Source organism: Nelumbo nucifera, chromosome 5 (assembly GCF_055504915.1).
Source record: "Nelumbo nucifera cultivar China Antique chromosome 5, China Antique-T2T, whole genome shotgun sequence".
Classification (NCBI taxonomy): domain Eukaryota; kingdom Viridiplantae; phylum Streptophyta; class Magnoliopsida; order Proteales; family Nelumbonaceae; genus Nelumbo; species Nelumbo nucifera.
The window spans coordinates 24000068-24071807 of NC_142653.1; the positions used below are offsets into that span (position 1 = coordinate 24000068).

Here is a 71740-nt window from a genome sequence, read left to right on the forward strand (position 1 = left end):
TACAATGGAAAAAGTATCTAGAATCCACTTTGTTATTTGGTTCCAAAAAAAATGTGGTCAGATGGAATCCCAAGAAAAATAAATTTTTAGTGGTATTTGTCACCAATTACATGGATATACCGGGGGAAGGGGTAGTTACAATTTTAAAGGTGTAAGGTGCAAAATAGCACAAAGGGCAATTTGTGCCCAAGGCACAAGGCGCAGCGAGGCACACACCTTTTTGAAGCAAGGCACTAAAATACAAAAACAAATGCTAAAAATAAAAAAAAAAAGTCAGAAAATTTGGGTATTGAATTATCACTGATGAAGGATGATTTGACCCGACCTATGAAACGACGACACGTGGACGCTGACTTAGCGTAATCGACAGCTCAGTATTGTGGTCCAGTACGGCTAAGTGATAGGCCCATAAAGCATCTTGCTACATGGTAGCGGGGTAAAGGAGGGGCTCGCCACAATGCGAACTCCGGGTGCCCCAAGCTACCTCAAGGGATATTCTGAGGCAAACTTTAACTTGCGAGCTAAGAAAGCCAGCTCGCCCGAGCTCCTGAACAAGGCAAGTCATTCGAGGACCAATTCTACTAAGGGTACTTCTGAAGTATTCGAATCTCGTTGCAAAGTAGCTCGCGAATGGGCCGCATGAACACTCCTTAGGAAGCTTCTATTTAATAAGCCGTACCAGTCAGACTGGGCCACATCCCTAACTGACTGCGCAGTCCCTGTCCTTTCGACAGTCTGCGCCCACGTTTCTCAGTAGGCAGAGGCGTGCCTGTCACTTTGGGGACGTGTCACTCGCCCGAGTAAGGAGTACGTCCCAACGGCCACCTGCGCAGCCCTGGCAAATAACGGCTGTGGCAAGGACCCAGTGGCGGTTATGCCCGATCTCGCAAGAGCGCTCCTATAAAAGCCCTCAAGGCAGAGGATAAACTTCTTCTTGAGACCTCTAATCTCTCGAGTATAGTGATAAAGCGCGACCTACACTCTTAGCCTTCGTTTCTCTCTTTACTTCCCATACACAGTAGTAACTTAAGCATCGGAGTATTCCCACCGGGCAAATTCCCGAGAATCCTTCCTTTCATCTTCTCAGGTGCCGCTCGTTGCCAACAAGGAGCCAGTTAGCAGCCAGCTAGGAGTGCCCGGATCGCGCTGCATCATTTGGTGCCGTCTGTGGGAACGCTTCAAAAGGCCTTTCCCTCTAAACTCTTTCAGTTCCTTTTTCTTCCTTGAAACAATCCAATGCTCATGGCTTCCTCTAGCAACGTCGGACGAAGCACGGAAATGGGTAACTCCAGGGAACAACCCCAGCTTCCTACTGTATGTATCGGACAGTTCACCGTCCCCCTCTCAGCGGACGGAATCCCCATCTTGAACGTGCCTCTCACAATGGCACCTGTCATCGCCCCACTCCCCGCTATAGTCGGAACAACGTTCACTGAACCCTCGGTTGTGCCCCCAACGGCCAGCCCGAACCAGCTGGAGGACCTGATGCAATGCATGAAGGCCATGCAGGCCCAAATGCAACAGTTCCAACAACTTCATCTCTATCAACAGCACGTGCTACACCAGGTCTCCCAGTACCAGTATCAGCAATAGTTCCCCCAGCTGCCCCAACCCCAGCTTCAAGAGCCTCAGCACCTGGCCTCGCAGCAAGCCAAATCTCGCCGCCAGAGCGAGCACTCCGGCCGAGGAGAGGCCCCCCAAAATTTCCCAAAAAACCAGGCCTCCCCCCACGGCAGACGGGAGAGACCGGCTACCCCGATCTCGCCGCGGGTGGACAAGTCAGGAGGACCCCGGCTCGGCAGGTCAACGTCGCCTCGACAGTCGAAGTTCGGAACCCCGATCCTTGAAAACCGATTCGAGATCCTGGCAACAGACTCTAAGCAGGCCCCTTCTGTCCACAGCCATCACCAGCTGACCGGACTACTCTCGGCGCAAACCATTATGGACAGCGCGGAGGTGAGCAGCACGAACGCCGAGCCCACCAAGAAGCAAAGACGTCGCCGCCGAGCTCACCGATCTGTCACCCGCGATTTGCCCGAGCTCATGGGCAAAGAAGAGGTAGGCTCGGCTGAAGCCAAGGCTCCCCTCCTCTCGGTTCTGTCCCCCCTGTCCTCCGAACTCTTGCCAGTCCCAATGCCCAAGGATTTCAAGCTTCCCCCTCTTGACAAGTATGACGGGTCGTTCGACCCAAATGATCATGTAGACGCCTTTCAGTCACAGATGTACCTGGCGTGAGCCAGTGAATCATGTATGTGCGTGGCCTTCTCCACTACTTTCAGGGGAGCAGCCCGCACATGGTACCGGAACTTGGCACCCGGGTCGATAAGAAGTTGGGCGCAGTTCGCACAAGCCTTCACGTCCCACTTTGTCACCAGCAAACGGTGCCCACGGACTGAACAAAGCATCTTTAACGTAGCACAAAGAGAGGGAGAGTCCATCCGAAGTTATATCAAGCGGTTCAACGACGCTTGTATGCAGATACCGCGCCTGGACCCCACCGTACGCCTTGCAACGGCCAAGAAGGGCCTGAAGCACAAAGAGTTCAAGTGGCACATGGTCGTCAACCAACCCGCGACCATAACTGAGTTTCTAAAGCTTGCGGATAAGTTCATAGCCACTGAAGAGGAGATCAACCAGAAGGGTGAGGGCGCACTCGAAAAAAGAAAGAGAGAAGGAGAACCTTCCAGTCAAGAGGACACCCGAAGAAAAAAGGAAACAGTTCAGGGTGCAAAGCCAGGTCAGTTGTTCCAAGCTCCTGCACCAGACCGAGCTGACTACACCCCACTGAACGCAAAGCGGGCCGAAATCCTGATGGCAATCAAGGACGCCCCGTACGTGAAGTGGCCACCCCGCCTGAGGGGGAATCCCAATGAAAGAAATAAGAGTCTGTATTGCAGTTTTCACAAAGACCCCGGTCACAGTACCGAAAGTTGTAAAAACCTCCGCGACGAGATAGAGGAGCTCATCCGTCGTGGATATTTGAGAAACTTTGTACAAAATAATAATAACAATAATAATAGTAATAGATCAGGTCGGCAAGGGGAGCACGGTAAAGACGCTCTCGAGTCCAGTAGCAGGCCGGCCGAACAACCGCAGAGGCAGCCTCCAGAGGAGAGGCCAGTTCGGGGGACCATCCACATGATAGTGGGAGGTTCGATCGTTGCAGGTTGTACCTCAGCAGTAGCTCGAACGTCGGTTCGCGAGGTCACTCGGCGGGAGCAGAACCCCCCAAAGCGGCCGAGAACAGAAGAGCCAATTTTCTTCACAGAAGACGATGTGCGAGGGGTCCAATACCCCCATGACGACGCGCTCGTAATAAAGCTGAGAATCAACGACTTTGTGGTCAGGCGCATACTCGTCGATTCAGGCAGCTCGGCCGACATACTCTTCAAAGCTGCATTTGACCAACTCCAGTTGCAGAGAAGCGACCTGAAGCCCGTACACTCCTTTGGAAGGCTTCAGCGGAGAAGAAGTCCGGCCCCTTGGGAAAATAACAGTACCTGTAGAGATCGGCACATGGCCTTGTGTGGTCAGATTCGAACACAACTTCCTAGTGGTAGCGACCCCCTCTCCCTACAATGCCATAGTAGGTCGACCGATCACCCATGTCCTACAGGCGGTGGTCTCCACTTACCACTTGGCTATGAAGTTCCCCAACAGACTTCGGTGTGGGAGTAGCGCGGGGCGACCAGCTCGAGTCCCGCAAGTGCTACGTTGCCGCCCTAAAGGGGAAAACCAAGGTGGCCGATAACCTTGAACTGGAACGACGCACGGAGCAAGGCGAAGAACAAGCCGCGCCCATGGAAGAAACAGTCGCGGTCCCGACCTCAACAGTAGACCCAGCTCGGACTCTCTAGATCGGCGCTTCCGTCCAGGAGCCCCTACGATCCGAACTGGTAAGTTTTTTACTTCAAAATTTAGATATTTTTGCATGGTTTGCGGCAGAAATGCCCGATATAGACCCCGAACTCATAACTCACAAGCTGACACACTGATCCTGTAGTTAGGCCCGTTAGACAGAAGAAACGCAACCTAGCCCCAGAACGGTGGAAAGCAGTCGACGAGGAAGTCGAAAAGCTCCTCGCGGCGGACTTCATAAGAGAAGTCCACTACCCGAGCTGGGTAACCAACCCCATCCTGGTAAAGAAGGCCAACGGCAAGTGGCGCATGTGCGTCGACTACACCGACCTGAACCGGGCTTGCCCGAAAGACTGCTTCCCGCTCCCCAGAATCGACCGTTTGGTGGACGCGACCTCAGGGCATGAGTTGCTAAGTTTCTTGGACGCCTACTCGGGCTATAACCAGATCAAGATGGACCCGACGGACGAAGAAAAGACTGCCTTCATCACTGAATTCGGCCTGTACTGTTACAAGGTTATGCCCTTCGCGTTGAAAAACGCAGGGGCAACCTTTCAAAGGCTTGTAAATAAATTGTTTGCGCCATTAATCGACAGAAAAGTAGAATGCTATGTAGATGACATGGTCGTCAAAACCCAATTCTCACATGAATTAATACAAGACTTGCATTATGTTTTTGGAATTTTGTGTAAGTTTAATATGAAATTGAATCCAAACAAGTGTGTGTTCAGTGTAACCACGGGTAAGTTCCTAGGATACATTGTTAACCAGCGCAGCATTGAAGCCAACCCGGATAAGGTTAAGGCCATCTTAGACATGAAACCACCCCGGAAGCCGAAGGAGGTTCAGAGGTTGAATGGCCGCATAGCCGCCCTAAGCCGTTTCATGTCTAAATCGGCGGACCGCTGTCTGCCGTTCTTTAAGGCAATAAAGAGCAAAGGGTTCGAATGGACCCAAGATTGCCAGCTCGCGTTCGACGAGCTCAAGGAATACCTTACTAGCGTGCCGACCTTAACCCGGCCCGATGAGGGCGATGTTTTAGAACTCTACCTCTCGGCAAGCGACGAGGTGATCAGTTCAGTACTAACAAAGGAAGTAGATCGGGTGCAACGACCCATCTATTATGTTAGTAAAGTATTGCAGGGAGCAGAAACGAGATACCCGGAGATGGAAAAGCTAGCATACACATTGATAATTGCAGCTCAGAAGCTTCGCCCGTACTTCCAAGCTCATACTGTTATCATCCTTACCGACAAACCTCTGAGGCAAGTATTGCTTAAGCCCGAGCTCTCCGGTCGGTTGACGAAGTGGGCCATTGAGCTCAGCGAGTACGACCTCCAATACAAGCCGCGAACTGCCATTAAGGCCCAAGCCTTAGCAGATTTCGTAGCCGAATGCACATTCAGCTCCGAAGTTCCCAGGCCGGTTGAGCGCGACGCTCCCACCTCGGGTGAGCCCGAAGCTCCCAGGTCGGTCGAGTCCGAACCCCGTGAAGTAGTAGCCAGTGTGGCACCTCTCCTAGCTCGGCCAACCGTGAGCGGGGATGAGGAGCCCTGGATCCTTCACGTAGATGGCTCCTCAAACCAACAGGGCAGCGGTGTCGGAATAGTTCTGCATGACCCAAGCGGCATGAAACTGGAATACGCGCTATGCTTCGAGTTCGAGGCATCTAACAATGAAGCAAAATACGAGGCATTGATAGTCGAACTAGCCTTAGCCAGAGAAGTAAAAGCCAAGACATCGTTATCTCCAGCGACTCCCAGCTCGTAGTCAACCAGGTCACGGGCGAGTATGAAGCTCACGAGCCGACCATGGTCGCCTATTTAGCCAAAGTCAGAGAGGCCCTGCTCAACTTCCAGTCACACTTCATCAGACAGATCCCTAGGTCGAAGAACGCCGAGGCCGATGCCCTGTCCAAGTTAGCCAGCACTAGCGACATCACCATGAGCACCGTGTAGATAGAGGACCTGTCTCGACCTAGCATTCTCAGGGGGGCAGAGGAGGTCGCTTCCGTCGTTCAAACAAAGCCGAGCTGGATTGACCCACTCATGAACTTCTTGTTACACGGGACCCTCCCTGCAGAGCGCAATGCAGCCAGAAGGGTGCAACGCCAAGCGGCTAAATACGTCATGATAGACGAGCGGCTATACAAGAGATCCTACACGCTCCCCTACCTGCGTTGCTTGCGACCTACCGAATCCGAGCCCGTACTCCGCGACACTCATGAGGGTCTGTGCGGCGGACACTTGGGGGGCAGGGCCCTTGCCCAGAAAGTGCTTCGACAAGGGTATTATTGGCCAACAATGAAGGCAGATGTCATTGAACTCGTTAGAAAATGTGACAAATGCCAGAGACATGCCAATATTCACCACAAACCCGCTGCCGACCTCAAATACCTCACCAGTCCGCGGCCCTTTGCATAGTGGGGCATTGATATACTCGGGCCATTTCCTCCAGCAATGGGTGGAAGGAAGTTCTTAGTGGTAGCAGTGGACTATTTTACCAAGTGGGTAGAAGTCGAACCCCTCGTAACGATAACAACCCGAAATGTCCAAAACTTCTTTTGGAAGAACATCGTATGCCGCTTCGGATTACCTCGGGTATTGATCTCCGACAACGACAAACAGTTCGAGGCATCAAATTTCAAGACTGGTGTCGAGACATGGGGATCCAACAGAACTTTACTTCAGTCGTGCACCCTCAAGCAAACGGTTAGGCAGAAGTCACGAACAGAGCCATCCTCCGCAGACTAAAGGCACGGCTGGACCGAGCTAAAGGATTGTGGGCAGATGAACTACCTAGTGTCCTATGGGCCTACCGGACTACCGAGAAAACCGCCATGGGAGAAACACCCTTCAATCTCACCTACGGCACCGAAGCAGTGATCCTCGCAGAGATCAAAGTACCTACGTTGCGCCTAGAAGCATACAGTGATCAAATAAACGAAGATCTACGCACCAATCTCGACCTACTCGACGAAGTAAGGGACCTCGCATACATTAGGACCGCAGCCTACCACCAGAGAGTAGCTCAGTACTATAACGCCAAGGTCAAGAAGCGGAACCTCCACGTTGGCAACCTGGCCCTTCGTAAAGTTATGGTGCCTGAGCCCAGCACTGGCAAGCTCGGGTCCAACTAGGAAGGTCCTTACCGAGTGAAATGAGTGCTCGGGGAAGGAACATACGAGCTCGAGACCCTCAAAGGGAAACAAGTACCTAGAGCATGGAATATTGTCAACTTGAGGCAATATTATCTGTAAGAAGCGAGTAGGCCACGAGCTACTCCCAAAGCCTAAGGGCCAGAATACCGAGATAACATGACCTCGGCACAAGAAGACCCCAGTTGCCACTTTGGCCTGGGAGAATCCAGGAGCGGACTACGGGTCTCTCCCGAAGCCTGAGGGCCACAAGAGGACCCAGTTGCCTCTTTGGCGTGGGCAAACTCCGAGAGTGGGCCACGAGTCACTCCCAAAGCCTAAGGGCCAAAAAATCGAGCTAACAAAGACCTCGTCGTGAAGAAAGACAGCCACTTCAGTGGCGAAGGCAAAGTATGAAATATTAAGGGCATAAGCAGCTTGGGTTCAAACCCTACGAAGCATAGCTCGTCTCGATACGTCGATCGAACTAAGGAATAACCAACCAATGCTTAGTTCGGACATACGTAGTAATCACTTCGCGGTATACCACGGAGGCCTTAAACGTGACAAATAGGGATAACGCCTACTGAAGAGCCCTACTTTGGGTAGGTAACTTCAATAACCCAAATGATGAGATCGCTTTAGCAAAAATAATGGGAGTTCATCATACTCAGAAGAAGGAAGAGACTTTCATTATCAAAAAAAAAAAACAACAAACAAGTGCAGAAAAGGAAAATAACAAGAGCAGTAACCGAGCTAAACAGCTCGGGAAAGGTTTGATCATCACAGGGCACAACCACCCAACCAAAAAACTTGTGAAAGACCGGGTTTACGGCACCTGGAAGCCACAGAAGCCCATAGAAATGCCACCTCAAGGATCCGCCTCCTCATCCTCCGGAGAGTCAGGCTCCTCTTCATCCGCTTGGTCTGTTGTCTCAGAGGACAGACCCTTCATAGTAATGCCGTCGAGGTTAAGCCCGGAGAACTTCTTCCGAACCAGCCACCGACAGATCTTAAACCCTGAGCGGTACGAACCCGAGCCATACTCCGCCTGGAGGTCATGAAATTCCTGGGAGTCTTTAAAATCCCAGACTGCTTTCTCCCGCTCAGCCTCCCCCATCTGGTCAAAGTTTTGGGTCCGATTCAGAAGAGTGGACTCCAGGTCCCGCACCTGTTGCCTGAGGAGCTCCCTCTCCCCCGCCATCCTCGACGATTCCTCCCTATAGCGTGTGCTCTCTTCAGTAAGCCGAGCGATTTCAGCCTCCTGGTCATGAACGAGCAGCTCCTGAGACTCGCTCCCCTTGCGAGTGTGATGGAGCTCGCCCCGGATCTGGTCGAGCTCAACCTGGAGCTTCTGATTGGCAGCACGTTGGTTGAGTGCGTCGACGCGATGGATGCGCGTCTGGAGAGCCATGGCATGGATGGCAGAATTTACCTATCGACGAAAAAAAAGATCAGAAGACAGCGAAAAAGGGCAAAACGAGAGGGAAAAAGGGAAAAAGGCCACTTACCACCATGCAGTGGGCAGAGGTGAACGCAGAGAGATCCCCGGGCTCCATGTTTCCCCACTGAGCGATCTCGTCATTATTGATTGCCTTTCGACTCTTTCGGTGAGCTACCAGATAATCGTTTACCCCTTCCCAGTTTCCCACTGGGAACCGGGGGTAAGGACAGGGCTGAAGGGGGTTAAAGGGGGCCTCCCTCGGCAGAGAGGGCTCGCTTCCCCCAGGGTTGACCCCACTAGTCCCCTCAGGAGGGGGCATCAGAACCTCGGGCGGAGGAGAGGGCAGGACCGGCTCGGCAGACCCGAACTCAGTGTTTCCCGAAGGAGGGGTCCGGTCGGGGCGCGTCCTCTTCACCTGGCGTCTCTGGCTGCCTGAGAGAAGGCGGCGCGAATCGGCACTAGACATGATGACTGCCAAAAGACCACAAGATATTAGTCCAACAGGAAGCAAAATGCATGTTTACACAATAGTCACAAGACACTACGCGACCTAAAAGGCCGACCTTCCCGGGCTCAAGCCTACCTGCACGAGCTTCTCCTCGGGCAAGTAGTCCGAGCAAATGAAGCCTACCGACGCCCAGGATAACATCGTTTTCTGAATCTCAGGGTTCAGCTCGGCCCCGGGGTTCTGGATGGCACCCCTCCAAGCGGTGGGAAAGGGCCACCCCTCGAGGTTAAAGTAGTCCCACTTCCAGGCGGGGATCTTATTCGGCAGCTCGTACAAGAGCTTATAGCCGCGACAGGGAGAGAGGTAGTAAAAGCGCCTCTCCGGAGGAACCCCAGGAGCAACATTCTTTATACAAAGGATAGAGGCGAAAATGTCAAGGTCCAAAGGGAGGCAGTACTCGTGACATAGGGATATAGTCCCAACCATGTTTCGAACAGTGTTGGGGTGAAGCTGGTCAATAGTGACGTTGAAGTGGTTCAGCACCTCCACTATCAAGGGTGCAGGGGAAGACGCAGGCCAGCCTCGAGCTGTTCCTGAAAGATCACTACGTCATTGGGACCATGCTCCCAGGGGAAGTTGCCAGTAGGGAGGCTGTAAACTAGGTTCCCAGGAAGGCGAAAGTAGCGGATTAGAGACCTGAGTCTCTTCGCTGTCATTAAGGAAGGGCCAAAGGTATCAGGCTCCCTCCCCCTAGAAGTGGACGCCATGTCGCCAGAGGCCTCCCGAGCCTCCGGGATATGCTCTCAGGCTCCCCCCAAGCTCGAGGGAGCATCATCATCCTGGCTATCACCCCTGTGGTAGGTATGGCGTGGGTACCCAGACATGGCTGACGGCGATTGGGACCCACCAGAGTAGACGGAATGGAAAGGACTGAGGAACTCGAGTAGAGTAGGCGAAGTACGCGACCTCAGAGTCCAAAGCAAGATGGCGTGGACAGAGATAGGGCCGAGGGGGGCTCCCCATTTATAGCCCTCGCCCTTTCAAACCGACGGCCCGGATCAAAGCAGATCCAATGGTCCGCGGGCGCCCTGACCGCACGCCTTCTGAAAATCGAAGGCGATTGGCGGCACATCTTCCACGATTAAGGTAGTTGCAGCCACACGACATTCGGAATTAAAGGCCACCTCAGCACGTTTTCGGAATCCAAAAAGTCAGAGAAGTCAGAAGATCTCTTGATTCCCGCAAATGCATTTATTGGAGACAGTCAATCAAGTTTGAATTTCGGTCAAATCAGTCCATCGCGCTTCATAAACTCCCCGCGCTAAGGTGGCACTCTTAGCCCGAGGAGTGGGGGGCAATTGATGAAGGATGATTTGACCCGACCTATGAAACGGCGACACGTGGACGCTGACTCAGCGTAAGCGACAGCTCAGCATTGTGGTCCAGTACGGCTAAGTGATAGGCCCATAAAGCAGCTCGCAAATGGGCCGCACAAGCACTCCTCAGGAAACTTCTATTTAATAAGCCGTAACAGTCAGACTGGGCCACGTCCCTAACTGATGGCGCAGTCCCTGTCCTTTCGACAGTCTGCGCCCATGTCTCTTAGTAGGCGGAGGCGTGCCTGTCACTTTGGGGACGTGTCACTCGCCCGAGTAAGGAGTGCATCCCAACGGCCACCTGCGCAGCCCTAGCAGGTAACGGCTGTGGCAGGGACCTAGTGGTGGTTATGCCCGATCTCGCAAGAGCGCTCCTATAAAAGCCCTCAGGGCAGAGGATAAACTTCTTCTTGAGACCTCTAATCTCTCGAGTATAGTGATAGAGCGCAACCTACACTTTTAGCCTTCGTTTCTCTCTTTACTTCCCATACACAGTAGTAACTTAAGCATTGGAGTATTCCCACCGGGCAAATTCCCGGGAATCCTTCATTTCATCTTCTCAGGTGCCACTCGTTGCCAACAAGGAGCCAGTCAACAGCCAGCTAGGAGTGCCCGAATCGCGCCGCATCAATCACGTTCTAAAGTTTAGGAACCAAAGTGTCACTACGCACAAATTACATGATAGTATGATACTAGACTGTAAATCTCTTATTGCCTTATTTGCATTTGTTAAATTGTATCTCTCCAACTCAAGTTTAACAAAGTCCATAGCAGAATTTGAATTCCCATTGGGGTGACTGTTTTTTATCTCGTTTCTCAATTTGATACTTTTCCTTCATTTTTTTAATTTTTTGTATTTTTCCTTTTCGGCTGGTGCCTGATCTCGTTAGCTTCAAGGTCCTCAGTTTCTTGATGGATATAAAAATGGAAATAATAATCATAGTCGAGTGTTTTTAGCTGAATTTACATAAACGAACGGCTAAAGGGCAAACAGAAAGAGAAAAGCTTAAACTCAATTTGAAAGAGTAAAAATACAAACTTGTACGGTGCAAAACTTTATATTTTGTATGTATTTATAACAGTACATATTTGTATTTGTATTCCTTTAAGTAAAAATAATCAAAGGTTCAAAAAATATGCTTCAAACAAAAAATACTGAAAGTGACAAATATATTTCATTTAAAGTGTAAAAAACTCTAAGACAAATTAAATTAAATTAAAGTATCATTTCTCCTAAAAGAGAAAATTGTAAAAAAAATAGAAATTTGCAAAAAAAAGCAAACAAAATACGAAAAAGCAGAAATAAAAAAATGAAATTGTATAAAAATTAAGAAATTATAAAAATACAAATATATAACCAAAAAAAACAAGAAAATGTATACATTGCAAAAGAAACAAAAATTATGGAACAATGCAATTTATAGAAAAACACCAAAATGCAAAGGAAATACAAAATTACAAGAAAAACGAAAATTGGAAAAAATATATAAAAATGCAAGAAAAAACAACAAAAATTGTAGCAAAGCAACAAAATTGCAAATAAATAACAAAGGTACAAGAAAACCAAGTGTAAAAAATGCAGGAACATTACAGAAATTAATATATTTTTATTTTTTAATACAAGGAAACAAAATGTAAAAGTGTAGGAAATTTTTTTTGATATAAATTTTATCATTTTTAAATTGAGAAAATATGTCAAATTCCTAAGCTTCTAGAAAGAAATCAAACAACTTAATCTTGAAATTGAGTTCAGCCCCCCACAACGTCCCATAGCTAATCCCCGCTGTGTATTGATAATATCTCCCGATGATAATACCAGGAGATGTTCTCAATACATGGCAGGGATGTGCTCTGGGACAGGGAGAGGGGGCAGTCTTGTGGGGGGCTGATTCGGTCTCCTTGAAATCCTACAAACTCCGACTTCTCCACACTGCCCTTTTCCCTTAGAGTTTTGACCCTTTGCTTAACTCAACGAACCATAATCCTATGGGATCCAATGGGTACCCTCGACTTAGCCCAACCCCACCTTAACTCTTTTCCCCTGACCTTAATGGATCACTCGACCCATAATGACCCGCTTCTGGGATTGGTGGTTATGGGTGGATCAAATGCGTAGGGTCAACAGTGCCACCCCTAATTACAAGGAGAAAATAAGTCATGATCCCTTTTGGATATCGAGAAGAAACAAATGGCCATTAGCAACTTTCTATTATCATATGCTTAAAATGACGAACCCCCTCAAATTTGTTTTTTTTTTTTTTTTTTTTCTTATTTATGTAGGTTATGCCCTCAAAGAGGATATGTAGAATGAGTTATGTTCAAAGGAATTGGGATCTGCTCCTCACACAGAATGCCTCACACTGACCTCACATGCACATCTTATCATGCATTAGGAACATTTTTTGTGAATAATGACATATAAACACGAAAGATGTTTTCGATACATGGTAGGATGTGCTTGTGAGGTTGGTGTGAGACGCCCTGTATGAGGAGCAGATCCAGTCTCTGTTCAAAGTGATGAAAGATCTTGTATTTACAGGGTTAGCAAAGAGAAATGAGAATGAAAACTAATAGACCAGAAACACACACAAGTGAACAAAGCCTGCGAAACACGCAATATGGAATTCAATACAAGAGGAAAGAAGCTAAAAATATCAAGAATAAACATAATGAAAAGAAAATAGAGAAATCAATGTCTCAAAAGTAACTGAGCCATTTCAACCTAACCCACGTGATATAAAGGAGTCTTCTAAAGTACAATGATCCTGTTTTTCACTTGGATTGCAAATTGGTAAGGGGCTATCAATTTTTGTTTATTGATGTGGGTGCAACTTTGTAGTGTCATTTGTGGTGGTAATGTGATAGAATCAACAATAAATGTGAATTTAGATTTTGTCCTCACAACCTTTTGCAATTGTGTAGTGGGAATATCTCCGTACTTATATATTTTTATTTATGTGGAGATATTTTTAAGGCACAACTACAAAAGACTGTGTGGATGGTTTTGTGAGAACAAAAATCCAAATTACCATCAGTTTTTTTTTTTTTTTTTTTTACAATTGACTAAATCCTCCCATACTATAAGTATTCATTAGTGTTCCATCACAATATGTTCACATGTGATGTATATAATATTTCTAAATCTCAATATTACCCTTTTTTTATCGATTTTACCCTCTATTATTCATCAAAATTTTCAACAATACCTCTACCTATACATTGTCTCCAATAACATATCGAGTCTGTTGTTAGAAGGGTAGGAAAAACCAATATCCCGACCTCATTTCTTCAAAAACCTTCAGGGATTTGCCTAAAATTAAAACCCACTTCAAAAGATACAAAATAAATTATACCATACAAATTACAAAAGGAATAGAACCAATGTACCAGAGCTCTTCACACTACAACAAACGAATGAGGCATTTTGTGTAATGTGCTATGAGATTTTCCTGGATAAACATTTAACAATGATGGGGAGTTCTACAAATGCCCTTTCGAACAAATCAACAAGATCTTGGAGTCAAGACTCCCTTTGGAAGGAGTACAAATACAAATATGTAGAATACAAAACCTTGTTTTTATATTATTTTGTATGTATTTATACTGTACATATTTGTATTTGTACTCTTTCCATATCGAGCCCGAAAAAAATGCTATTAACAAGATATCTTCAAAAACCCAATCCTCTATAGATTGATCTTTGGAATAGGCAGTGGACATATGGAAGGATAGCTACTATTTTATTTTTGACAACCATAATATGAACCAAGGCAAGGACGTTTGAAAATAGAGTCATGTATATATCATTAATTCTGATTATCAAGATCAAGTTCAGCTTTGGTCTGTGAGTCTTCTCTTGAAGTAGTGGTGTCAATTGGACTGGATTTGGTCCAATCCAATCCAGTCTAATGTGAGCCCATTATAAATGGATCACGTCCAATCCAATCCAATGAATGTTTTGGACCAATTTGAAGTAGTCTAATTCAATGTCAGGACCGTCAAATCTGTTCAAATTCATTTTGATTTAGATCGGTTTCAATCGAAATCCGGTCCATTGACATATATTCTTATCTTATATCAATGGACCAGATATTGGTTTAATCCAACCCAATCCAATATAAATTTGTTACAAAAGGACCAGGTCCAATCCAATCTAATAAATATTTTGGACCGGATTGGTCCAATCTAATATTTCTTATTGGTCTGTCTAATCCATCCAAATTAATTTTGAACTGAACGGGATCTAATCCAAAACCAGTCTATTGACACCCTTATCTTGAAGCACGCGCACAATGTCAATCATGCCAAGTCTCACCTTGAATGCTCAGTTAGTGTTAGCACTTGGTTGGAGTTCTCTTATTTGCATATTTTTCATGTGGTCTCTTGAGTTCACTAATGTTGCTGTTCTTCAAAGAATTGTATATCTTGATGGAAACTTGTTTTCGTTTTTTGTTTTTGGATTGTTTAAGGTGACATTGGATTAGCGTGCAAATGGAATGGGGTTGGGTTTTATTCAACAAAACCAGCTAAAACAACAATAATCATTTCATTGACAATCTAACATAGATAGGAAAACAAGTTTCTTTGTCTGTTTCATTTCACTAACATGGATGTCTTTCTTGATCTTAATATATAAAAATTATCCACTCCTTCCTCCAATAAACCAAGAATAACCAAATGAAACCTTAAACTTATATATATCAAAAAGATCAAAAACCTCTATCATTTCATGTAAACATTGAATCCAACCAGAAATCGATTTATTAGAGAAATTGAGAGGATTTTAATATTATATTTAGAAAAAATCAAATCGGAATCATAAATTGTTCAAATAAATAAAAAGGATATATTTTGGGAATTTAAAATATTTTAAACAGTTGAATGATTAATCTTTTTCAAAGCTATCTGGCAGAATTCTAACAAATGGGGTATTTGTGCAAACTGAAAGTTAAAGGGGTACTTATTACAAATAAAAGTTTGGGATAATTGCCATTGACCCTTTACCACAAGGGGAGTCCTTGTAATTTACCCTTTTAAATGTTAAACGCATTAATATCACCCGATGATTAAAATATGACAATATATATTCACTCAAAACACCCTATGGACATATTCCTATGTAACAAATGTACGAATAATCTTTTTTGTCAAATGTACGAATATTTTGAACATCAGCCATGTGGTTGGTATTGTGGGGGCTTAGCATAGGTGGAGTAAAATAATGAGAAAAAATCTGTTATGCCCATTGGCATAGCCTTGGGCTAAAATATTGAAACATGGCCATTTGATGTATTATTGTTGAGGTAGGGATATACAATCTATCGGAAGTTCTGTTACGCTGTTTGCATAGCCTTAGGCTAAGGTCTTGTTAACTTTGGCTGTAGATAGTTTCTGGGCTGGGCACATTATGGGCATGTTTGGTTTTTAATAAAAATAAATTAAAATGTAATTATTAATTTACCCATTCTCATGATAATGTGGTATTCTCAGAAATTCATAAGTATTTTCTTGAATCACAACCTTTATATATTAACATGGTTCCACCTTGAATTGGATGAAATGACATTAAGGTGGTTTCCAAGAAGAAAAGCTGTAAATTACAAAGACCTCCATTATACTATGGGCTTAGTCACAAAGACCCCCTAAACTTTTTACCTTGCAACAAATACTTCATTCACTTGGAGTTCTATCAATTAACTTGAAAGAAAAAAAGATTCTCATTCAATTGTTTAATTTTTTTAAACCCTCAAACTACCCTTTTTTTATTTATTTAAATAATTTGTTATTCGATTAGTTTTCTAAATAGAACATGAAGTGCTCTCGATCAAATAGATCCTTGTAGATTTCTTTTCAATATTTAAATGAAATGAGGTTTCTTTCTAATAGATATAAGTTTATGGTTTCATTTGTTTTTTTTTCCTTTATTTGTTGGATGAAGTGGATACATTCATGTCATTGAAAAAAAACAATCAATTATTTGTATTTTTTTGCCAATGAAATGGTTCTTATTATTTTAGTCAGAACGTTTTGAGAAAATGGAGGTATTTTGGCCAATTGGGGTTTAAGAGAAAAGGGTGGGGAAAATAAAATAAGGAATGTTTAGGTGTGCATTTCGGTAACTTAGTGCGCTCTGTCATTTGGCTTAACAAACAGGGATATATTTGTCACAAAGTGAAAGTTCAATGAATCTTTGTCATAGATGAAACTTCAAGGAAGTATTTGTCATTGACCCTAATATACATCAAAAGCCATGATTTCAAGTTTCATTTTAAGAGTAACTATAACCACTATACTATCTAACTTCAAAATGTTATATATACCTTATCAACCTTAACAACAAGGGCGGTATTTGGTTAGTGGAGTTGCTCAACCTCATAACCTGTCAGGTGCCCCACCTTGTTCAGCCTTTGTGCGAGGTTATCGATCTAGTTGAGGACTGTTTGAAATTGGTCTATCATGACTAGGTTCTGAGTGTTCATGGTGTTTCTTGCCATGTTGGCTGAAGCTTAGTAGTTGATTGGTTTAGCAATGTTCTCACAAACTATGCAATTGTTGCCGGTCGAAATGGGCTGAGGGCAATACTATCAATTTGCTTTCGAGCTTAGCAGTGGCAATTGGACAAGTTAGGTTGGGTTTGGTTCGGGTTGAGCTTCAACCCAACCCATTTAACCCACCAACCCGTTAATGACACAGTTATATAAAATTAAATGGGTTGTGTTCAACCCAAACCTGCTTTAACCCAATCCAACTCGCCCAAACCCATTAATCTTATATTTATGTACTTAAAGCAAAAAACTATGTTCGGGTTTCGAATTTGACGAGCCACTTAGGTTCAAACCAGTCAGACCAACTTGAACTATCTAATTGGATTGTCTTTGAGCTAATCACATCAAGAGTGGTTGAACCGTTTAGAACCGGATCAGTTTGGCCGAACTAGATCCCAGCTGGACCGGTTTAGTTCGGTCAAACCAGGCAGAGCCAGTTCAGTCTATGGTGGATTGACTTGTGTCAACTCATGCTAGGTTTGTGCATGGGTTTGGGACCGAACTGACTGGCCCGAAGCGGGTCAAGATAAGGAAATCAAACCGGACCAGACCATATTCGGGTCGGGTTGTACGGATACGAGCCATGCCAGACAATCCAAATCGGGCAAATCAAGCGGGATGAGTTTAAGGTTCGAACCCCACTCGACCCAATCCATCTCGAATTTGAGTCGACCCGAAATGATTTGTGTCGGTCGGGTCAGACTGTGCGAATAATGGTTGGACGGGACGACAAGCGATACCAAACCATCTCGTCCGGGGCTATTTTGTGTTTGGGTCAGCCTGGATTGGTATATGTTGGATCGGGTTAGATCGCGTTGAACTTATCTGGACTCAGGTCAAATTGATTTGGATTTATGTTGGGTGAAGTGTGTTGATTCAAGACAAAACTAATTTTAGTCAATAATTAATAGAAAATTAATGCATTAATTATAAATTATTTACTTCAAATGAAAAAAAAATTAAAAAAGAGGCTAAATAATTAATACTTATGTTTGTGATGGTTAATCCAATGGTTATCTACAACCCATCCCAACCAAACCCATTTAAATGGGCGGGTTAGGTGGTGATGAAAGGAAATTTGGCCCGACCTCGCAATCACCCGACACGTGGCAAAAGCAAGCAACTCGGGGCAGTAGAACGCCCAAAACAAGTCCAAGCTCGCTACTGAGCCCGAACTCCACCAGACCGGATTCCCTATTAGGAGCCCGGGCTCCCTACCGAGAACCCGAGCTCCCTACTGGGAGTCCGAGCTCCCTATTAAGAACCCGAGCTCCCTACTAAGAACCCGAGCTCCCTGCAAGGAGCCCGAACTATCTCGGGTCCTAAACCTCACGAAGCCATGACCCGAGCTGGCCCATGGCAACTCGGAACACTCCCCAAACCGAACTCAAGACCTCGCTCGCCACTCCAGCACTTCGCTTCCAAAACACCAGACTGACCAAACGTACCTGACACCGAGGACGTCCGTATCCAAGGGCGGCGCACCTGACTGATTTGGGATCTGATGCCTGACAGCCGCACTTCAAACGGCCTCCTGCCACCGTCGTTACCAGCCGCAGAGACGGCTCCGACAAAAGGAGCAGTGGCGGTTCTGTCCGGCCAGAGGGGGTGACATCCGAATTGGCAGGAGCTCAGAGATAATCATGCCCAATCTAACAGAAGCCTGGAAGTGAGTGCGCGAGGTGGTTATAAAAGGCTCCCTACCCCCCAAGAACGAGGTATGCTAACTTTGCGCTATCTGGCATATCTTGCCTTTGAAAGATTCTAACTTGAGCTTCGGAGCCCTTACGTCGGGTTCTCCCCGGAGCTTCTTCACCCCCTTCGTTTTAGGTCCCCTGCCACTCAGTTCAGAGGCAAGATCGTTGACAGCTAAGACCGGCCGGATTGTGCCTCATCAATTGGCGCCGTCTGTGGGAACGCTTCAAAAGGCCTCCCTCCAAACTCTCATACCCCTTTCTTCTTTGAAAAACTCAACACTCATGGCCTCTTCCAGCAACGCCGGACGCGGCACAGAGACAAACACCACCGGGGAACAGCCTCAAGTTCCCGTGGTGTGCGTTGGGCAGTTCACCATCCCCCTCTCGGTGGACGGAATTCCCAATCTGAATACGCCACAAGCAGTGGCGCCTGTAAACCTTCCTGCCACAAACATCCCCTTTCCTCCCCCCATCGAGACTACCTTCGCTAAACCAACCGCCGTCCCCCTGGAAGCTAGCCAAAACCGGTTGGACGACCTGATGCAGTGCATGCGGGCAATGCAAGCCCAGATGCAACGGTTCCAACAACACCAGCTTCACCAGCACCAAGTGTTGCACAACCTCTCCCAGTATCACTATCAACAGCAGTTCCCCCAACTGCCACCGAACCAACCACTACTTCCACCTCGCCACCCTGCTCCGAAGTCAGTCAAGGCCTCTCCACAGGATGGGCGCCCCCACCAAGGAAAGGCCTCCAGGCCCCAGAACCCCCCGAACAGCCAGGCCTCGTCCCCAGGCCGAAGAGAGAGAAAAGTCATCCCCGCCTCGCAGCTCGCAGGCGGGTCGGGAACCTCGCTCGCGAGATCGGCACCTCGGGGCTCCAAACCGGAGTTCCCACTCACGGAAAACCGATTCGATGCACTGGCAGCAGCGGACTACCAGCATTCCGGGCCCATCGAGCTCGGCAACACGGAGGCCAGCAGCGCCAGTACAAGGCCCACTCAACAGCGAAGGCGCCGACGAAGTCGACGAACCGCCACCCGCGTCCTGTCAGAGCTCAAAGGCAAAGGCGAGACGAGCTCGGACGAGGTAGGAGTTGCCCCGATTCTCTCAGTTCCTTCCCCCCTCGCGTCAGAACTCCTGGTAGTCCCCTTGCCCAGAGATTTCAAGCTCCCACCTCTAGACAAGTATGACGGGTCCATCGACCCCAACGACCACATTGACGCTTTCCAGTCCCAAATGCACCTCGCTAGAGCCAGCGAATCATGCATGTGCGTGGCTTTCACCACCACCCTCAGGGGGGTAGCCCGCACTTGGTACAGGAACCTGGCCACCGGGTCGATAAAGTGCTGGGCTTAGTTCGTGCAGGTCTTCACTACACACTTTGTCACCAGCAAACGGTGCCCCAGAGCAGAGGAAAGCATCTTCGGGGTAGTCCAAAGGGAAGGAGAACCCATACGGGGTTACATCAAACGATTCAATGAAGCATGCTTACAGATACCGCGGTTAGACCCCGCGGTGCAGCTCGCGGTAGCAAAAAGAGGGGTGACGCACAAAGAGCTCAAATGGCACATGGTAGCTAACCAGCTCGCGGACAAGTTCATGAGGACGGAGGAAGAAATCAACCAACGAACCGAGGGCGGAAACGAGAAAAGAAAGAGGGATGGCGAGCCCTCTAACTCAGTCGACCGGAAAAACCCGGCCCGTGACCCAAAACCGAACCAGCCGTTCTGAGCTCCCCTACCAGTTCGGACGGATTACATGCCACTGAACACAAGGCAGACCGAGATCTTAATGACAATCAAGGATTTCCCGTACGTGAAATGGCCACCTCGCCTAAAGGGAAATCCGAACGAAATAAACAAGAATTTGTATTATAGTTTCCATAGGGACCATGGTCACAGTACCGAGCAGTGCAATAATCTCCGAGACGAAATAGAGGGGCTCATCCGTCGCGGATACTTGAGAAACTTTGTACAGCACAACAATAATAACAATAAAGCAGATCGACCGGGCGAGCACGAAAAGGACGCCCCCGAATCTAGCAGTAGGCCAGCCGAACCGTTGCAGCGACAGCCTCCGATAGAGAGGCCAATTCGGGGAACCATCCATGTAATTGTGGGAGGTTCAGTGGTAGCAGGGTGTACCTCGACAGCAGCCCGGACTTCAGTTCGCGAAGCGGTCCTCGAGGAACAGAACCCTTCGAAAAGGCCAAAGACCGAAGAACCAATCCTCTTCACGGAAGACGACGCGCGAGGAGTTCGCTACCCCCACGATGACGCGCTTGTCATTAAACTAAGGATCAGCGACTTCGAGGTCAGACGCGTACTCGTAGATTCGGGCAGCTCGGCGGACATCCTCTTCAAATCAGCGTTTGATCAGCTACAGCTGCCGATGAGCGAATTGAAGCCCGCAAACACTCCCCTGGTGGGCTTCAGCGGAGAGGAAGTCAGGCCCCTCGGAAAAATAATGGTACCTGTGGAAGTCGGCACGTGGCCTTGTGCGGTCAGACTCAACCACGACTTCCTAGTGGTCGCGACCCCCTCCCCATACAATGCCATAATAGGGCGGCCAATCACGCATATCCTACGAGCGGTGGTCTCCACCTACTATTTGGCCATGATGTTCCCTACGGACTTCGGTGTGGGGGTAGCGCGGGGCGACCAGCTCGAGTCCCGCAAGTGCTACATTGCCACCCTAAAGGGAAAGACCAAGGCTGCCGGCGACCTCGATCTGGAGTGTCCCGCGGAACAAGGCGAGGAATGAGCCTCGCCCACCGAGGAAACAAACGCGATTCCAACCTCGCCTAGGGACCCAGCTCGCACACTCCAGATCGGTGCTTCCGTCAAAGAACCCCTACGGACCGAACTGGTAAGTTTTGTACTTTGAAATTTAGATATTTTTGCATGGTCTGCGGCCGATATGCCCGGTATTGACCCTGGCCTTATAACTCACAAACTTTACACTGACCCTTTAGTCAGACCCGTTAGACATAAGAAACGGAACTTAGCCCCAGAACGCTGGAAGGCGGTCGACAAGGAAATCGAGAAGCTCCTCGCGGCAGACTTCATAAGGGAAGTCCATTACCCGAGCTGGGTGGCCAACCCTGTGCTGGTGAAAAAGGCGAACGACAAGTGGTGCATGTGCGTCGACTACACCGACCTGAACCAAGCTTGCCCGAAAGACTGCTTCCCCCTCCCAGGATCGACCGCCTAGTGGACGCGACCTCGGGACATGAATTGCAAAGCTTCCTGGATGCCTACTCAGGCTACAACCAAATCCGGATGGACCAGTCCGACGAGGAAAAAACCAGCTTCATGATCGAGTTCGGTCTGTACTGTTACAAGGTCATGCCCTTCGGATTAAAAAATGCCGGGGTGACCTTCCAAAGACTTGTAAATAGGCTGTTTCGGCCCCTGATTGGCACGAAGATAGAGTGTTATGTAGACGACATGGTCGTCAAGACACGGTTTTCACAAGAACTAATAAAAGACTTGGATTCTGTCTTCCAAATCCAGCGTCAGTTTAGCATGAAATTGAACCCCAACAAATGTGTCTTTGGCGTCACCTCGGGCAAATTCCTAGGCTACGTTGTCAATCGGTGCGGTATCGAGGCCAATCCGGACAAGATAAAAGCCATCCTAGATATGAGACCGCCTCAGAAAGTAAAAGAAGTTCAGAGGCTAAACGGCCGCATAGCCGCTCTAAGCCGCTTCATTTCCAAGTCAACAGATCGCTGCCTACCCTTCTTCAAAGCAATCAAAGGCAAAGGGTTCGAGTGGACCCAAGACTGCCAAGTCACGTTTGACGAGCTAAAAGGTTACCTCGCCAGTGTGCCAACCTTAGCTCGGCCCGAGGAAGGTGAAGTCTTAGAACTGTACCTCTTGGCTAGCCACGAGGTGGTCAGTTCGGTACTAGTAAAGGAAGCAGACCGGGTCCAACGGCCCATATATTATGTTAGTAAAATCTTGTAGGGAGCAGAGACAAGGTACCCGCAGATAGAAAAGCTAGCGTATGCACTGGTGATAGCAGCACGGAAACTCCGCCCGTACTTCCAGGCTCACACCGTCATCGTCCTGACCGACAAACCTCTGAGACAAGTTTTATTCAAACCCGAGGTTTCCGGCCGACTGACGAAGTGGGCCATCGAACGCAGCGAGTACAATCTCCAGTACAAGCCAAGAACTGCCGTTAAGGCCCAAGCCTTGGCAAATTTTATCGCAGAATGCACGTTTAGCTTCGAAGCCCCTGAGCCGATCGAGCCCGAGATCCCCAGTTCGGGCGAGCTCGGAGCTCCCAAGCCAAACGAGTCCGAACCCCGTGAAGTAGCAGCCAGTGTAGCATCCCTCCTGGTTAGACCAAGCGCGAACTGGGATGAGGAGCCCTGGATCCTTCATGTAGATGGCTCCTCGAACCAGCAAGGCAGCGGGGCTGGAATAGTGCTACGCGGCCCGAGCAGAACAAAGCTGGAATACGCACTACGCTTTGAGTTCGCGGCATTCAACAACGAGGCGGAGTACGAGGCACTGATAGCCGGGCTAAACCTAGCGCACAAGGTTGGAGCAAAGCACATAGTTATCTGTAGTGATTCCCAGCTCGTGGTCAACCAAATTACAGGCGAATACGAAGCGCGCGAGCTCACAATGATTGCATATTTGGCAAAGGTAAAGGAGGCTCTGCTCAACTTCCAATCACACTTCATCGAGCAAATCCCGAGGTCAGAAAACGCTGAGGCCGACGCCCTGTCCCGACTAGCTAGCACGAGCCACAACACCAGGAGAACCGTCTACGTAGAGGACTTACCTCGGCCCAGCATTCTCGGCGGGGCAGAAGGGGTCGCTCCCGTCACTAAAGCATAGCCGAGCTGGATCGACCCACTCGCGAGCTTCCTGCTAGACGGAACCCTCCCCGCGGACCGCAACGCAGCCAAGAGGGTGCAGCGCCAAGCAGCCAAATACGTCATGATAGATGAACGGTTGTACCGACGATCCTACACGCTCCCCTACCTGCGATGCTTGTGCCCAGCCGAAGCTGGGTTGGTACTCCACGACACTCACGAAGGCTTGTGCGGCGGACACCTGGGGGGCAGAGCCCTCGCCCAAAAAGCACTTCGACAAGGATACTACTGGCCAACGATGAAGACAGAGGCAATCGAGCTCGTCAGAAAATGCGACAAGTGTCAGAAGCATGCCAATATCCACCATCAGCCCGCTGCCGATTTCAAATACCTCACCAGTCCTTGGCCCTTCGCCCAATGGGGCATCAACCTCCTGGGGCCATTCCCACCAGCGACAGGCGGGAGAAAATTCCTAGTGGTGGCAGTAGATTACTTCACAAAATGGATAGAAGCTGAACCCCTGGCAATAGTTACAGCCCGAAACATACAGAACTTCTTTTGGAAGAACATTGTATGTTGCTTCGGGCTACCTCGGGTACTGATCTCTGACAACGGCAAACAGTTTGAGGATATCAAGTTCCAAGAATGGTGCCAAAGTATGGGAATTAGTCAGAACTTCACGTTAGTCGCACACTCGCAGGCAAATGGCCAAACAGAAGTAATGAACAGAGCCATCCTTCGTGGACTGAAAGCACGATTAGACCGAGCCAAAGGTTTGTGGGCAGACGAACTACCAAGTGTTCTATGGGCTCACCGAACCACGGAAAAAACCGCCACAGGAGAGACCCCCTTTAACCTCACCTATGGCACCGAGGCGGTGATCCCGGCGGAAATCGAAGTACCCACACTGCGACTGGAAGCATACGACGAATAGACAAACGAGGGCGAGTTACGCACCAACCTCGACCTACTGGACGAAGTGAGAGACCTCGTGCACATCCGAACTGCGGCCTACCAGCAAAAGGTAGCTCGGTATTATAACGCGCAAGTAAAGAAGAGGAACTTCCGCGTCAACGACCTGGTTCTCCGTAAGGTCATGGTGCTCGAACCCGGCATAGGGAAACTTGGACCAAATTGGGAAGGACCCTACAGAGTAAAGAACGCACTCGGTGGGGGGGCATACGAGCTCAAAACCCTAGGAGGAAAACAAGTACCCCGAGCATGGAACGTCGTCAACTTAAGAAGATACTACCTATAAACCACCAAGGCAAGTACCCCGAAGCCGAGGTAAATAACGAACTAACGGACCGAAATGGTCAGTTCGGCAAAAAACGTAGGTCGAAGACAGGACAACCGGCACTTAAACAAAAAGGCCATTTCATTTCAGATAAAGGTGTACATTCAAAAAAAAAAAACGAGAGCAAAAGCCACTTCATCTTTTACAAGTCAGGGGCTACTTCATCATTATCAGAAGCCACTTCGACAACACCCGAAGGACCTGCCTCCCCCTCGGAGTCCGGTTCGGCATCCGCAGCATTAGCCATCTCATGAGTAATGCACGAAGTGGATATGGCGCTGGTATTGAGCTCGGGGTACGTATTTCGGATCATCCATCGGCTTAGCTTGAAACCCCTCCTGTAGGAATCCACCATCAGATCATCGAAATCCGGTGAAGCAATATAATCACTGACAGCTTTTTTCTTCGCGTTTTCGATGCCTTGAGAGAAGATCTGAGTCCTCTCCCTGATATCCTCCTGAAGATACTCGACCTGATGCTGCAAATCCAGCTTCAGTTCCGCCATATGCTTCACCACCACTCCCATGGCCTCAGCATCTCTCTGAGACCTCGCCTGCCTAGTCCGCGCGAGGCGAGCAGCCTCCTCGGCAGCACGAGCAGCCTCCTCGGCAGTTTGCACCTGCCTCGAGCACCTCTCCACCTGGTTCGCCAAGGCGTGAATAGAAGAGTTCACCTACCAAAGGGAAACAAGGGATCAAAGGAACGAATAAAAGACTAAAGACCAAAGAACTCTAATGAAGGGAGCACTTACCACCATGGCATGGGTAATGGCACGGCAGGCCACTTGGTGTAGAGGGAGCTCGGTCCACGCCGCGACTTCCTCGGGAAACATGGCCTCCTTACTCTGTTGAAGAGCGTGAATAGGCGACAGCACACTCCTGAAGTCCCCTGGGGCCTCCGAGCCCCACGGCCCAGCTCGCGTATGGGCAGACTCGGAGTAAGCGGGAGCCCCTGTGTGAGTAGTTTCGGCATAAGGAGCCCCCGCTGGTTCCTGCATAGGAGGAACCATCTCGGGCTCCATAGGCTGGTCCTCCGCCGGATAATCCGGTACCTCGGGCTCCGCACCCTGGGATGGCTCGGTGCGAGCTCGCTTAGCCACCCGTTTTCTCCTCTTCATGCCCTGGAACAAGTGCCCACCTCGGGTCCCTCGAGAGTCCATCGTACCTGCGAAAAGGAGTTCGGCATCAGTAAAACAAGTAAAAGAAGAGCAAGACAGGATCGCTAGGGGAAGAACCTACCCGAACTCAGGCCAGCAACAATAAGCTTGGCCTCCGTCAGATACCGTTGACACTCCAGCCCAAGCCGCGCCCATTGCCGGAGGCCCTTCCCGTCTCTTTATCGAGTGTGATGCCGGAGTCGGGAGCGGCCAACCCCCAGCCGGTCTGAAACGGCCACCCCAGTGCACTTCGCACCCCGAAATAGTCCCGCTATTTATATCCACATCGGCCGAAAAGCGACGGCCCAGATCAAAGCCAATCCAACAGCCCACAGCCACGCTAACCGCACGTCTTCCAAAGCCGACCAGCGCACGTCTTTCCGAAACTGACGTGGCGTCACGCACGTCCCGTCAGAGATGACGGGGTGTCAGCACGCATCTTCTCGAAACTGACAAGGTGTCAGCGCACGTCTCCTCGCAATAAAAGCATATGCAGCACGACTCCCGAACGGCTACCATCACGTCTCCCAAACGTGCGCCTTTTTTGAAAATCAAATTAAAGCGAGCGCCCTCGGTACGGACCAAAGTCCTCCTGCAACCTTACGAACTCCCTGGGCCAAGAACATGACCCTTGTCGCAGGGAGTGGGGGGCAATTGATGAAGGGAAATTTGGCACGACCTCGCAATCACCCGACACGTGGAAAAAGCAAGCAACTCGGGGCAGCAGAACGCCCAAAACAAGTCCAAGCTCGCTACTGAGCCCGAACTCCACCAGACCGGATTCCCTATTAGGAGCCCGAGCTCCCTACCAAGAACTCGAGCTCCCTATTAAGAACCCGAGCTCCCTACTATGAACCCGAGCTCCCTGCAAGGACCCCGAACTATCTCGGGTCCTAAACCTCACGAAGCCATGACCCGAGCTGGCCCATGGCAGCTCGGAACACTCCCCAAACCGAACTCAAGACCTCGCTCGCCACTCCAGCACTTCGCTTCCGAAACACCAGACTGACCAAACGTACCTGACACTGAGGACGTCCGTATCCAAGGGCGGCGCACCTGACTGATTTGGGATTTGACGCTTGACAGCCGCACTTCAAACGGCCTCCTACCACCTCCACCTGCCACCGTCGTTACCAGCCGCAGAGACGGCTCCGACAAAAGGAGCAGTGGCGGTTCTGTCCGGCCAGAGGGGGTGACATCCGAACTGGCAGGAGCTCAGAGATAATCATTTCCGATCTGACAGAAGCCTGGAAGTGAGTGCGCGAGGTGGTTATAAAAGGCTCCCTACCCCCCAAGAACGAGGTATGCTAACTTTGCGCTATCTGGCTTATCTTGCCTTTGAAAGATTCTAACTCGAGCTTCGGAGCCCTTACGCCGGGTTCTCCCCGGAGCTTCTTCATCCCCTCCGTTTCAGGTTCCCTGCCACTCAGTTCAGAGGCAAGATCGTTGACAGCTAAGACCGGCCGGATTGTGCCTCATCAGGTGGGTTTCAATAGGTTGGGTGAAAAATCGCCACCGCTATCCGAGCTGAGGAGTTGAGCGGTTCGAGGCTTGAGGCGGTCCTATGAGGAGTAAAGAACAAAGACATCAGATGCCCCGGGTTGGTACTCGAGGCGGAGACTTCAACGATCAAGTTAGTTCGGGTGCGAGATAAGGTGGACAAAGCCTGAGGTATGAACACTCAGACGATGCCACAAAGGAGACTAAGGGCTCTAAGTCTAAGTTATCGAGTCTAAGTTCTAGTCCTTTACCTTGAGGGGGTTGCCCCCTATTTATACTTGAGGTTACCAGGTGGTAAGTGGGTGCGAACAACCAGGATGTGGCCCGGCCTTAAGGAGCGTGGTCATTTGGGGTTGCCGCGTGCGGCAGCGCCATTGGTTTTGGGCTACGCACCGACCTCTGCCCTGTGCGCGCCCTCATTGGGTCTATCCTGTGCGTTGCTATCTACCACGTGCGTGCGTGCCATAGGTTCGAGTCATGTGCGCTGCATCATTAGGTGCTGATGAAAAGTTACAAATTTAATTTCTTTTCAATGATCTTTGAACAAAGAAATCGGGATGGTGTGGAGGACCTCGATTCATTTAAGTGGTATAGACAAATTAGTAGTAATTATCAACTTCTCAAATATAGAGTAATTTAGAAAAATTTTAAAAAATATTTTAATAACGTGATGTCATATGTGATGAAAAATTAACAATAACGGAAGTTTTAGACGATTGTTAGAAAAACATAAAGATATATTAAGACAATAGGTAAACAATATGAATAAAATTAATCAATTTTCTAAATCATAAAAGTAATTTAAGAAATTTACCAAAAAAATAATCTACAACAACAATACTAGCAACAATGATGGGCAAAAGACCGGAAGCCTTCTTCATGGGTTAGTGAATGGAGGACGTGATGAGCTACCACGTCATCTCCTCCAAAGCAGCTCACCTTCAAGTTGGGAATGCTTGCAAAATGATATAAAAAGTCTGAATCTGCTCCTCACAAAGCGCCTCAAATCAAATTCATAGAGTGTCCTGGCCGCACATTGCGAACATCTCCCATTCTTAGGAGATGTTTCCAATACATCGTGAGATATTTCTGTGAAATCGGAGTGAGGCGCGCTCTCAATTCACTATTAATTCACCTTTGAGTCCACATTTTTATGAAATCCAGCTTAAAACCTCTTCATGGGCCAGTTCGAGCTTGGCTTGTGGCAAAATTTGAATGGCAGTCGGGCCCAAACCCGGCCTGTGAGGAGGCTTTGCGGCTGTAGTCCCGTCTGCTCTCCCCGCCGGTTTCTTCCCTAACAACTCTTCGCCTCTTCTATTCCCCTTTATGCTTTATCCTCTGCTCTCCCCGCCGGTCACCGTCAACCTCTACCACCATTAGCCTGTGTTGTCGTCTTCCAAAACGAGCTACGCCCAAGTCGTCCAACCAACTGGCGCCTCTCTCTCTCTCGGTATCTCCCGTTCTGCTGGTTTTCTTCTGCAACAACCCCACCATCAGAGAGAAGCCGTAGAGAAGATGTCTTTAGCCAAGTTCCCGATATCTCAGCTTTCTCTTTATGTTATTTGACAAGTTTCTCTTAGCTTGAGTCACATTAATTGCAACCCAATGTCTTTTCTCCCACTCTTCTAACCAAGTACAGCAGCTTTTGATGTACATTACGCCTGAAAGTAGATATTACAGGGTTTGAGATTTTGCTGAAGAAGGGAAGTCGACGAGACTTGGTCGGACCTAATTGAATTCATTTACACCTCCACACTCCAGTACTCCACCCGCAACCTCTTTACGAAGAGGAAAGATGCCAGGCTTCACCAAAATGTTGACTCAGCAGCGGCGTCTCCTTCACCTATCAAACGTCGTTTCGTATATCCGCTTTGCTCATTCGAAGCCCCCAAAACCTCCATCCCCTCCGACACCGCCCAAACCCCCTCAAAAACCCGTTTCGTTTACCTTTCACGATGAAACGTGGGAAGATCCCTACAGCTGGATGTCAAACCTGAGCGATAAAGTGGCCATGCGCCATATGGACGTTTACATGGAGCAGGAAGAGAAGTATACAGAAGCTGTCATGTCCGACTCCGATCGCCTCCAACGTAAACTTCAGTCCGAAATGGCCAGTCGCATGACATCCGACCTCTCCTCTCCGCCCGTCCGGTGGGGTCCCTGGTGAGTAACTCCTTCATCACCTTAATCACATTAACTTCAATCCATTTTCTGCTTGTATTTGTTTCAGAGCCTGAATGGTTATACTATGTCAAGGCGGACTTTCATCCTTGCAGGTTGTACTACCGGCGTGTCGAAGAAGGAAAACAGTATCCGGTTCTCTGTCGGAGGTCAGCAAGCTTAAACGAAGAGTTCATCTCGTATACTTCCCCTTCCGCTGGTTTTGATTTCACCTCTGGGAAGCGAATTGAACAAAAGTTACTCGACTACAATCAAGAGGCAGAGAGATTTGGCGGTAATTCGGTTTTTCTTTCGGAATTTCAAAATTGAAAGAATAAATAATCATGGGTTTCTAAAATTTTCAGGCTACGCTTATGAAGAACTCTCTGAAGTGTCTCCGGATCACCGTTTTCTTGCATACACAATGTACGATAAAGATACCGACTTCTTTCGGTTATCGGTGAGGGATTTATCTTCTGGCTCGCTATGTAGCAAGCCTCAAGCCAACCGAGTTTCGAATTTGGCATGGGCCATGGACGGGAAGGCGTTGCTCTATGCAGTGACCGACGACAATAAAAGACCTTATCGGTTGGTAAACTAACAAATGAAGAATTCCAGTGACATTTAATTGTTGACACAATGAACCCTAATCGATTATTTCCTTCTTTGTTCTCCCTAATAGGATCTACTGCAGTATGCTTGGATCCCATGAAGAGGATGTTTTGCTGCTAGAAGAATCAGATGAAGGTGTTTATGTTAATATCAGACACACTAAGGATTTCCGGTTTGTGACTGTAAATGCCTTCTCAAATACTTTTTCTAAGGTACTTTGATCAGTGAATCCTAACTTCCTCTTTTATTATCGTATCACATAGCTTATACGTCCCTTGTCCTGGTCCAAATTTTCTACTAGCGACAATTGTTTTTTTTTTTTTGATCAGTAAACCAATTGTTTCTTATCTTTTATTTATTTCTTTATTTTCACTTTTGTAGGTATACCTGATAAATGCAGCCGATCCTTTGTCTGGGATGACATTAGTATGGGAATGTGAAACACAGACGCACTGCATAATTGAACATCATAAAGGATATCTTTATCTATTCACTGATGCAGCAAGAGATGGTCAACTTGTTGACTTTCATTATCTTCTTCGTTGTCCTGTTGAATCTTGTGCTTCAAAAAGTTGGAAGGTTTGCTCATTAGACAATTAAATGACCAAAATATACTAAGCTATTCATGTCCATGTTCTGGATAATTATAGAATGGGTGCTTGACTCTTCTTCCATCCTTCTTTCTTCTTTCCTCCAAAACTTAAATGGGGAACTTGCAAAACTACTTTCTTTCTTTTAGTATGGTTCATATGTGCTCTCTCTCTTTATTTGGGTACATGTCAGCTTCCTTCACCTCTTTTGAATTGCTTTCCTTTATACAAATTTCTTGCTAATATTCCTCCTTGTTTATGCAGCATGTATTTATTGATGACTCAGATTTTGTGATTGAGGATGTTGATTTCAGTGATAAATACTTGGTACTTATTTTAAGGGAGGGGCGAAATTTCAGAATTTGTTCAGTTGATCTACCATTGCCCGTTAAGGAGGTAAGGCACCATTTTTCGCATCATGCCCTTGCAATTACTTTTATTTATATAGATAACTCCAGGTCCATCCTGTTTGTGAGTTCATTATTGTCCTTCACAATTTAATGATAAAAAGGTGTTCCAGACTTATGATAACTATATACATAAACATGTTCTGCATTGAAAAAGTGTTGTAGAGCAGTTGCGTAGTCTGGAGGAGTTTGAGGAGGTTTACAACAACTTAGAGAGAGATATGGAGCCATGGGTCTCAAAAGGCAGAAGGTGTAAGAAGATTGGAAGGAAGCTTGCCTGTGGGTGGTTAGTAATGGTGATGAAGGCAGGGGTTGGGGGTTGTATGAAGTCTTGGGGGGGGATGTTCTAAGTGAAAAAGAGGGAGAGACATAGGAGGGGCAGGGAACAAATGCCTTATTGGTTTCCATGCATGTGCTGTAGTTGTTACATATGCTAGTGTTATAGGGTGTCTTTTGGGAAGATTTGTTTTGTTTGGTTAATTAGCTTTTAAGTCCAGGTTTTGGCACACATTTTTCTGCGTGGCTATCTAGTCATTGGGGGCTCCATTTTGTAAGCAAGGTTGGCTACTTATTGATGTTACCTTTTGGGTTGTTTTTCAGCCATTTTTACTTGGATTTGTTGGGCCTGAGATCTGTATGTTTCTTGTATTATCCTTTTTTCCCTTTCTGTTTTAGTATTCTTTTTTAAAGTTATTATAAAAGTAAAGTTACACCTATCATCAGGATACTACAATTTTACCAAAACCAGATACTTCAGGAAATTTATACCACCATCACCATCACACGTTTTTTTTGGTAGCATAAATTGGATAGTCAACATGTTTACCATAAAAAGGCTTTATTTGTATTTTAAGTTTCAATAAATTTGATGATTTTAGCATTGAAGAATACATCTTAAAAAACCAAAAACAAAGGCATGGTATCAGCATGTAGGTTAGGACATTTGTATTGGTATTTGTGTCATGGATTTTGAGAAATGAAGCATCATACCCACATTTCACTATCAGTGTCAACACCAATAGTCACTTATATGCATCTTAATATTGAAATTGCATAAGTAATTTAAATGGAGAAATGTACAATCCCCTAAACATGTATCTGGCAGAAGGCCAAAAAGAGTCACAGTTGTGTCACACAACTCAAAAGGCAATACAGCAAGCTAACCCAAACCCAACAAATTGTGCACCAAAAGAAAGAAGGCCTCTTCACTTGTGGTTTCTTAAATTTCTATTTATGATAACTGATTGGTATATGTGAAAGTGAGGATGGACTCCACAAGTATTTTCTCTTTAGTCTGTAATTCTGTATCATCTTCCATGGTGCCCTCCAAAGTCTCCTAGTGTTATTTGACAATTGTCATTCAATAGCCAGGTGGAAGCACTAAAAGAGTGGAGGTCTCTAGGTTTTAAGTTGTTAAAGTGTATAACTGGTACTACCATAAACATTTTTTGTAATTTCTTGATCTGGTCATGCCTAAATCCATTGCGAAGCTCCTGTCAGCTTGGTGACTGCCTGGGTTTAATAAAAAAGGGAAGCATGTATGGATGGTAATTCCTGTGGCTATCATTGGGATAATCTGGGCTGAGAACAGGAGGCTCTTTAGTAACAAGTGCAGAGAGGTTGATGAGTTGATCAGAATTTTGGTGGACAAGATTGGCTCCTGGATTTCAGTCTTGAATCTGTTCAGTTATCAGAATGCTTTTCTTCTCCTAAATTCAAGAAGTTTGTGAGACTTGTAACTGTGTTGCTTGCTACTGTTTGGGATGGTGCCTATGTGTGTGTGTCTCACTCCTTGAGAAGCCTGTTGTACTGTTTTGTTTTCTTTTCTGCTGATTAATAAAAGTTAACTTTTGCCTTATTTTTCAAATTTTTTAATTGATTGATGATGCAGGTTTTTTTTTTTCCTCCTGTTTTTTGTTTTTTTTTTTTATCAAAGATGCAAACTTTTTCTAATGTGAAGAGAAAAAGCATGTCTTCAATCTTGATAAGACAAGGAAACTAAGAAATTAACATCTAATATAGCAATTATTTGGTTCAAGAGTGCCATAATAGAAATTTATCTAAGAGTACAAATCATCTAGGTAATTCAAATCCTACAAGAAACAATAACTCCTCAAAACTCCTCCCTTAACAAGCGCATTGGCAGCTAGTAGATTGCAGAGCTAAGAAAAATTCTGATGAATATTGTGATTCTAAGAATCATTTTGAAGTTTGGATATAGGAAAATTTTATCCTGGAATGTAAGAGGCTTGGGGTCGGCTAGAAGAAGATTGGTGGTTTGTGATTTTCTGAAGATGTCAAAGTCGAAGATTGTTTTGCTCCAAGAAACAAAATTGGAGAAAGATGCTGCTATTATCCAAAGTATTTGGGGGGGAAGGTCAGGTTAGATGGAAGGCAAAGGCAGCTATTGGGAGTGCAGGGGGCCTTTTGAGTCTTTGGGATCCCTCTTTTTGTAGCCTAATTTCTAGTAGAATTGGAAATTTCTCAATTTCTCTAGTTATGAAGCTTCAAGATGGCAATGTTATCCAAATCACAAATGTTTATGGGCCAACAGTTTCAAATCTCAGGGCGGGTTTTTGGGAGGAATTATCAGATATGAGAGGCTCCTTGACCCATCCTTGGGTCATTGGTGGTGATTTTAATGTAACTTTATCGGTGGAAGAGAAAAATACAAGAGGTGGAAGAACAAGGTCGATGAGGCTGTTTGCAGATTTTATCAATAATATGGAACTTATGGATATCCCTATTCAAGGCAACAGATACACCTGAACCAATAATAAAGAAAACCCCACCCTTGTGAAGCTAGATAGATTTTTGGTTTCTTTGAACTGGGGTGATATCTTTCCTGATTTTAGGCAGATTACCCTCCCTAGACCTGTTTCCGATCATAGTCCTATCCAACTAATATGTGGTCATCGAGAGAGAATCAGAGCTCCTTCTAAATTTGAAATTGCTTGGTATGAGGAAGACAATCTTATTCCTTTGATGAAATCTGTGTAGAAAGACATTGAAGTGGGGTTCAAGCTCTTTTATCATGGCAAAAACACTGGGTGCTATCAAAAGAAAATAAAAAATTTGGAACTTGGAGAAAAAAAATTAAATTTGGGTATTGAAAAGAAAGCTTTACTAAGTACTATTGAAGAGATTGATAGAGCTGAAGAGATGGGTCCCTTGTTTGAAGAGTTGAGGCTGAAAAGATCCCAAGCAAAAAACATTTTTGATAAGTTGGTTGTGAAGGAGGAAATTAAGTGGAGACTGTTGACAGGTGTATTATATGTACTGTACGCAGGTTTAGTGCCTGCAGGGGTATTTTTGTAATTTTGTAGTCCTCTTGTGTTGTACGGCCAGTATAGTATAAATACAAATGCTTCACTTGCATGAAGGGGTCCTTTTGAGGCCTTAAGTCTGCAGCCTCTTCTCTCTTCTTCTTCTTCTTCTTCCTTCCTTTCTTCTTATTCTTCTGCTCAACATGGTATCAGAGCAGGACCGACTAGGCCTGGAAAACAACCAACTAAGGTCTCTCTTCACTGCTGCGTAGAAGCTATAGTCCTGATGCTCGAGGGCAAGGAAGAGGAAGCATTCTCTAATGCTGCGATTAATCTTCACTGCCGAGTAGGGTTCTGCTACAAGAAAGCTGACTGTTCAACTTCCTAGCGCAGAAAAGGGTTCTGCTTCATGTTTTCTGGGGTTGCTCGGCTAAGAAGACTGTAGAAAACCATCCTAGATGTATGAAGAAGGTTCTGGCCTGCAGATAAGATTGGGTCCATGAGTGTACTGCCTATTCACAGTTCGGGTGACCTGGGTACTGAACTGAAGTTTCTCTGTTTATGGTTCTCTTCTTGCACTCTTTCGATGGACTGTTAATGTCCAAAAAATCTGAGTAGGGACTGTTTGGCTATTTTGTTTTCCCTCCTCCGACTGTGTGTTGCTCTATTCAGATCTCTAAGGGACTGTTGTTGAACCCTAAACCCTAAGTGACTGTTCGGCTGCCCTTGAAAGTGGATATCAGCCAATTAGGTGTGTTGAACCACCACTTGTATTGCTGTATTGCTGTTCCTAGTGTGAAGCTGCATGAAAGTTGTAAAATTGTAGGTCATTTAGACCTGGTTACACTGCAAGTGCAGTGTTCGTATATTGTTCTGTGGAAAGATTTAGACCTGGTTACACTGCAAGTGCAGTGTTTGTATATTGTTTTGTGGACTCCTACAAAGTGTAGGTCATACAAACTAGTACTGCAGCTGCAGTACTAGTTTGTGTTTGGTTCTCTGTGAAACCGAAAATCAGCAAGTGCCTAGTTGTGGACTGTAGCAACTCTGTAAGGCAGTGTACCTTTGTTTTGAGTTCTTCTAAACCTAGAATCATGAATAAGGAAAGATTGTGGTGCACTAATTGTTAGAAGCCCCGACACACCAAAGATACTTGTTGGGATCTCCATTTGAAACCAAAGTGGGCTCAGGATTTACCTAAGAAGCAAGGCTCAGATGTAATTAGAAGACCCGGGCAGCAAGGTACCAAGAAACACCACATGGCCAATATGGTTACTCGGGAAAATCAGCCCTCCACCTCTACTGTGACTCAAACACCACATGGCCAACATAGCTACTCTGGATCTGACCCAAGGGAGGATATTGTAAACTCCTTCCGTGACCATATGGAGCTTTATGGTAGAGCAATTCGCCAGGTGGATGCTCCTCCCACCACCTATTTTGCATCTACATGGATCATCGATTCTGGAGCGTCAAAACACATGACTGGTATGTCCTCTTACTTTCAAACTTATCGCCCTCTTTCCGGAAGAGATAAAGTGAGACTAGCTGATGGATCATACACTTCCATAGCTGGTCAAGGAACTTTCTCTCTTCCCCTTGGCCTTACTCTTTCTGATGTTCTTCATGTTCCAAAATTCCCTATGAATTTGTTCTCAGTCAGTAGTGTTACAAATTCCTTAAACTGTTCTGTGACTTTTTTCCCTACCTATTGTGTGATTCAGGATCTGGCCTCGGGGAGTACGATTGGTAGGGGACGTATGGTTGATGGACTCTACATGTTGGAGAATACGACTGGCCTTCATGTTATAGAGTCTATGAGTCAGTTCAAAAAAAGTAAAATGTATTTGTGGCATTGTCGTCTGGGTCATTTGTCTTTTGAGACCTTGAAATTTGTTTTCCCAGAAATAGTAAATCTGAGTTTCCTTTTCACATTGTGCATTCTGATGTGTGGGGCCCTGTTACTTTACCTTCTGAGAGTGGCTACAAGTACTTCATTACCTTCATTGACGATTATTCCAGATACACTTGGGTATATCCAATGCGAACCCGTGAGGAAGTACCAAAAATTATCCAAGATTTTCAACGGATGGTCTTCACCCAATTTCAGACCGAGATTCAAATATTTCAGTTAGACAATGCAAAAGAGTTTTTACATAGTGACCTCACGGAGTTCTTTGCTTCACATGGCTCTCTTCATCGGAGCTCTTGTGCCCGTACGCCACAACAAAATGGTGTGGCTGAACGGAAGAACCGACATCTACTTGAAGTGGCACGGGGTTTACTACTCCACATGAATGTTCCCAAACAATTTTGGCTTGAGGCTGTCCTTTGTTCTACATACCTCATTAACCGAATGCCCTCTCGTTGGTTAGAGTACAAAGCCCCACATCAGCTTCTCTTTACTAAGGCCCCTCTTCTTTCTATCCCTCCTCGTGTTTTTGGTTGTCGGTGCTTTGTCCAAAACCTATCTCCCACCCGGGGGAAATTGGACTCTCGTGCTATCCCGTGCATATTTCTTGGCTACTCATTCTCTCAGAAAGGGTATCGTTGCTTTGATCCTGTTTCTCGGAGATTCTATGTCTCCATGGATGTTACCTTCTTTGAAGATGAGCCCTTCTTTCTTGTTTCTCCTCAGGGGGAGTGTAGGCATGAGGAGAAACTGGTTCAGCTTCCTCCTCTTCCTAATCCTTCTCCTTCTCCCCCTTCTCTTCCTGATCCTCCACCTTTCTGTGTTTTTTCTCATCGTCATAAAGGCCAACCAAGTTCAAGAGCTGTGGGGAATCCAGAAGTTGTACCTTAAGTGTCATCAAACTCCTCGGGGGAAGATCATACTCTCTCAGGTAACTTGACTCCCAATGATGGTCCTGACCTCCCTGTTGCTAATGATCTTGACCTTCCTATTGCCCACAGGAAAGGTGTTAGGTTGTGCACTACTAAACACCCCATTTCCAACTTTGTTTCCTATGAGAACATCTCACCTTCATTTCCTCCATTGATAGTATTCCTATTCCCAAGAATGTGGCAGAAACTCTCTCAGTACCAGAATGGACAAATGTCATGAAGGAAGAAATTGATGCTCTTCATAAGAATGGCACGTGAGATCTTGTTGATCTCCCTAAGGGGAAGGATCCAGTTGGATTTAAATGGGTGTTCACTGTTAAGCATGGGGCTGATGGAACTGTGGAGAGGTATAAAGCTTGTTTAGTGGCAAAGGGTTTTACTCAAGTATATGGAGTTGATTATGCAGAAACCTTTGCCCCTGTTGCCAAAATGAACTCTATTAGAGTACTTTTCTCTCTTGCTGCCAATCTGAATTGGGATCTACATCAGCTCGACATCAAGAATGCCTTCTTGAATGGTGACCTTGAAGAGGAAGTTTATATGGTTCAACCCCCCGATTTTTTGGCTCAAGGAAGTGAACAGAAAGTGTGCAAGTTAAAGAAGTCTTTATATGGGCTGAAGCAATCACCAAGAGCTTGGTTTAGCAGATTTCATACTGCAGTTCAGCAGAGAGGATACAAGCAATGTCAGTAAGATCACACACTGTTTGTAAAAAGGGTAGAATGTAAAATGGCTGCCCTAATAGTATATGTGGATGACATAATTGTTACTGGTGACTGGAAGGATGAGATTCAAAGTTTGAAGGGCTTCCTTGCTACTCAGTTGGAAGTGAAAGATCTAGGACCCGCCAAATACTTCCTTGGAATTGAGGTTGCCCGATCAAAAAAGGGTATCTTCATCTCCCAAAGGAAATATGTCCTAGACTTGCTTAAGGACACTGGAAAGATTGGGGTTAAACCAGCCGACTCTCCCATTGACCCTAACCATAAGTTAAGTGACAGCCAAGGCGAACCTCTCAAGGATGTGAAGCAATTTCAGAGGCTTGTAGAGAGATTGTTGTACCTCTCTATGACTCGTCCAGACATAGCATATGCTATTGGTGTCCTCAGCCAGTTCATGCATGCACCTAGGTCCACTCATCTTGAAGCAGTGGAAAGAATACTGCGGTATCTTAAAAAGTTCCCGGGTGCTGGCTTATTATTCTAGAAACATGGACATTTGAGAGTTGAAATTTACACAGATGTGGACTGGGCTGAATCTCAAAGTGACAGAAGGTCTATTAGTGGTTACTGCACCTTTGTAGGAGGGAACCTTGTTACTTGGAGGAGTAAGAAGCAAACCGTGGTAGCTAGATCTAGTGCTGAAGCTGAGTATCGTGCAATGGCACATGGAGTAGCCGAAGGTATGTGGATAAAGAATCTATTGGGAGAGTTGGGTTTTCCAGTAGACAAACCCATGACTCTACTCTGTGACAACAAGGCAGCTATAAGTATCGCTGCCAACCCAGTACTACATGATAGAACAAAGCACATTGAAGGGGCCCTTTTGAGGGGGAGTGTTGACAGGTGTATTATATGTACTGTACGCAGGTTTAGTGCCTGTAGGGGTATTTTTGTAATTTTGTAGTCCTCTTGTGTTGTACGGCCAGTATAGTATAAATACAAATGCTTCACTTGCATGAAGGGGTCCTTTTGAGGCCGTAAGTCTGCAACCTCATCTCTCTTCTTCTTCTTCTTCCTTCCTTCCTTTCTTCTTCTTCTGCTCAACAGAGACAAAGAGCTAAAATCATTTGGTTAAAGGAGGGTGACAAAAACACACACTTCTTTCACAAAATGGCAAATGCTTGAGCTAGAGCTTCCTCTATTAACAAGTTGGTGTGGGAAGATAGGAGTGGGGAATCATGTAAAGAGATTAACCCAGTATCAACTTCCTTTTATAAAAAGCTCTATAAGGAAAATTGGATGTGTAGACCCTTTCCTACTAATCTTCCCTTCAGGCAGTTGAATGAAGAACAGAAATTTTGGCTTGAGAGACCTTTTACAGAAGAGGAAATTAGTGCAGCAATTAAGAAGTTAGAAGGAGACAAATCGCCTAGGCCAGATGGTCTCACAAACCTATTCTATCTGAAATGTTGGGATTTTGTGATCAGCCTCCTGCACAGTTTCTATAAAATCCTGGCTAAAGTTCTGGCAGAAAGAATGAAGGGGGTGTTAGGCAGTGTAATTTCCAATAACCAAAGTGCATTTGTTCCAGGGAGGCAGATGGTAGACTCAATTCTCATTGCCAATGAGCTAATTGATTTCAGAAGAAGAGAGGGAACCCCGAGTGTGATTTGTAAACTTGATATTGGGAAAGCATATGACTATGCCAACTGGAATTGTCTGGATCGTGTGTTGGAAAGAATGAGTTTTGGGCAGAAATGGAGAAATTGGACCAGAGTTTATATTAAGACCCCAAAATTTTCAATCCTAAATTAATGGTCAACCTACGGGGTTTTTTGGTAGCTCTAGGGGTTTCAGGCAGGGGGATCCTCTGTCCCCTTTTCTATTCATCTGTGTTACGGAAATTCTCACACTTTTTAGCAAGAAGGCTGCAAAATCTGGTTTTTGGGATGGATTTGCAATCTCCCCTGGAAAGGAAAAAGTCAATATCCTCCAATTTGCAGATGATACCTTATGTTTTGTTGATGCTTCTCTGACTCGGTTGGAATCAGTGCTTGGGATTCTGAGCTGGTTGGAACTGGTGTCTGGTCTCAAAGCTAATCCGAGTAAAAGTCAAATCATCCTAGTGGGCCATGTTTCAAATTTAGAAGAATGTGCAAAAGTGATGGCTTGTCAAACTGGTTTCCTCCCGATAAAGTATTTGGGACTGCCTCTTGGGGCTAAATACTCTTCCTCCTCGACCCAGTGTTCAATTATTGAGAGAATGGAGAAGAAATTGGCCTCTTGGAAGCAAAATATCTGTCATTCGGAGGTAGAGTTAATTGATTAAGGGTACTCTTTCTAACCTCCCTACTTATTTCCTTTCTCTTTTTCCCATCCCAAACAAAATAGCAAATTGGCTGGAGCAAATCCAAAGGAATTTCTATGGAGGGGTTGGGAAGATGAAAAGAAGATTCACATTTTAAAGTGGGAGCAAGTGTGTATCCCTAAGGAAGTTGGTGGGCTGGGAATAAGAAATCTGAAGAAATTTTATTCTGCCCTTACTTAGTAAATGGTTATGGACATTTGCTTCCGAAAGGAATGCATGGTGGAGAATCCTTATTGCGGCAAAGTATGGGGTGGAATGATTGGAGATCTAAGGAACCTCATCCAAGTTGGGGTAGATCTCTCTGGGCAGGTATTTCGAAGAACCCTCCTTCCTTCCTGGATGGGATCAGATTTAAGGTAGGTAAAGGGGATAGAATCAAGTTTTGAAAGGATCCCTGGTGTTCAGAGGGTTCCTTGGCAGATGCCTTTCCCCTTCTATTCCAAATCTCTGTGAACCAAGATTCTTCAGTAGCTGAAAACTTTAATATTTCTGGTGACTCCACTATTTGGACTCTTCTTTGTAGGAGAAGTTTGTTTGATTGGGAGGTGGAAGAGTATGTGGCGCTGTTGGGTCTGCTTCAAAATCAGATGATAGATTTGAGTTTAGAGGATGAATGGGTTTGGAAATGGAATGCAAACGGTTGCTTCTCTGTTAAATCCCTGTTTCTTAAGCTGTACAGATCAGGTCAAGTGGACTTCCCTGCCAGTCAGATTTGGAATCCAACTAGTCCCTCCAAGATCAATGTCTGACCAAAGTTAACCTGGAGAGACGTGGTATTCAGGTTCTGGATCTTTCTTGTGGTTTGTGTGGAACTCTTGCAGAAACTACAGAGCATTTGTGTATCCACTGTCCAGTCTCTTCTATGGTCTGGGGGCATTTCCCTAAGGCTTTGGAGATTAGCTGGACTATGCCAAGATCAGTGGAGGAGCTGCTGATGTGTTGGAGAATTGAGGGCCTCAGCAAGAAAGGAAGCTGGTTTGGAGTACCATTCTGGCAGCTGTGTTATGGTCCATTTGGACTGAAAGAAATAACAGAATCTTCTGTGGTAAATTTAGAAGCCGGGATGAAGTAGTGCAGAGAGCTGTGGGCAAGCTATTTTCCTGGGTGGCGGTGAATGAGGAGTTTAAAAACCAGAATATGTCTTTTATGTTTTGCTCTCAGTCATGGATGAGCTTGTAATTTGATTTGTGCCCAAGCAGTCTTAGTGGTCTGGGTCTTGATGTAACTCTCTTTTTTATGTGCTGAATAAATTACTTTACCTTTTTCCAAAAAAATATAGGAAAATTGCTGGAACTAATTCCTTTTTTAGGCTAAAAAAATATTCTAAGAATTGATTCTTTGAGCTAACAAATTTAACTTCAAGATAGAATTGTTTTTGGTTTAAAACTCAAACTCTTTCTTCAAACACTGATTCTTTGGAGCAGAATTTTAACCAAACATAGCCTAATGCTCCAAGAATTGAACAATTCTTCTTTCATCTTACCAATGACTATCTGAGATCAGCCTCTACCACAAATCCTCTTATACCCCAGTGGGGGCATATATTCTGAGGTATTGGACAATGATGAAAACATGATCTCTTGCTAATTCACCAAACCTGCCTGATCAAAACAAGAAAATAAAAATCTTGCCTCGTTGTTCCTGCATGTGCCACAATCACATCTTCTTAATCTTAGCCAAATCACAAACCACCAGGGAGTTGGACTTGAGGCTAGGGGTGGTTTGTGGGAAGAAAGAAACTAAATAATCTTCTAACTCAAAGAGTCATCTTCTCAGTCTTTGCATGAATATTTCTTATATCTTTTCACATCTTGGAAGCTGGTTATGAACAAAGGAGTATTGACAGATGACATGAAAAGAACTTCTCTGGTTCTCCTCCAATCCTGCCCTGGTGTGTTAGCTGGCATGCTGTCACCCTCCTTCCACCCTTAAATGGGTCTGTAGGATTTTGAGAGTGCAAGTATGGTGGGCCTGTTAGTGTAACCAAAAAGTATAAAAGGAATTGTAAGGAATTACTGGGAATGACAAGAATCTCAGTTCTTATTCTTTCAAGCCTTTAACTTTCTGTAGGAGGAACTCTCCCTCGAAGAAGAGTATGTGTTGGGAAGAATCCCAACATAACTCTATGCTCAAGCATTGTTTTGGTTTTGATGGAGCTGCTTTATTTATAGCTCATATGTATTTTGTACATGTCCACCTTTACATCTGCTGAATCCCCAACAAAAAGGAAAAAATGTTAACTCATGAATTGAAGAGACTGACTTCCTTGATAAGCATTCCCTAGAATATAAAAAGTTAAGTTTGTTTTCTAATTTCCTGAGCCATTATTTGTGAAGGTTTCCTTTCTAGAATGACAATTATTTTTGAGAAGTCTACTACCTCAGAGCAAGAAAATTGTTAAACAGTTAAAACAGTTCCAATCAAAGAAAGTTGTTGAACACTTATCAAACTATTTATTCTGATATAGAAAAAGAAAACCACTCAACTGACTAAATGCAATAGCTATAGATAACATCACTGAATTGAGAAATGATGTCAAGGGAAAAACTGTACCAAGCTTATGAAATTGTTAGACTTGATGGGGGATTACACTTTTGTACTAAACCAAATAAGTGTATGAAGCTGAAACTATTTGAACAGTACCTTTACATCCTCAACAATGTCAATCTTTCCAGTTTGTCTTTAGCTTGAGGTAGCTCCTGGTATTAGATCTCCACCCAAAAAGGATGCCTGCTAGAAGCCAAGAAAGAAGCAGAAGAAAAGAAAAAAGGTTAGATGCATTGACTTGTTTGAGAAAAAACTTTTCCTGAATGACTATCATTTAGGGAATAATGTTTGGTTGCAATTTATTATACTTATTTCCTTTCTTATTCTTATGTAAATTGTGTTTCAAACTAAAATTGTCATTACCATTTGTGCCATTTCCTTTCAGTTTTCAGTTTTTTTTAGATATTATTTGCTTTATCATCATTACAACATGTTCAATACTCTATGTTGCATTCCCTGCTAATTCTTGGTTTTCTTCTTTCTTCTATTTTGTGCTTTTGGATAGGGAGCATTTCATCTGAAAGAACTTAATTCACGTTTACTACCTCTTCCAAGATATGTTTCTCAAATCTCACCTGGACCAAATTATGATTACTACTCCTCTACCATGCGGTTTACAATATCCTCACCTGTGGTACGTAAATCATTTATATGGTTTCTTCCCCTGTAAGTTTTGCCTGATTTATTCTGTGAGTGAAGTTAGAAGAGCCTCCATTTATAAATTAAGCATGGTGTCCAGTTTGAAAGAAATGAATAAAAAAACTGGTTTTCAGGGTCTCAAAATTTTAACAAATTGGTATCCACTGCCATGCAGAGAAGGGGTACTTGAAAACAAAAACGAGTCTAATAGTGAAATTTGGATTTTACATTGCTACATTGAAAAAGGGTTGTTGTTGAGAAGGTAGAAGTAGAACCTCCACATTTTGGGGTGTTATTTCAAGTCTGTGCAGGCCTGAAATAGTTTTTTTTTTTTATATAGTTTTTATAATGATTTTTTTGGCTTCATGGGGCTACACAACCGGGGGGGGGGGGGGGGGGGGGGGGGGTAGCCCATCCCCCTCCCTTAACCCCCCAAATCCTGGTGGCAGTGGGATTTGATCCCAGGTCTCTACTCTGACGAGTCAGATCCTACCAAGTCACCCCAACCCTGGTGGCAGCGGGACTTCAAGTCTGTGCAGGCCTGGAATAGTTGAGGAGGCCCATTTGTAATTAAGAGCATCTGTGTTGGTACAAGATGTTGTACCAAAAGGCTATATTTTTCTGATGAATAAAAATGATTAGATTTGTATTTTGGGCTCTCACCAACTTGTGTTCAAACTTGTTAGACTAAGAAAGTATAATGCAGCTTGTGCATCACTGTAGAAGAAATTATGTTTTGTTACTGACATATATTGTGCATATCAACTTCATAGTTTGAGATGTAAAATGGTATACTTTTTTATGGTTCTACCTCTATCTGATTTTAGTTTTTATGGAAGTCTGTATGTATGATTTATATGGTCAAAATTTGAGTACTGGAAACCTTTTGCAGATGCCTGATGCTGTGGTAGACTATAACTTATCAAATGGCGAGTGGGTTATTGTTCAACAACAAAATGTGCTTCATGAAAGTACACAAACTCTTTATGGCATAACTTCTAGTAGCAGCAAGGGGAATCAATCAAGTTCCAAAAACTGTAGTTTCATAAATGAATTCAATTATGAAAATAACCGCTTGTGGAATGATCTCTCTGAGTTCTATGCTTGTGAGCATTATAATGTCTCCTCACATGATGGGTTGGAAATTCCTTTAACCGTTGTATATTCGCAAAAACACGAACAGGATGGACAAAGTCCAGGTTTACTTCATGGGCATGGAGCTTATGGTGAATTATTAGACAAAAGGTGGCGTAGCGAGTTAAAAAGCCTTCTTGATCGTGGTTGGGTGGTTGCATATGCTGATGTTAGGTTTGTTCAGCATCGGTTTCCTTTTCAAGTTTTCAGTGTGCATGAAATATTATGAAAACTTAAGAGGTGCCTTTTTCTTTAATAGCAACTTCATATAAGTTCATTTTATTTAGTCAACAATTTAGTTTTGATTGATATTTAGTCAACAGTTTATTATGATTTACTCTCTTTGTACTTACCTTTCATTTTTCATTACTGAAATGCTTCTGTTACTGATAAAAAAAATCTTTAGACCTCATATATTGAAGTTTGAGCTTAGTATTTGTTGTTACCATGTGTTTGGATGACAAATTGTAATGACTTAAATTGTTTCTTCTCAGAGGTGGAGGTGGTGGTGGTAAAAAATGGTTTCACGATGGCAGGCGGACAAAAAAAGATAATTCCATCAAAGATTACATTTCCTGTGCTAGGTTCCTCATTGAAAAGGAAATTGTGCAAGAAAACAAGCTTGCAGGTTGGGGTTATAGTGCTGGTGGACTTCTGGTTGCTTCAGCTATTAATTCTTGTCCAGAGTTATTTCGTGCTGCAGTTCTGAAAGTAGGCCCGCAATGGTTCATATGGTTCCTAGTTTTTCCTGTTCGTTCATAATATGTGACAAGTGTCTGCTTCATTGCTCCATAGTAATTCTGTATTATCTGTAGGCTTGTGTTTCATGAGCACTTCAAAATGGGTCTCAAGTCTGTGTTAGACACTCATTTTTAGCGACTTTGTGTCCAAAACCTTGCCTTGTGTTATCTGGGTAGCATAGCTATAGGTTGATAAATTTCTAAAGCTGTTGAACAATTTGGGGTTCATTATTATAGCAAGAGTCAGTGTGTGCAAAATTTTCTGAATAAGTTAAATATTTGGTAGATGATTCCTTGTCTTCTATTTTTGTTGCAGGTTCCATTTTTAGATGCCACCAACACTCTTCTCTATCCAATTTTACCACTTACACCTATTGATTATGAAGAGTTTGGGTATCCTGGTGTTATTGAAGACTTTCAGGCTATACGAAAGTACTCTCCTTATGACAATATTCAGAAAGGTGTTCTTTATCCTGCCGTCTTGGTGACAACATCTTTTAGTACAAGGTAATATTTCTGATAGCTTGGGTGATTCCTTGTCCCTTCCACAGTTAATATACTATACAATCTTAAATTTATCAAAAAAGATCTGATAGCTTAGGTGGATTTACTGTTGATATCTGTAGGTTTGTTCTACTACCTTGGTTATTGATATCATCTGACTAATAATTCTATGTAAAATATATACCTGGATAGAAGTGTAGTGTCTCTTATATCTATTATATAATTTGGAAATATTAAGTTCTAGACATTGCCACATGGGACACTTTTTGGGTGAACAAACTGAACATATCCAAAGGGAAATCTCCAAGTTAGAAGACTAACAGTGTTACTGTTGTTCTAGTTCTATAGGGAACCTAACATGTGACAACCGTCTTGATCTAGAATGCATCTTTAGGCCTTGTTTTGTTAATCATTCCAGAAAGTCTTATTTTCTCTTTCTAGTTTGATTCCATGAATGCTTGTATTAAATAGTTCTGATTTTGAGGTTACCATGTTAATCTTTTCCCTCTTATTTGGTAGTTGAGATGCTTTAACATGATATTTACTTGGACTTTGGGTTTCGTAGAGGGTTAAGGGATGGTGAGTCGAGTTGTGTTATTTAGCTAATTCATTTACTAGAATCTGCTTGCTTGGACCCCACTTCTTCTGATCAAAGGGTTTGGACTCCTCTTCCAAAAGGTACTTTTACTTGCTCTTCTTTTCTAAAATCCCTCAGTTCTAACCCCATTTCCCAAGGATTCCCTGTCAAAGAAGTCTGGGCGCGACCTATTCCCCCAAAAATTGCTGTATTCTGTTGGGAAGTCTTCTATGGGAAAATCAATACTTTGGAAAACTTACAGAAAAAGAGACCCTCGCTTTGTCTTTCCCCAAATTGGTGTTCCTTGTGTAAGGCCGAGAATGAGGACTGTTTCCATTTGCTGATCTCCTGCTCCTTTGCTACAGCTATATGAAGGTGGAGCCTTTGTTTATTTGGAGGTAGGTGGTCTATGCCTTCTGATTTAAGCTTGTTATTCAACCCATCTGTCTTTGTTTGGCACACTAGAAGAGGTAAGGTCATGTGGAAATGTGTCAGGGCAGCCACTCTGTGGACACTTCGGGAGGAAAGGAATGCAAGAATTTTCTTAGAGAAGGAAAGAGGGTTAGATGAAATGAAGGATTGTATCCTAACAAGAGCAATCCATTGGCTGAAAACTATGGATATCTTTGATGGCTTCTCCTTTGATGACTTGTGGAGGAATTGGCTAGTAATAGCTAACACTTCAACAAAGAAGGATAGAATTCTGTCAGAATGGATTCCGCCTTTGGAAGGTGTCATCAAGTTGAACTTTGATGGAAGCAGCCAAGGCAACCCCGAGCCTTCAGGTATAGGGGGTATCCTGAGAAATAAGGACAGCAACATAATTTCCCTATTCTCAGGACCGGTGGGAGTGGGGGATTCCACAAGGGCAGAAATCCTTGCTGCAGTACAAGGAATTCAAATCGCCAACCAGCTTGGGGTGGAGCATCTCCTAGTTGAAGGGGACTCTCAGGTGGTAACAAGGTGTCTCCTAAACTTGGATACCACCATCTGGGGCTACAAAGATCTCATAAAAAAAGTAAAGTGGTTAACTAGCAATATGAGAGTTGAGGTAAAATGGGTTAGTAGGTCTGCTAATTCTTTGGCTGATGCTTTAGCCAAACAGGGGGTTTCTAGGGAAGATCTTTTTTGTGCTTCTATGTAGGTTGTTATTAATTTGGAAATCTGTACTTAACTAGCCCGGAGAGGTTGCAACTCGTGCCTTTCCTTGGGGACTTTGTACTATTGTCTATTGCTGATTAATAAAATTATTTCAATTATAAACAAAAACATGATATTTACTTGGACTGAGATGTAGGAGATGGTGTCTGATGCATGTTGGTATGCTAGACATATTAGAATAGCAATTCTATTCTTGATGTTTAAAATGTAAAATGTGTAAGATATAAAAGCAATGAAAATGATTTAAGGTTATCTTTCATGAATTCTTATTTGTATTTCTATTTCATATTTACATATACTTTTGGTGATTATATTTAGATTAATTAATATAGAAAATTGGAAGTAAGTTGTTGCGACTCCATAGAAGGCTTCAATCATTCTGTGGATATTGAAGGTGAAAAGTTATATTGTGGAGACTTATTGGATGAGGTTGAATAGCTCACTGCAAGAGGTTTTTTTTTTTTTTAAGGGATTATGCACCATAGGAAGGTTTTATATAGAAATTTTATGAGAAACATAGGAGAAAAAGGAGAAATTTACATCCCCCACAAAGGAATGTAAGCAGTAATATAGCTGGGTGAAGAGAAGTGCTAACTCAATGGCTGATGGGTTAGCTAAGCAAGGGGTGGCTAAGGATTCTTTGTCATTTTGAAGTTGGGGAGTTAAGATAGCATACCTCCCCTTTTTCTGTAATTAAATTTCACAAGTATTATTCATTAATAAAGCTTTCTGTTATTGATAAAAAAATGTAAGCAGTAATATACACAAAGGAGAAATTTATATCTCATTTGTCCCAACTCTCCCTGTAAATTGTCTTATTGTGAATGCTGACCATGGCTTCTATCTGAATGACACTCGTTCTGGAGGACATGGCATGAGCTTCTCTAATGTAGTGGCATATGGACCAAGGAACCTCTACTCTCCTGCTTCCAACTGACAACAACTTGGGAGTCACCCCAAGTCCATGTTATTCTTTTGAGCACTTGTTGGTGCACTAGGGTGTAAACTCTAATCAAGTCTCCCAACCCAATTGGTTTGTCAAGGCATCAAGGTAAGCCTAGGTGATAAGAGAGTGCTTTGTCTTAGTGATATTTTTTTATACAAAAAATCTGATTAGTTTGAACTTTGTTTCCTTGGCTTTTTTCTGAATTAGGTTGTTTCTCTAGTTGAAGTAGCAACCAACACTAAAGGTAATCTAACATGAAAGAATCAAGCATGGTAGAATTAATAGCCTATAGAAAAGTTAAATTAGAGAGTGGAGCTTTATCATGCAAGAGGAATATGTAAAGAGGATAAATGTGTTTGTGATAAAATGAAGAATGACAAAAGAACCAAAAGGATGGATCCCTTATGATGTTGTATGCAGTAGAGTACAGAGAAAAGAATTAAGAATTTTAGCTTTTATTGACCGTCATTCACTAAAAAGAGAGTTTAGTTAAGAATTAAAATACATATTAATATGACAAGCACTTTAGGGTCTGGCATTGTGGTGGATTTGTAGTCATTACAAACTAATGGCTAGAGTTCAAAACCCTTTTCTCCTACATGTGATTTTTAATAAGCAAATTTAGTGGCATGTCAAATTCAAATTCGAATTTGAACATTGCCTTAAATGTAGTATTTAATTTGCGATTAATGTTGTGTCATTAAATGTGATATAAATTAAATTTGAATGTGAAAAATTACTAAAATTGAGAGAGAAAGAGGGAAATAAAATTTGATATTTAAAAGTTGCCAAAATTAAATTTGATTTGAGAACATCAGACTGTATTGGGCTTGTATCAGCCAATACAAACCCGAAATAGTCGACTACAGGTCCGTATTAGAATGATGTTAATGAAAAGAAACAAAACATACAGATTCTGTATGCTTTTTGTATCGGGCCCTCGACAAAATACAATGTACCGGCTGATTACAGAAAAGGGGAAAAAGAACAAATGGAGGGGCAAAGCTCTTGATTTGCCATAGAGAAAGTTGATGATGCTTTGTTTTGCTTTCACAAATTGTGAGAGAAGAAGACAATGAGGTCTCTTATTACATGGTGAAAGCTAGTTGAAGCCATACTATAGTGAACGCATTACTTTTTTTTGATCAATAACTCACAGATTTTATAAAAATAGATAAAAAACACAGGTACAAGAGTAGGAAGATAAACACTCTTATCTCACCATACAGAACAACAAAACAAAAAGACAGTTACAATATAGCCCAAAACAAAGAGTCCTATAAACCCCTTGTTTAGCTAACCCATCAGCAAAGGAGTTAGCACTTCTCTTAACTCAATTTACCTTCACCTCAATGTTTTTTGTTAACCATTTGAATTTCCTCTTTTCATTGCTGTAGTTCCAAAAGTTAGCAGACTCATTTCTCAGCCAGTCCACTACCAATTTAGAATCGTCCTCTGACTAAATTAGTGATATTCAGGTCGATTGCCCTTTTAGTTCCTTCAATAACAGCTGGAATCTCAGCTTTCAGAGAATCACCCAAACCGATTGGTCCCGAAAATAGAGCGATTATCACTCCCTCATTCCTTAAGACACCCCCAATACCTGAAGGACCCGGATTACCCATGCTGTTTCCATCAAAATTAAGTTTAATAAACCCTCTAGGAGGAGTCCAAGCAGGGATGGAAGTGTCTTTGACCAGATCTGAACTTGCAATTTCCTTCCAATTTCCAAGCAGATCATCCACTGAAAAATCTTTAAAGAGACCCAGAGACTTCAGCCAGTGAACCGCTCTAATCCAGAATTTCTGACAGTCTTCTTTCCCTATCTGAGAAAATTCTCCCGTTTCTTTCTTCCCATATTGTCCAGCAAATAGCAGCCCTGAGACATCTCCACATAACTTTTTCTCTTTTTGTCGACCAACTAAACAAGGAAGGAGCAAAGAGACTTTGTACATCTGGTGGAGGAGACCAACTGCGACCAAACAAAGACACATTACTTTCCTATTGCTATTCTGGTTTGCCTTAATGTTCTCTCTTTCTCTCTCTCTCTCTCTCATTGCTGGGGAGGTTATATTAAAGTTTGAGGTTGTGTATCAATTATGTGTTAAAATCCCAAAAATGAAGCTTTCAAGGGTTTCTCTGGTGTTATTGAAGGACCATTACCCAATGTTGGTCCCTATTACTGAGGGTATTGGGAGGGATGGGCCTGGTAGAGGCCTAATTTTTGCCACTTTTGCACAAGGTAGTTTGAATTAGTGTTGCCACACTTGCCAGTCCAAGATTTTACAATTGGACCTAATCAACAGCCACTGATTTTTCTGGCTTTCCTATCATGAAATCCTGTACAGTAGAAAGCTGATGTTTACTTTGAGACTTACAAGTTGTGGTCCTCCTTCATTCTCCCTGGTTATGGCAATCTCTTCCAGAGCAATAGATTAGGCATGCATCCTGGATGGGTTCCTTTGAGACTTGTTAGTCCGGTGATTACTCCATTCACGTTGTTCTTATTTAAAGCCACAGAACAATCATTTGAGGTATAGGTGATTTTTTAATCAGTAAAGAAAATTTTTATTAATAAAAACAGGAAATATTCAAAGAAGATTCCCAAAAGGAGGCACGAGATGCAGCCTTAGAAGCAACTCAAATTACAACTGGACCCAAAACATTTGTTCCCTATGCACCTCATGCTTGATAAAGTAGTCTGCTATCGTGTTAGCTGTCCTCCTTTGCCAAAGGTTCCTTATATCATGGTTTTGAAAATTGGACCGGACTGGATGGCCGGACCATTTGACCCGGGAATTGGTCATGGCTCCGGGTCCGGTTTTGGACCCCAATACTGTTTGATTGGGGTTTGGACCAGAGGCACAAGAGTCGGGTAAGGAAGGGTCCAAAACAACGGGCTCAAGAATTTTCAAGTTTAAAGCAACCTGATCAAACTCATGATCCCTTAAATTTCGTCTGAATCCTAGGTCCCAATTGATACCAGTTGAAGGGGAAAAGGAGGCAAATCTTTGGACAGGTTCATTTTTAAGCAAGGAAAGGGAATGCAAAGAGGAAAAAGGTCCTCAAGAGTAGAGTTATCTCCAGTACATGCATCATACCAGATAAGGCTTAGAAATTGAGATAGCATGCTACGATTGGCTTTCCACAGTGAAGACAGAGTAGCCCTTTGAGATAGACCAGCATCCCAACCATTACCTGCTCTTTTATGCCTACTTTCCACCACTTCATGCCAATGACTTCTCCTTTCCAAAGGCTATCTCCATAACCAATCTAACAATGCTAAATTCTTTTTTCCGAAATTCCATATGCCCAATGCCCCTTGCTCCTTGCCTTTACACACTATTATCCCATTTTATGAAATGATCCTTCCTACCCTCACCTGGCTCCCACAAAAAGTCCCTCATAATTTTCTCCACTTTCAATACATCCCTTCATGGCATTCTAAAGACTAAAAGGTAGTAGACTGGCAAATTTGCTAGTGGATTTTATCAGCGTTATCCTTCCTCCTAAGGCTATCTCCATAACCAACGTAACAATGTAATTCCTGTTCCACACTGCCAAACGTTTAGCACATTTTTCTACTATGGGTGCCTAAGAGATATAGGTGATTCTCTTCCCTAATCTCTTGGCTGTTCTTTTAGTTTTCACTAATATAATTTACATATGCAACAGTCCACTAATATAATTTCATTGGTGAAAATAATTAAAAATCTTGTTCTGTCTTCATGTTCCGGAAGAAGTATCTTTGAAGTGTTATATTTTTCATTAATTCTTAGTTGGTATATCTTTATTTTTTCAAATTTCTCTTTGGATGCTCATGTGATGACTGATGAGCCAGGGTTTATGTTTTGAACAGATAATAATGGGAATATGTTCCATGTTTGTATCTGAGATTTCAGGTTTGGTGTGTGGGAAGCTGCAAAATGGGTTGCACGGGTCCGTGAACGCACCATTTATGACCCTCAAAGTCCGAAATTGCTTAATTTAACCACTGATATAGTTGAGGAAAACAGGTATTTGCAGTGCAAGGAATCAGCACTAGAGGCTGCTTTTCTTATAAAGATGATGGATAGGTAAATTTCCTGTATCCTCCTTTGCCCTGCTATTGGATCTCTTGACAACCAAAATATCCAACGTCTTTAGCGAGGAAGATTAATCTGTAAAATGCTTCTTTTGGGGGGCTGTATTTCTATTGTGAAATCACAAAATCATCAGTCGGGTCATGCTGGATGAAAAGCTAATAGCGAATACCGTTTGAATCCTCAAGCAGATCAGTACTGGTTGGATGGTACCCAGATTAGAGAGTATGTTTTATGGTTCGTTAGCAATGAACAATCTGGCCATGTCAAGTGTTTCGCTTTGTAAAGTTAACCGATGGGGTTTTAAACGTTTGGACTTGAAAAGAAACAAACTTACTGTGTAAGCTATTAGTATTTGAATTATCCTTTTAATTTAATTTTCCCCAAGATAGTAAGATGGTAAAGTTGTTACCTATGTGGCTTCAATTCACGGCGGTAGGAAATCTGGGTTCGTTGTACTTATCGATCGACCTGGATGATTTACTATTTAAAAATGCATTTAGCTTTTACATTTCTATGATGTTGTACTTGTCCGCTTTTTCAGTTTTTAGAAATCCAGTCTCTGTAATCATAAAACAGCACCAGTGGTCTAGTGGTAGAATAGTACCCTGCCACGGTACAGACCCGGGTTCGATTCCCGGCTGGTGCACGAGTCGCGTATTTTACCTTTTATTTAAAAATAAATAAATTCATTTAGCCGAACCCGAACCTATATGGGTGGAATAAGGCTTGAATTAAATGATGATGGGGATGAATGATGGTTGCAATGATAACGATCAGGTGATGTTAACGGTGTAAAACATACTAGGGATTATTGACCTGTTTAGACGTTCCCGATCCGATCAATTAAAAAGGTCAGCGGTCGGCCATTTGGATGTGAATATTCACCTTTTAGTGCGAAGAAGAAGAATGCAACATGCACTGGTACTGGTACAGCCATTTTCTTTTGTCAGCTGTCATGGATCCTGAAAGGGGAGAGAGTACAAACACCTCAACGCCAGAGGAGAGGACCCACGCAACCTTTTTTGAGACATGTAACAAATCAATTATCAAAACCAGAAAGTGAATGTTAACCCCTTTATCTCATGCCAAACAGAACTCCGTGGGCAGGGCCCGGCAACCATTATTGATAAAAGAATGGAGAAAGAGGCCCTATAATCAGATAGATGATCAGCTAGTACTAGTACACTTTGGGGATCTCTCTCTCTCTCTCTCTCTCTGGGAAGGCGCCAAGGGGGTGAGGGAGAGAGGTTTGGGTTCGATGATGTACAAATAAGTCCATGCTTCTTTCTTTTCCTACCATCCAGAGTAGGCTGAATAGCAGACAAAATAGATAGAGATAAACTCCCTATCCCATTAAAAAAATCTTAAACAAAAAGATTGTAGGGTTATCTGAACCGAAAAAGCTTCCTGTTCATAAAACTTTCACCTTACATCGTTAGTTTTTTTTTTTCTCATTATCTCCCCATCTTCAGTTTTTTTTCATGTTTCTGAAGGCAAAATCAGTGAAACCTTCATTTCATAAACCGAGTACAAAATTTTACCTTATCTAGTGGTTCAGATTAAATTTTGGGTAAGCAAAAACGACTTCTGGTTGGCATGTTGCTTTATATTTTGTGTTCGTTTTGGATTATGTGACAAGGTTTTAACATTTAAGTAAAAAAAGAGAAAAAACAAGGCCAAGGATCCTACATCTCTCTTGGTTGGTTCACGAATGGATTGGATGGATGATCATCAATTTATAAAGGATATTTATCCTTCAGAAACATGAGCGGCAAGTCAAAACCCCCAGCAAATCACATGATCCCTATCAGTCTAACAGACACCAATAGTTGAATACCTTTAACATTTCTTTCTCTTTGGGACCAGTCGATCAACGAAACTGACACATACCCAAACAAATCTTTCTTGTTCTATTCTATGATCTATCTTAGACAAAATCCTTAATATTTTTATCAAACCGAGCCCAAACTCCATATCACAGGTTGCGGATGCATCCGTGCTTTGAGTTTCCTTAGCTTAATAAGAGCCCAAGCAAACTTGCAAAGGAAACCGTATGGTGCAGAAATGTGCTTCGTCAGGTATTATCCTGACATCCTGTAAGGCTGTAAAACCATAACCATTTTCTGCCTAAATGAAATATTATCGTCATTCGGACTATCAAAACTAAAAAATGTATTACTTCAATATAGGCCACGGACGCAGGGTAAATAAAATTAACAAAATACTGTGATTTTGTGACTAGAAAAGCATGAGACCATTAAAACAATGGAGCTTCTTCGGCCAATTTCAGTTCTGCTTGAAGTTCCAAATGGCTTCCTGAGATGATACAAATTTCTAAACCAAACTCTACATGAACCCAAAAGAGGGTTAAAAAAATACATTCCAAGGAATAGAGAAAACAAAACAAGAATAAACAAATTCACCCGCTTGAATGGGAAATATCTCAAGGAAGAATTGGAAGGAACAGGCTGGGCTTCTGCATCTCCCACACCCTGACTACCAGAACGTGCACCTCAAACAATAGGGATTACATATATCCACGTGAGGAGGGTGCTGCAGCAGGGGAGGTGGGATCCGTCTTCCTTCAAAGTTCAAACTTGCAACAAAAACATCCATACAGAAAAATCTCAAGTTTCTGAATCCTCTGGGACAGTGGGTAGCCTCTCCTCTTCCACAAATGACGGATTAAGAAACTTAGCTACAAAAGCCCACATCTTATACACATCTTCGAAGTTAGTAAGAAAGCCAAGAGATGCAGTTACAACTTCAATGCGGTGGAAGGCATTTTTGCTGTCAAGGTGGCCATTTGCTACTGCTCTGCACAAGACAGTGTCATCCAGGTCTAATTCTCCACGATGATGCTTTGGGCCGTCTACAATCCTTATATGACTAAGGAAGCCAATGCCCAAAGAAATGCCATTTTTTTCAGCTAGCTTCTGAACAATTTCTGGGTGGATTGTTCCACCATTACTGTTCCTCACATTGAAAGCTACAGCTGCACCCCTTTCATATTTAATCTTTGGCCCATATATGTCAACAAGAGGCGTTGCTTTTTCCCCATCTGAACCAGGCAATCGGAGTTGGAGAAGTGAGGTAACAAGCCAATTAATAAGATATCTCAGTCTGAGAGTGGTTTTGTTGAGACCCAACATGTTCACGTGGTCCAGATGTCGGCATACTATCTCAGGCTCTCTCCTGTCCCACTCTTGTCCATCCTCTTCATCACTTATGGAGTCATCATCACCAAGGATAGTCACTGAAACTTCCCCAGGCTCCAAAGCATGGCTTAGGCGTTCTTTACGGTTGTCCTCCATGCTAAAGGATACCCTCCGGCCCATGCTTGTAACTCTTTCATCCTCTTCCACACCAAAAAATCTACCTCCAGCAAATCTGTTACCTTCTCTTCTTCCCAGTAACCTGAATTCACCTTCTGTCTCTCTCCTTATAGCGCTTTCTTTTGTCTCTTGGCAAATTTCAGAGGTTGAGCCATTCTGAAGGCTATCATGCTGAATTCCAGATCCATTAACTACATGACTCAGCTTGGACCCAGTCTGCATTGATTCTTCTCTAATTTCAGATTCTTTTTCAATCTCCCTAATGTGCTCAAAATCTGCATTCCTTCCATTATCTCCTGACATAGGATCTATTTCTGCAAACTGCTCTTCTTCAGGAACTTCCTTGACACGGTCCAGTTCCTGTGAGACTGATAATACAGCTGCATCAAAAGACAGCACATGATCTTCATGCAATCGAAGATTTACCCGTCTATCCTCATAGATTGGGCTCCTAGATATCTTTGATGCTGCTTTGGGAGAGAACTGCTTATGATTTTTCCTCCCAGTAAAAAATGATGGTGGTAAGGGAGATCCCAATTTCGGTCTGTTCAACTGACCTGAATGGTCAGATCCAAATGGGCTCTGACCCAAATCAATCCAGAATGAGTTGTCAAGTGATTCGTCTTCACTGAAAACCGGGCTCTTCATGACCTCCCCAACTGAAATACTCTCTGCTTCTTCAAATATTGTGCTTGCACCATCCCTGTCTGAGCTATTATCTTGATCCAGTTCAGTCTCAAACACATCCCTTACCTGAGCAGAAGTGAATGCACCTGAAAAGGCTGGTAATTGTGATCCTCGACGAGTGTCGAGTGTCAAATTGTCATTCTCATCAATCCCTTCATCTTCAATTCCAGCCAATCCGTCAAGAGCATCCATAGAATCACTCAAATATTGTGGGAAAACCGGAATAATCCTCACCATGCCAGACCCAGTGCAGCCAGACTGGTTATGCAGGCTTCCCATCACTGATTTCTTGATGAGGAGGCATCCAAACCCAGTTGGGTCAGCCCCAAATACCCTGTAAAAGGACGTTATAATGAAATCTGGACGAAACAGTGACAAACCAAGAGAGTCCATGTCCTTGGGTCCCAATGAACCAGCATCAAGCAAAACATGCCAGTTATTCTGCTGAGCAAGTGCCATCCACTGGTAAGAATACTTGGCCCCAGTCACCCTAGACTGAACAGGGAACACAAAGAGTCCAACTGCAGAATCCTTCTTTCTCCTCTTTTTGTTAGAGATCTGCTTTCTCAATTCTGTGGAGCAGAGTTTCAGGGTTGGCCATTTAAACCACGCACTGTAAATCTTTGCACCTTTCTCTTTAGCCCTCTGAGCCATCCAGCTCACAGACTGGCTCTCGTAATCGAACATGGTTAACAATTTCTTGTTCGTTTGGAAAGGGTAACATTCAGCTAGCAGTTTAAAGGCAGACCCTCTACTGAGGGTGAAAACAAGGCCGTATTCATTCTCGGGGATGTTCAAATAATCCATTATCCTTGACTTTATATCGTGTTCGACGGTGCCTTTCTCAGCACCTCCATAGAGAACATGGTTGCTCAAATTCGCAGTTATCTCTGACAAGCTAAAGGCACAAGAGTCCCAATACTGAAGCGTCTGATAGTAAGAGAAGAGCCCAAAGCCACAGTAGTCGAGACATACCTTGGCCGCCGAATCGGTGAGGTGACTGTACTCGTTCGACCTCAGCTGGTCAATCTTCTCAGAGGATTGGAACTTTGGGTACATGGTGAGGAACTTGGAGAAGGATTCGTGAAGGTCAGGTATGGACTCTTCGGTTTCAAAGGTTCGCTCGGCTGCAAGGGATGTGGCGCGGAGGAATTCTTTCTGGGCATGGAGCCTAGCAAGGGATCTTGACCTCCCAAAGCTCCCATCTTGATTGGAGAATGCATCAGAATCTACGTCTTGCGATTTAGAGAGGGACCCATCTTCTGATGCCTCTTCCAGTGCTTCTCTGAGCTTGTTTTCCTGCAACTGCCGGAGGATCGAGGGCTTTCGCTTTTCTTCCTCTGTCAAACCAGAACCATCTCTTCTTCTGCTCTTCTTCTCCAGGATTAGGGCCGCACAGTGAGATATAGGTTTCCATAGTGAAAGATGCATGAATGCTCCCCTGTCACAAGCCAATCCACAGAAATCAAAACCAACCCGAGTTCATCCAGGCTTTAGCCCATTAAACAAAACTCTAACAAAGCGGATTCAGTTTCAGACCCTACCAGGTTCAACAGAAAGCAAAAGGTATCCGAGCTTTCCCAAAATCAAACCTCTGCTTTCAAAAATCAAAATCTTGGTGCGAGGAGGGAAGATGGCAGAGATTCAGCAACATTCCCGAACTTTAACCGGGTTGAGGGGTCTTTTACTTTTTATCCAAAATATTCAAACACGCAAACTCAAAATATTCTTCCATTAACGGCCACAACTTTAACTAGATCATGAGGACTTGGCCCGAAAGAAATGAAAAGGAAAAAGAGAAAGAATAGAAATCTGAAGAAGTAAAAAGGAAAAGAGTACGATGGAGATCTGTGTCCAATCCAACCTTCAACCGTAATTAGATAAAACCCTAATTTAAGACCCTGGTTCAAGAACCCCAAATTTAGGATTCAATTGAAAGCGGAACACATCGTCAACGACCCGGAAAATGATGAAAAGGTACCCCCGAGTTCAATCCCACAGAAAACACAAAGTCCAAATCTTCCAGATATCCCAACAAAAGCCACCAGAAAAACCAGAGATCAGTACGACCACAAAACTCGACGAAAAAGGAACAAAAAATCCAGGAAAACCCAAACCCAAAATCCAAAATATTTACAAGATCCCAGAACCCAGACACCAAATTCTAAGAAAACCCAAATTAAGCGGAACTTGTATGAAAACAGGGGAAAATTAAAAAAAAAAAAAAAAACCAGAGCACCGAAGCTGGAATCCAGAAAAAGTACCCCAGATCCAGCAAAGAGTCCAAAATACTCCCCGAAACTGTTAAGAAAACTCACAGTGGATTAGCAAAGTAAGAGGAGGCAGCACCAAATAGAACCCGTGGTCCTAGCCAGAATCTCATCAATCAAAGAACCCCATCAAAACCCCAGGGCCAGGGCTGGGAAGAAATAAAGCAGCGGTAGAAACAGGTCCAACCACCCCCTCTTCCCTTTCACCAACCTCTCTCACTCACTCAGCTCCCAATACCGAATTAAAGGCAAACCCTTCTTCCCTTCTACTTCTCATTACTTCAAATGGTCAATCCAAACATTTCTGCATTGATTGTCTCCTGCTCTTTTACTTCTCTCATTATGACTCTCCTTCCTCTCTCTCTCTCTCTCAAAAACCAATCCACCTCCTTCATCCTTATTTTTTTCCCTTTTCCTTCCTTAAATTTTAGTTTTTACCATCAGTAAATAGCAAAAGAAAAAAAAAAGAGTAAAGCATTGACTTTTTGTAAACCTCAAATAATGATTTTTTATTTTAAAATTTAATTTTTGTAATATAATTAAAATTAAGCACTATTTTGTATTTTCTCCTACATCACTGCCTAGGGAAATGCTTATTGGGTGGTCCACCCACTTCCTCCTCCAATTGGCATTGGGCTTAAAGTCAAATGAACTCACTTTGTAAAGCCATTTTCTCATTTCCTGTCTTAATAATGCTAAAATAGTAAATTTAGTAATACCCTCTCACTCCAAACTTTTTGTATTTCATTTTCCTTCTGAAGTTCTGATGGGCCAAAAAAAAGAAGGATTGTTTTTTAGGTTTTGGCATCTCTCAGTCCCAGGTCCCAGCTCAAAGCCTCGAACACAAACAAACAACTCGTGCAAGCAAAACGGGTGGAGACTGAGCCACGCGCTGAGAATGAAATGCTTCTTGATTGGGTTGACACTTGAGACTTGACAAACAAATTGGGATTATTCAATTCCGAGGATACCCCTATGGTGTGCTCAATTTAGACTTTATGTAGCAGGCCAGGGAGGCTGGTAATTCCGTTAGTTGCGGGGGAGATGAATGACTTTTACTAATTGGGCTGCTGCTAGAGCTAGAGGATTCTTTTTTTTTTTCCCCTTGGAAGGCGGTTAGAGTGGAGAGGGGGTAAATGCGTAATGTGTCCCATTGTCTGGATTCTTAAGTTATCAGATGAGATCAGACTTCAGAGTGTTTAGTCAACCCAAAATGGGGATTATCAAGATAAGGGCTTTACTATATATATATTTATTAAACAAGTGTTGAGATCCAACTCCTACACTTCCCTCGTCTCGTCTGCTGTGTCAAACTCAATAAATCAAATCAATCCAATTTGGTCAACGCTGGTTTTGTTACTGACTCCCTTTTGATTATTGATTAACAAACAAATTGATGAAATCTTGTGGCCTGCAAATCTGCAATTGCATCTCTCTAGTCTCTAGGCTAGCTTTATTAATTAGTTGCTTTATTGCAATACAGCTTCATAATCACATTTTATGTGCTAATTATAGTTTTTAGTGAACAACATGTTTGTAGTTAATTGCACGATTACTGGTAGTGGTACTTAATGCTTCACCATCACGAAGCTCCAAAAACTGCCATTAAATCTAAATTTATATTTGGTAACTTTGAAGGGGTACGCTTCCCAGTGGATGGTCGGGTCGCGGAATTCTAAATCCATTGTTTGTTTTTTTTTTTTCACCCTAGGAATTTCAATTTTATAGGGTCCTCTCCCTCCCAAGTCCCACCCTCACGTCTCACCTTCACACAAGGCCACAAGGGGTTGGGTAGTTTTTTCTTTTTCTTTATTTTTATTTTTTTGATTTCATGGGGTTTGGATAGTTTTCGCCTTTTCGGTAGAAAATAAAAGAAATGAAGAATAGCAGCAGTAATTTACTTAGGATTCCGATGAATTGCCGAGGAATTCCAAAATCCAAGTGAAGAAAAGACAAAATGAAGAGATGGCGATGATTTTGAGCCAAAACAAAATTTGATTTTCCGTATATCCCCTCCTCCTCCTGCTATCTTCATTCAAAGTAGGTGTCTACTGTCTACAACGCAGAAGAAATTTTTAACCAAGGAAAAGGAATCCCACACAGTCAAAACGGTGGTTGGTGTCTCTCTCTCTCTCTCATGTCTGTGAACGAGATGGGGGAGTGCAAGAAACGAGGTCGTTCAAAGCCCAACATCGCGGTCGCGGCCATCCTTCTATCTATACATTTCGAAAAACGGGATTTGCGGTTTCCGGTGAGAGTTGGGTGGAGAAGTAGAAGCGCCCAGTGGCCCAGTGGCCCAATGCCACAGCCACATCATATGTAATATATGTATGATGATGGTTAAAACAGTTAACTCACTTTCCTTTTCTTTCTACAGTGGTGAATTGACGAGCCAATTTTTTTAGGCTCCCGATATTTTGCTTTTACTGGATACTTTTGTCAATTTCATCTTCTGACTTCATTCATTTTCAACAACAAAACCCTTTCCTCGTTACCCTACAAAAAACATCATTATTGAACCTTGCTTCTGATTTGATAGGCTAGCTGATTCCGATGGTCAGATTGAGGAGAGAGAAAACAGAGATAATCGGCTGATGACATCCTCATCCACCTTGCACTATTCCATTCGTAGCAAGTAGTAACAACCAGAAGACAAAGAGCTAGCAGAGAGAGAAAAAGTAAAATTTCCATGAGGTCAAGACTCAAGATTGGTAGTCTCTGTATTTTATTTTAGTTTATGGGTATTGGCTCGCCGAGCTACTTTATGTTGATTGGGAATCAATCATATGATCATCCAGTGCTTTAAGAAGAGGGGAGTTCATCAATTCAAAGGAATACAGTACAGAGAGCCCCCACCCCCCACCCCCCACAAAGTAATTTTGGTATTTGATTAATTTTTCAAAGCAAGAAAGTATTCTTGCTTACTGCTGAAGGCTTCCTTGTATTGATTACCCATAACAAGAAATATTTGGAGCATCATGCTTAATTAATAGTTGGATTTCAAACTTGGCGACAAAACAAAATCAAGAATGGCGTACACGTTTTTGCTACGTATCAATTACTTCAAAATCATGGAAATGAAGAAATTGGAAACTGTGGCCGAGGATCTTTGGAACTAAGGCTGTGTTTGGTAAACTGTGGCCAAGGATGTTTGGACTTTTATATTTGACCCTTGGGTCTTTGACTTCAATCTATTAAGAGAGGCCCATGCATCTTATATCAAAACACCCTCTGCTTTATTTATTTTTTCAAGTTAAATATGGCAATTTTCATGAATTAATGCTCAGGATACAAGATATAACAAACAGTATGAAAAGTCAAGTCCAAGAAAGTGAGAGAGAGAGATCTTGTGAGGCCTTTGCAAATGGCGCAAATCGATGAAACGCTAAAAAGGAGGATCAACTCTCCAACTCAGATGACTCAACAAGAGACTTCCGAACTGAGTATCCCAACCATGAAAGTCAAATTGAAAAAATAAAAAGAAAAACAGAAAGCCAGATTTGGAGTGAATGGGTTTAAGAGTGCGAATTTCCATATATGCATAGCTTGTAAATGGATTTATTACCTAGGGCCAAGGATCAAAATTTTGTTACGTATCAACCTGTATCAGCAAATAAGAATCGTATTAGAGTCTTCTCGATACGTTCCTATAAAGAGTGTTTTGGGTCGGCAAGTGGTTCAAAGGGTAGATCGGCCTTAAATCGGTTCCTCTAAACTAGTTTTGAAAAAAAAAATAAAAAAATAGTATCGATACAGGCCAATATGCCCTATTGGCATATCAGTTTGTATTGATATTTTGAACCTTGCGTAGGGCTATTCATCAAATCGACTAATCCGATCTAATTTGACTTGATTTTGACTGTCTTTTAATTATTTTGGTTCAACTTTTATGCTAATCCGAGAGGTCGGGTAAGTTTTGGTTTAGCCATTTGTAAATCAATCAAAACGACCTAATCTAATCATAGATACATATTAATATTTTATATTTTAAATATATATATATATATATATATTTTAATATGGAAAAATGGAAAAATTCTCATATTTCCTAGTTTAAAATATTTTATATTGTAAATGATAATTTTTTAATTAACTTTTTTTTAATAGTACCATTACAATTATTTAAATTTAAATTTAATTTTTTTTATGTTTAAATCTTTTGAACCAATCAACCAAACCGATACAACCTGAGTTGGTTGATTTTCACCATTGATCAGTCGGTTTTGATTGACCAACTCCCAAATCAACCAGGTCAGTTCAGTTGGCTAAACAACCTGAAACCGCACCAAACCAAACTGACCCGTGAACACCCTATTTACTAGGAATGACAATGGGAAGGGGTGGGTCAAATTTTGCACGTCCTACCCCTTACCCCAAACTCAAATACCCTGTCCCATACCCCAACATGGCTAGAAATCGCAACGCCCTTGTAGGGAATGGAATCCATTAATTTACCTTGCATCGCCTCTACCTTACATGCAAGTCTTTTTTTTTTTTGATTTTCTTAAGTCTAACTACAATTATATTATATTATATTATGTAATGTAATATAATATAATATAAATTATGTTTATATATAAATATACAACTTTTAATTTTATAAAACACTTTTTGTTGGGGCAGGGTGGACAAATACCATTCATACCTTGTTCTGGTCCCGAAAGTTTTAAGTTTTCCCAAAACCCACCCCAAACCTGATTAATGGTCAAAAATCCATCCTTGACTAAAGATGGGGCAGATCTGAGCCCCATGGGGATAGGTCAAATTGATATATCTAGGGTTTATGAGTGCGAATTGCAAAATGTGTAGTGAGGTTCCAAATTGAGAAGTGATAAGGGATGTGAAATAAATGCAATGCAAAAAATGGTTAGTGAGCATGCTGAGCTGAATATAAATAATTGGCTTGACAATTTGCACTATTGGATGCGGGAGAGTGGACAAGCATATGGCGATAGCGGGACCATGATATCATATTCTTAGTATAGGATGTTAGCATTTAACTAAACTTAGCGGAAATGACCATTGGAGATTGGGGTATTTCATTGATAAGGCAAGATGATGGATGTGATTTAGCGAGATTTAAGGGTTTCGTGAGACTGTCTTCCAAATAGCATGTGATCTAGCTTAGGCTCCGTTTGGTTTGTGGGAAGATTTGGGTGGGATGAGAAAGTGTAAAAATTTACACTTCCATTGTTTGGTTTTATATATGGGAAAATAATGGGAAAAGCACTGTGACGAGCTACGTCTTCACCGGATTCATGTAAGGTGAAGAAGAGAGCTCCATGACTGCAGTGGCGATCAGAAAGAGAGAGGGAAAAATGAGGGAATCAGAAATAATGGATGATCGGAGAAACTAGTCAAAACCAGTGAAACGGTTGCCGGAGACGGTAGGAATGATAGAGTATAGCCACTGTGGGGTGCTTTGTTTCACCAAGAGGAAGATGGACAGTAGTTCGCCGACGGAAAGCGAAGATGATGAACAGTGCCGCTGGTCACCATTGAAAAGCGAACAGTGCCGTCGGAGACAGTAGTTCGTCGGCGGAAAGCGAAGATGATGAACGGAGAGGTACTAGAGGGTAAATGATCATGGTCATCGCTGTTGGTATTTCCTGTGTTCGTTGTTGAGAAGACGATGAACAATGCTTTTTTTGGGTGAAAAACAAAAGACAGAAGAAGAAAGAGAAGAAGAGAGGAGAGAGGGAGGAAGGGAGTGGCTGAGAGGGGGTGCCGCCGCTGCTGCTCTGCTTCTGGGTTCGAACAGGGAAGGGGAGGTAGCAGATCACCGATGGTAACGGGAAAGGCACTGGTTCTCTCCCTCTGTTCGTCGTCGATGGTAGAAGTGGTTTCTCAAAATTTTCCACCGGGGTCGCATAGTTTTGGTGCGACCCCAAATTCACGATTTTGGGATCTGACATCCCACATTTTTCTCATCCCATCCCTCTATATCCCTTAAAACAAATGAGAAAAAAAGGAATATTTTTGGAATGTTCCCTTTTTCTCATCCCCATCCCACAAACCAAATGGAGCCTTAAGATAAGGAATACTTCATCTTTGTATGTTTCTAAGGTTGTGTTTGGGAAGAGTGCAAATAGAGTGTAAATGCAAAAATGTAGAGTGCATTCTATTCTATGCAAATGCAAAGTTAGTTTAGTTTTGCATTGATAAATTTACTTTCTTGTCAATTGATTTTTAGTTGTTGAAATATACTTTTTTAACATTGCGCAAATGTCTACATCTTTTTCTTTGATGTAAAATTACCTCTCTTTCTAGGTGTAAACAGGTCTTGGAAATTGTGTTTTCTATCATTATCAATACACAAATGCATTCTTACCAAACACTAATAAAACTGAGCCAAAGTGCATATTTACACTGAACTAGCATTTGAACTTTTCCCAAACACAACCTAAAGAGCTCACCTAGCATGATATCCGATCTCCAAGATTGTGGCGTAACCGATTTATGATCCCCCAGGACACACATACTCACTTGAGAGAAACACAAAATTTGCTTCCCACTTGTTCATTAAAAGCAAGGAAGATTCTATAAAGGTTTGAGCCATACACGTTCCATGGTAACCTCCTATAATTCTGGAACCAAACCCTTTGTCGAGGAACCTTTTCCTTCTTCCTCAATCCTTGACATTCAGATTCAAACCCCTTTCTCCTCTCCCTTATCCTCAGTGTTCGAGTCTCGACCTTTAAGCTTTTAGACTAATCTTATCCCATCCACTGACTTACATTGGCATAATAACTACCAGGGATGAGCAAATGGGTAGGTTCTACCCGGAACCCAATGGAACCAACTTCAAACCAGACTTGAACTAATCTTACCCAATTTGTTATAGGGTAGGGTCTGGTTCCAAATTCTTGGAACAACCCCAACCCAGACCGGTTCCAAGGTCTAGGGGTTTACCTTGTCTGAACCAGCCCGATGAATTGACTTTGGTTGGCCTTGGTGAAATCTGCCTTAAAATCGAACTTGCCTTGAAATAACCCTAAAATACTTTTGGGGGTGTGAAGATTTGAACCCAAGCATTCATGGTTACAAAGGCAATGGTCTCACTTAACCATTGAGTTAAGTTATTTGATCATTTGTTTTCATTTTAATATTTGAATGTGTACAATAAATAATGTAAAAGGTAATTTTTTACAAAATTTAAATTTAAATTATAAGTTTTGAACCATATAATGATAATCTACATATTAAGTTACTTAATTTAATCAATAAAGATAATAGAAAATTTAAATTATATATTATATATCAAGTTTTTAAAAAATATGTTTCTTTTTTTTTTTTTTGAGGGGGGGGGGGGGGAGAATAAGTTCCACGAGTAGACCCTGGAACTAACCCCAAAAGCACCAATGCCAAAACCAACCTTCACAGGGTAGGTTATGGTCATAAAACTTGGAATTAACCCCTACAAGATAGATTTCAGACTTCCAGGTTCTGCCATGGAACTAAATTGAACTGACCCATTCTCACCCCTAATAGATACCTAATAATTTACCTTAAGGCTCTGGTTTAAAAGAAAAATAGAGAAACCTGTAAAAGAAAAATTCTATCTTGACAAGAAAAGTGAAAAATCTAGATAGTAAATTTTTTCCTTGTTGAGATCCGAAATCAACTATATGAAAGAGGATTTTGTCTCATTCTAGACATTCCATTCATACCACATCACGCTAGCTACTTTAGCTGTTAGGGAACTTTCTTGAGTTTCCTTAAGACTATGTTTGGTTTGAAAGAAAAAGTGGGGAAAGGAAGGGAATCGTAGAAAAACTCATACAGGGTTTTGTAAAGGTTTCTCTACCTTTTCCTTCCTTTCCCTACTTTTTCCTTCAAACCAAACACAACCTAAAGAGTTTGAGTTTGGAAGAGTGGGAGAACTTTTGCAAAATATGCTGCCAAACAGGCTATTATCCACCAAAAATAAATTTTCACAACTCTCATTGTATTGAAGTATAAAGTTGGTTGAAGATCTTTTAAGACACTATAATCCATATTGATACCCCACCAAGCAGGGTGCAAATGGTATGATTCAAAATTGAATCGGTTTATAGTTGGGTGGAATAGGGACCCACCCTTGTCTGATCTGATTTGATTATGTCCATTTACTACGTAAACTTTATATCATATCTAATAATAAAACCGGTTTGACTGTTATATGTTCTTTTTTTTTTTTGAAGATTTAAAATGTTGTATGCTCAGCGAAAATCATACATTCAAGTCTTATAGAAGTTGGATGGATAAGGTTCCCTTTGAATCCGAATATTAATGAATTAAAATTGGATCCAAATATATTCCATACTATTCCATTCATTTGCAGCCTATCAAAAAAACATTTTTTTTGGGAAAATCCTACTTTAGTACCCTGAACTTTGGGGGTAGTGTCAAGTTAGTACACTAATTTTTAAATATGTCACTGCAGTTCTTAAACTTTCAAAAAGTATTAAGTTGGTCCCTGTCGATGTCATTGTTTTCTGTCTTGAGACTGAATTGGTTGAGGTGTTTGAGATTCTAGACTAATGAAGTCATTGTCTTCTACCTTTAGATCTGAAATACATTCTTGTTTAGTTATTTCTTTGCTTTCAGTTATTGTTTCCTTATATCATATTTCATGTTTTTTCTTTCTTTTCTTTGAAGATAACCGATTTAGTGTCAAGGTAGAACATAATGAATGAACAGTATCTTCTTTTGAATGATAGTTTTAACATTTTCAACAAGTAATTGACGGTCGATTAAGAAGTTCAGAATACTAAAGTGGAATTTTCTTTTATTTTTTTTACGAAGAAAACTTCAATTCAACGCTATATAAATATGTATTTCAGACAATAGGATTAGGCCAATTCACCTACTATGTAATTAAATTCAATAACAATTCTATAAGTTAGATGAATAGGATCATCTAACATATCTCTTTGAGATCTAGACATCATCCCAGCAGTTGATACGCATCACGCTTCCCCATAAGACTAGAAGGTGAGGATTGGATGCCTAACCAACGTGTGAACAAAGAGAGGATCATAGAGAGGGATGTCAAAGGATTCTGGCCTATTTAAGATTGGGTTGGGCAGGAATTGACAATGAAGCCCACAGATCTCTGATTCATCTTGTTTTAGTGACTTCCCTAAATAATTAAAAAAATCTTTGTGTATAAATATGTAGAGTGCAAAGTATTTATATTCTTTTTCAAACTGAGCATTGGGGCTCAAAATTCAAAAAGAATTCTCAAATTAACTGTTGTTTATCCTTGGATTTACTTTTTAAAATTAAGGCTAATTTTGATTGAAAATTCTCAGGTTACAAGAAACAGACTCCACGGCCATGGCTATAGCCTATAGGGATTAATGTGCTATAGACTGTAGACAGCACATGCAGACTGTCGAGCGTTGACGGCCGAGGTCTTTTTCAACTGCCATATCGTTTTCATCGCTGAGTGCTGAACTAGGGGACATATGTAACTCAACCCCCAACCCCAAACCTCTTCTGGTATAGACTATAGATTATAGGATTTCGCAGCTGCATGCTGTTGTTTGCAGCTGTGGAGTCCGCGTTCACCGGACGCTTGAACCCACCAATGGTCTTCGATCATGTCGTCCATCCAAACGTTAACGGTCAAATCAAATGCACATTAACGTGGATTCGGTGGTTCAACCGGGGGAGATGATGGGTTGACGGTGGAAGTTGTTCGGAAATCGAGAGGTCGAAGAACAAACCTAAGCCACCAATCGTTATTACTAGAGACAACGACTGCGCCATGTTTGGAGGGACTATTGTAAGAGGTAACCATTTCATCTTCCTTTACGAAATCATCTCCATTTACTAGTGATGTAACTGTTTCTGGTCATGTACCAATTTAATTGATGTAACCATTTCTGGTCATGTACCAATTTTTTTCGTGATGTATCAATTATTGGCTAAGTACCTCGTCATTTGACCTGCTCTCAGGTGGCCTGTGACTTAGAGGATGATGGAGCTCCCTAGTGGCGAACTGCCTGGTGGCAAGCTACTTGGTGGTGAGCTACCTTGATGAGCTGTCGGGTGCGCTGTCTTGGTGGCGAGCTTCCCAGTGTAGTGTAATCTGACTGCCCTCTGTATGAGATGATCTGCTCCTCTTTGCGGACGACGGGAGCTGAAGATCCCATCCTCCCTGCGAAAGATGATCTGCTCATATTTGTGGACGGCGGGAACTGAGGGACCTGCGAGAACTGAATCAGAGGACCCGGGGGTGTTTACTCGGCGGGGCCACTCTGATGGCTAAGTTAGCACTTTGATAGTAGAGAGCTTGAAGATGATATTAGAGAAATGAGAGAGCTAGAGAGCAGGGGTTACTTCCCTTTTTCATCCCTCCTTTTCCCTTTGGGGGGGTCGGAGCTCTTATATAGCGGTGTTCTGACAAATCTGGCGTAACCGCCTCTGATTCTCTGCCGCAGCTGTTACTTGCCAGGGCTGAGCTGGTGGGCGCAGGTAACCGTTGCAGAGTACAACCCTGCCAGACAAGGGACACCTCTCAGGGATGGTAGGCACGATGAGAGACGTGAGCGTAGGTCTCCAGATTTGGCAGGTACGGTTGTCAGGTAGGAAATCTTCCTGCGATACGCCGAGCTGCTTTGCAACGATCTACCTTGCGCCGAGCTACTTTTCACCGAGCTGCCAGTAATGTGCCGAGGTGCTTCTACCCGAGGCGGGTCTTCGTGGCCTAATAGGAGGCGAGCTACCTGTAAGTGGCGAGCTGCTTGTAAGTGCCGAGTTGCCCCTAAGTGGCGAGCTACCTATGCCGAGCTGCCTGTAAGTGTCGAGCTGCCTGTGAGTGGCGAGCTGCCTGTAGGTGACGAGCTGCCTGTAGCTAGCTCGAGCTGTCTATTTGTCAAGAGGCTGCACTTAGTTGGCATGAGGTGCCAGGTGTCATAATTTATGAGAGTAACTCAGAAAAGGGAGTAGATTTCTCCTTTTGGCCCGTAAGTCGACGAGCTAGTAAGCGCTGATCCAATTTCTTAGGCTTTGGGAGTTGCTTGTAAGGTGAGGCGGTCTCCGCCAGTTCAGTACTGTAGCCCTTAGGCTCTGGGGGCAACTTATAGTCCACTTTTGCTAATTTTGCCCATGCTGAAGAAGCGACTGGGTCTTAAGTAGTAATGTGGCCCGTAGGCTTTGGGAGCGACTCGTAGTCCACTCTTCTTGACTTTGCCCATGCCGAAGAGGCGACTAAGTCTTAAGTAGTTGTGTTACCCATGCCGTAGAGGCAACTGGGTTTTTCAACAATAATGTTGCCCGTAGGCTTTGGGAGCGACTTGTAGTCCACTCTTCTTGACTTTGCCCATGCCGAAGAGGCGACTGGGTCTTAAGCAGTTGTGTTACCCATGTCGTAGAGGCAACTAGGTTTTTCAGCAGTAATATTGCCCGTAGGCTTTGGGAGCGACTTGTAGTCCAATCTTCTTGACTTTTCCCATGCCGAAGAGGCGACTGGGACTTATGTGGTGCCGAGGTCTCTGCTTGTGAGGTGCCGAGCTACCTGTGAGGTGTTGGGCTGACCGGGTGCCGAGCTGCCTGTGAGGTGTCGGGCTGACTGGGTGCCGAGTTGACCAGGTGGGTGCCTTAGAGCTATGATTGCGCTGCATCAGCCTCGTAATGCCGATCACCCACTCCTACAAGAAGCTACTAGGAGCTCGACCTTCGGGGGCAGCACTACTAATTTTAGGTCGCTAGCTCACACGGGAGCCTTGGAAGGCTCGACCAGCAATGGCGCCCATGTAGTCTGTTGGCCGCCAACTCCCGCGGAAGCCACGAAGAGCTCATCTTAGTAGAGGGGACCTCATGAAGAGGACTGATGAGGTTTTATCTGAATTGAAAGTAAAGTTGGTAGAGCTACTTAGCTTGTTAGCTCCCTGCATAGTCTTTGAGTTCATACAAAATGAAAATATAAAGCGAGAGCTTCAGTTTCTAAAAAGTGAGGACTTAGCTTTTTGGGAGGAGAGGACTTAGCTTTTTGTAGGATGAGAACTTAGCCTTTGTAGGATGAGAACTTAGCCTTTGTAGGATGAGAATTTAGCTTTTGTAGGATGAGAACTTAGCCTTTGTAGGATGAGAACTTAGCTTTTTATCGCGTGTTCCCATAGACGACGCCAATTGATGTAACCGTTTCTGGTCACGTACCAATTTAATTGATGTAACCGTTTTTGGTCATGTACCATTTTTTTTCGTGATGTATCAATTATTGGCTAAGTACCTCGTCATTTGACCTGCTCCCAGGTGGCCTGTGACTCAGAGGATGATAGAGCTACCTGGTGGCAAACTGCCTGGTGGTGAGCTACTTGGTGGCGAGCTACCTTGATGAGCTGCCGAGTGCGCTGCCTTGGTGGCAAGCTTCCCAGTGTAGTGTAAACTGATTGCCCTCTGTATGAGATGATCTGCTCCTCTTTGCGGGCAGCGGGAGCTGAAGGTCCCATCCTCCCTACTAGAGATGATCTGCTCATATTTGTGGATGGGAACTGAGGGACCTACGAGAACTGAATCAGAGGACCCGGGGGTGTTTACCCGACGGGGCCACTCCGATGGCTAAGTTAGCACTCTAATAGTAGAGAGCTTGAAGATGATATTAGAAAAATGAGAGAGCTAGAGAGTAGGGGTCACCTCCCTTTTTCATCCCTCCTTTTTCCTCTGGGGGGTCGGAGCTCTTATATAGTGGTGTTCTGATAGATCTGGCGTAACCGCCTCTGATTCTCTACCGCAGCCGTTACTTGCCAGGGCTGAGCTGGTGGACGCAGGTAACCGTTGCAGACTACGGCCCTGCTAGACAAGGGACACCTCTCAGGGTTGGCAGGCACGATGAGAGACGTGAGCGCAAGTCTCCAGATTTGGCAGGTACGGTTGTCAGGTAGGAAATCTTCCTGCGATACGCCGAGCTTCTCTGCAATGAGC

At 43.5% G+C, this 71740-nt stretch overlaps 2 protein-coding genes and 1 non-coding gene across 4 annotated transcripts; 2 read left to right on the forward strand and 1 right to left on the reverse strand.

Moving 5' to 3' along the window:
• Positions 1-28362: 28362 nt before the first annotated feature.
• LOC104595842 (Prolyl oligopeptidase family protein) lies at positions 28363-52920 on the forward strand. Its single transcript, XM_010256768.3, has 11 exons — positions 28363-29457; positions 29571-29749; positions 29820-30042; positions 30137-30278; positions 30448-30645; positions 30921-31052; positions 43256-43384; positions 44282-44697; positions 45018-45234; positions 45580-45770; positions 52354-52920. The coding sequence occupies exons 1-11, from the start codon at positions 29090-29092 to the stop codon at positions 52529-52531; spliced, it is 2373 nt and encodes a 790-aa protein (XP_010255070.1). The 5' UTR covers positions 28363-29089; the 3' UTR covers positions 52532-52920.
• A 191-nt stretch (positions 52921-53111) lies between these two features.
• On the forward strand, positions 53112-53182 carry TRNAG-GCC (transfer RNA glycine (anticodon GCC)). The gene has a single exon. It is a non-coding gene; the product is annotated as a tRNA-Gly (tRNA).
• Positions 53183-54793: 1611 nt separating this feature from the next.
• On the reverse strand, positions 54794-59201 carry LOC104595843 (uncharacterized). Of its 2 annotated transcripts, none has more exons than XM_088888769.1 (2): positions 58877-59201; positions 54794-57999 (listed from the first exon to the last, which is right to left on the reverse strand). In XM_088888769.1, exons 1-2 carry the CDS (start codon positions 58939-58941, stop codon positions 55164-55166), a joined length of 2901 nt encoding a protein of 966 aa, XP_088744895.1. In that variant the 5' UTR covers positions 58942-59201; the 3' UTR covers positions 54794-55163. The 2 variants fall into 2 exon arrangements, with proteins under 2 accessions (XP_088744895.1, XP_010255073.1); XM_010256771.3 differs by having other exon boundaries at positions 58103-59200.
• Between the last annotated feature and the right edge of the window lie 12539 nt (positions 59202-71740).

Excerpts from the sequence above, each read along its gene's own strand:
- LOC104595842 (XM_010256768.3), top strand. The coding sequence starts at position 29,090 with ATGCCAGGCTTCACCAAAATGTTGACTCAGCAGCGGCGTCTCCTTCAC. Across the intron at positions 44,698-45,017 it reads GTTGCATATGCTGATGTTAG|AGGTGGAGGTGGTGGTGGTA; the intron begins GTTTGTTCAGCA and ends GTTTCTTCTCAG. Across the intron at positions 45,235-45,579 it reads TTCGTGCTGCAGTTCTGAAA|GTTCCATTTTTAGATGCCAC; the intron begins GTAGGCCCGCAA and ends TTTTTGTTGCAG.
- LOC104595843 (XM_088888769.1), bottom strand. The coding sequence starts at position 58,941 with ATGAGATTCTGGCTAGGACCACGGGTTCTATTTGGTGCTGCCTCCTCT. Across the intron at positions 58,000-58,876 it reads TCTTACTTTGCTAATCCACT|GGGAGCATTCATGCATCTTT; the intron begins GTGAGTTTTCTT and ends GGCTTGTGACAG.